The sequence below is a fragment of the Pseudorasbora parva genome, chromosome 17 (genome assembly GCF_024679245.1).
Source record: "Pseudorasbora parva isolate DD20220531a chromosome 17, ASM2467924v1, whole genome shotgun sequence".
NCBI classification, from domain to species: Eukaryota; Metazoa; Chordata; class Actinopteri; order Cypriniformes; family Gobionidae; genus Pseudorasbora; species Pseudorasbora parva.
The window spans coordinates 38,758,294-38,819,241 of record NC_090188.1 but is presented as its reverse complement, the minus strand read 5'-3'; the positions used below and the strand labels follow the sequence as shown (position 1 = coordinate 38,819,241).

Sequence of the window (60,948 nt, the reverse complement as noted above, 5' to 3'; positions counted from 1 at the left end):
TTTTCTTCTTCTTCGCGGCAACAATTCATATTACATGACGTTAAGACAAAAGTTTTACCTCAGAATCCGATGCAGTGTACGTTAGGCCTAACGTTACTGACTCGAGTTAGTTCAGGTAACTTAGGCATGTGAGACGATAGATTAATACAGTTTGTGATTACACGGAACCATGATCCCCTTACGAAAATTAACCATGGTTTTATGTAGGGATGTACAAGTAACTTACCGGTACTTCGGTAAGTAACTTGCATACTGAAATTTAAAAAATGTGACGTTAGTGTATAGCATCGACTCACAAGACTATATTCGGTTCCGCAGCTGCCTTCAGTCGCGTCACGCAGGGCTTCTGTAGCCGATATTAGTGTCTATACTATTTAAATAATATTACTCTTCCTTGTTTTTCGTTTCTGTGTGAATGACGGGGGCGCCACACACGCTCGCTGTCTTTTTAGATTCTGCCGTGTCACTGTCACTGAGGACATGAGAATTTACCGTTTCATTTGAGAAAACTGGCATCATGAACACAGACACTCCAAAGTCACGGCAACCCGTCAAAATAAAAGTTCGATTTAAACGTGAATAAATTGACAGAATATATTAGGGTTGTAGTTGTCATTGTTGCCAATTTTAACACATTTGTGTGTTGTACCATTTGTCAAGCAATAAAAATTATTGTTTTAACAGTCTAAACATGCATTCTTCATTTGTTCTTTCATGATTGTCTAGTTTTACAGTAGGCTAATGCACAGGATACATTTTAAGAACAACCCAGAATAGCAAATCCATTAATGGTCAAATTTACTACATTTTGGGTTTTCTCAACAGCCCAGTCTGCTGGGTTAAAATGCCACTGGGTTAATTTAACCCAGCATGTGTTCTGTCCAATATTTACCCAGCACTGAGTTGCCAATTGGGTTGTTTTTAACCCAGCCATTTTGAGAGTGTATTGATAATCGTGATAATTTGGATCACTATAACCGTGATGTTAAATTTCCATACCGTTTCATCCCTACCCCTTTACATCCTCTCCTCCCATAAATACTGCGTCTGAAAGGGAAACTTCTACAAATGCATGCAGCCACAAAAGTAACCCTGTCCACGAGTTGTTTTTTTAATGGCAAAGGAAGGCTTGCGCTGGTGCAAGCTGTCAGTAAAACTGGCCTCAAGATTTATTGTTTCTATTAGTCTTAAACAAGGATGCAAATAAACCACTTAATTAATGCCAGTATCTGCTAATGTTCCTGTCACAGAACAAACTTCCTTTAACTATTGTTGAGTATGAAGATCATAGGATATCCACATCAAATATTCACAACATCACTGCGCTTCAGACATCATTCATAAGATTACACACTTGACCGGCACAATTACATTTTTAATGTTTATTTCATTTTTGGCAACTTATAAACAATGCAAGTAAAAACATTGAAATAAAGCATACAGAAAGCAAGTAAGGTAATGTAAGAGCATGTCAAATTTAAACAAGCAAAATGTTAGAAAAATATTGTATATTTACTATCTCTTTCACATGTGGTGCTCTAAACAGTTCCACCTGTTTTATGGGTGTAAGCATCATGTGACTGTGGACTCATAGGAAGTTTGTCTGAAGTATTGATCCCTGCATCACTCATTTTCTGCTCCAGCAATTGTGGACCACGGCCAGAACTAGTGCACTTAACCGAAGGACACAGGCACATCTGAATTCACAAAGAGAGAGAAGGTATTAAGTCTCCTGCAAATGTATTTCTGTGGGGAAAATACATTTATTTTTATCTCTTTAACACAAATATCTTCTGCAAAATTTAGTCTGGCAGCTACCTGATAGAAATCTCCGGTTAAATTAATTTCTCTGTTCATCTCAGTTTTTCAATTTGCTATCAGTGACTATTTGTGCTGTCATATTTGGTAGATAAAATCACACGTAATGTTCATTTCAAGATATTCAAGATCACATATGTGTCCTGCTGTTAGCGATTCCATGCAAATCTGAGATCAAATTAACTCTTTCCCCACCAATGTTTTTGGAAAAAAAGTTGCAATTTTTTTTATCATTTTTACAAAGGTTTCTTGGCCCCTAGAATATTTTATTGCATGAATATTTGAACATGCAATATGTGACCCAGGACCACAAAACCAGTCATAAATCTAAGGTATATCTGTAGCTATATTTCCTAATGATATCTCCCATGCTACCACTGGGAGATATCATTTAGGAAGCATGATTTTAGTTTTCATTGTTATGCTGACGATACTCAGCTCTATATTTCTTCACACCCTGACGAAACCTACCAATTCACAAGATTAACAGAATGCATAGCTGATATTAAAAAAAAATGGATGAATAGTAATTTCCTGCAACTTAATTCAGATAAAACAAAATTTTGAATTATTGGACAGAAAAGCTCCACAAGTAATAACCTAGAATATTGTCTAACACTTGATAACTGCTCTGTCAAGCCCTCGTCGTCAGTGAGGAGCCTGGATGTGCTCTTTGATACTACCATATTAAAAATATGGTAACACTTTATTTTAATAGTCCACTTTAGACATTCTACTAACTATAAGTAACTTTGCAACTACATGTCAACTAATTGTCATTAGAGTATTAGTAGACTGTCAGATTAATATTTACTAAAACTTTTTGTCGGTCCCTATATAAGCAAATTGGCAACTACAATTCAACTTATTCTTCTAACCCGAAATTCTAAAACCTAACCATAACCTATCAGTCTACTGACAGTCTACTAATACTCTAATGAGAGTTAGCTGACATGTAGTTGCAAAGTTACTTAAAGTTAGTAGAATGTCTAAAGTGGACTATCAAAATAAAGTGTAACCAAAAAGGGATCTAAATTACAGCACATGCTTTCAATGCAAAATGCTGAACAGTTAGTACATGCGTTCATGAGCTCAAGGCTAGATTCTTCGAGTGTTTTATATAAGTCGAGTGTTTTATATAACAATATGTGATCTCATGTAGCTTCGGGTCAAACAATCTGACAGAAAATATACAATGCTAAAAGCTATGTGGAATAGCATTGCATTATAAATATAATCTATTATGAAACCACCCAACGTGGCATAAAGAACACAGACCAACCATATATTGCCGCGATTGTGTGTTTATTGTCTTAAAACGTGTCTATCTGCATAAAATAGCGATCTGACGATCTCTGGAAGTTACTCTCTGTTTTAGTTATGTCATCCTTCCTGAATGTCACATGGTGTGTCTGTTCTTCATCTATCCACATATGGGAGTGAAGGGGGGCTTTAGTCCCCAGTGAGGGTAGCCAATGGAAAAAATGGATCCAAATAGGGTCCAAATTGCGCTATTAAGTAGTAGCTTACTAACATGCAAACCCATACGATATTGGCTGTTAATTATTATGTACTAAGCTAATATGAATCCCTTATTGCATGGCCATATTGTACATGCATTAATCGTACCCAGTAATTTAGGCAGGTTTACAATCACCGAGATCCGAAATGTTAGGGGGGTTGGGGGGGCATGCTCTCCCGAGAAAAAAATGATTTCTATGATCTACATATGTGCATATTAAGATGTTCTGAAGGCCAAAAAATGAGATAACAATGTAGCTTGAGAACCATGTCACTGGGAAGTAGATTATTTGTCTTTCTTATCCCCACATCTTTCTTTTTCTCTGTTTTTATCTTGCCCTGTCTCTTCCCCTCATAACGCTGAGCTTTGACTGATAGGCTATTTTCCATTTTTGTCAGTGAAGAAAGTAAACATATGGTTTACATATTAACATACTGGTATTTATATGTTTTATGAATAATTTTCTTAGACACGTTTATTTACTTTTTATTAAAGTTTTAAGTTAATTAAATTAATTCACAATATGAACACATTCATTACTAATCTTATGTCATACAAGCTGAAAATAGTTTTTTTTTTTATTTACTGAAGGTTACAAATGGAATTATATTAATATATATATATATATATATATATATATATATATATATATATATATATATATATACACACACACACATTCATTATCAATCTTATGCCTAATCCGATGAAAATGGCTTTGTTAATATTTCTTGTTCATTATTTAGGCCTAAATTATGAATCATATAGTAATACTTTCAACTCAAAATGGCGAAATTAGACAAAAGTTTATTAATTTGCCTGAATATTTTTGTCTTTTGTTTAACATTTATGACTTAAAGCGGCAGCTTTCAAACATGAATGTTTAGGTCAGCTGCTTACATTTCTCTGCTGCTAAAATTTGCGCTCATCCCAGCAGTTTCTGTGTGAACATAAAGCCTGCCTACTCTGATTTGATTGGTTTTAACAAATATTTTGACATTGACGAGTGGTGACAGACCAATAAGGATCAGATTTACACACACACACACCTCTGCTTCTGGTGTGCGCTCTGCTTGGCACCGCTGCGGATTGAAGAACTCAACACACAGACAAACTAAAAGATGGGACTAAGCCGGAGCCCCCGGCAGTTTCATATGTTTTAAAGGTTAATCACATATTTGTTAGAGGGGCTGAGGCATAAGTTTAGGGGGGCTGAAGCCCCTCCCAACCCATTGACAAATGATTCGACTATCAGTCGACTATAGAAAGATTCAACAATTCTGATTCGAATGTATTAATGTCCTTAGTCGGGGACACCCCTAATTCAAAACAATTGACTGATTGTTAGGCTGCATTAACTAGGTCAGCCGGAACCGGGGAGCACTTCCCATAACACCTGATGTACTTGTTACATCATGTTTATCCTGAGGTTTACCTCAGTCAGCCGGATCCGGGCTGTATCCAGATCAGATGGTGGACCTGCACCTGGATATGACCAACACATCCATTCACTGTTGCCTTTAGCTTGGCTTACTCAGTTGGGGACCCTAAAATTTCAACTAAATATCCAAATAAATGTAATTACAAAACGAAATGAACTATATCAACCCACATATATCTGCCCACATTGTCGCTATATGATAATTGAAATGAGCTAGATGACATCACCATTTTCTCCTGAGTGGCTGTACAGCCGAATAAATTCCATTGGATTATTTTCCTGTTAACACTGTGAAGCTGCTTTGAAACAATCTGCATTGATAAAAGTGCTATATAAATAAAGTTGATTTGACTTGACTATTTATGCTTCTACTTTTCCTGTGTTTTGATCAGGGAATTCAGTACTCTTTCACAAAGACATGTCATACAGCCCCTAGTGTGTAACAGTGAAAACACAGAAAGCTGTAAAATTCCTTCAATGGTGAGGAAAGAGTTAACGTGTATGTCTGTTGTTAAAGAAAAAGCACATCATGGACATGCTTATGTCATTCTAATAACCACATGAAAACAAGAACTGGATATACAAAAGCGATATGATTAGATACAAAAGTGATGAAGTACCTGAGGCCAGTGTGAGGCTGTCACAGAGGATAGAAAGCATTATTCAAGCAGTCAGAGTAAAAGTGACTCTCTGAGTCACTGAAGTCAGAATCGAAGTCTCCATCATCTTGGCCCTGCGTCAGCGGCTCCACATCTTCATCTGAGGTCGAGGGGTGAGTCAGAATGATCCGAGGTATCTGTCAAAGTGAGCCGAGAGGAAATAAGATTTCACAGAGCTGTCAGGAACTGGCATTCAAAATTAGCCGTTTGTGCTGTGTTATATCTATGAGAGCTTGTCTCAAGTAGAACAACATGTGGCACACTTAATATTAGGTGTCTTTACTATGTATTTATATCAAAATGCTAGAGACAGTGCATGTATTGTGTTGCAAAAGCTTTTGAGGTTTGGTTGTATGGGTAGGTATGGGGATAACAGTGTATACATGCTGGTATTTTTAAAAATACATACAATGTACAAATACATGTATGTACACAATAAGTGCACTGTTTCAAATTATGTTGGCACATAAAAGACACTTGGGACCCAAAATCCTTTCAAATTGGCAGTATTTTCTGTTTAACTACCAGCTAACCAAGGGAATCAGTCTTACTTTTCCCATTCAAATTAGACCAATTTACTTTATGTAACTGAATTTAAAAAAAAACTGGAGCTACTATTTGCATTCAGTGCTAAATGCCCGCCTTTTGGCAAAGACTATTTACACTAACTTCGCCCACTGATGTCTGATTGGGCCAGACAAATTACGGAAGACAGTGGATTGTCAAAAGTAGTAGTGTTGTGTGGCAGAAAGTTTTGATGCAAATCAACCCACGTTTGATTACACCTTTTGCCGAACTCACTCTGCTCCTCTGCCTCTTCATTTGCCAATTCAAATTAGACCAATCTACCTTTTAATGTAACATTAAAAGGTTAGGAACACTATTGAAGACAAAAGTTGAGATGATATCTTTTAAAGACCACCTGTGGTGAAAATCAGGTGTTCAATGTTGTTTATATGTCTATGTGGTGTTTATGATATGCTTTCAGACAAACCATGCGCAAATTCATCAGTGAACACCATTGCTTTCATTTTAAAGAGAGTATTTTCTCTTTAAAACTGGGAGTGTACCAAAGACACTGAAAAAACAGTTTGAAATTGCTGGCGTTTCTGATTTCACAAACCACCCTGTAACCAATCATGTCATGAGGGGGGCAAGGCTTTTGCATATTATTAACTATTCTCTGAAGCAGGGAGTCTCAAAAGAAGCAGGCTATCCTGGGATATTTTTCTGTTGATATGAAAAATCAGGTATATTCAGCAATATAGCGGGTGAATTATGCAGTATTATTATGTTAGCGTTTGAGATGGCGAACGGAAACATGGTTTGTGTAACAGTTTTATAGTCAGTCAAAAGGCTAATCATAATAATTACTATCATGTGTCCGACATTATAAAAAGAAATACAATTTTGCAGCATTTGGTTTACTTCAGACCAAATGGGTCTCTGAGCTGGTATGAGTGAATAGAGGCTGGGCTAATTTGCATATTTATGGATATGAGATATGAGATATGAGATACGAGGAAAATCTAGAGAGCCCCTAAGGTAACATGGTAATGTAAAATCTTGAGGTGAGTGGAAAAAATTATATTTTAATGACAGACCTCATTATTTTGCTGTATCATGAGCTGGGGAGGGAATGGAGACGTAACGCCAGTGACTGATGAATGGGGGTTTTGCTTAGAAGCCTATCATCTTTGAGATGTAACAAAGCGCCCAATGGGAATGAAATACCATGGGCATGCGTAATTTCCATATCGTAACTCCGCCCTACACTGTGAGTATATAAGGAAGTATGCTGACAATGTCACATTTTGTGACTGAACTCCCAGCCATTCCAGCGGTCCTGCAGAAGTGGCAGAGGGACGTTACGTCTCCGTTCCCTCCTAAGAGATACTTAACCAAGATGATCCCTTTCATTCCGTCGCTTCGAGTAACGTCAGTGACTGACGAATGGTGGTCCCAGTATAATCACTCAGCCACTCAGCTGACATTCAGTGCCCTGCATAAGTGTGAGTACCGTAAGACTAGTATGGATGAAGGACTTCCAACTTAACACAGGAATACCAAGGTACACTGGGAAACATATTCAAGGTGGAGATATGTGTGAAGATGCCTAACCGCAGGGAGGACTTAAGGATACGCATATGACCCGCTAAGGGCTGCATATGTGACCCGTCACGGAAACCAGGGACACAAGTCGGCAGCTCAACTTTCGAGCAAAATGAGAAAGAAGCAGGGTTTTTTTCGAATTATGTGATTTTCGCTTTTTTGCAGAATCTGTTAGTTGAAATCACGAAGAAAGATCTCCGTGTTTGAGATGGCATTAATGGTATATTTAAAAGCGTACATTTTGAGGTTTAAATCGTCTTGTTTTGTCTGTTTGTATTTCCATACTGGCTTTTGTTATTGCCCCGCCCTCCAAGGGTCGCGTGGCTAATTATTTATGCAGCGCTCTGGCCGGCTGTAGAGATGATCTGAGCGACGATGAAAGCGGCATAATAAGACTGAATAATACCCTAATCTACAACTGAGCGAAGATGAAGAAGAGGAAGAATGTATCAGACTGGTGTCAGACGAGTTGGACCGTAAGAAATCAGAGGCTATATCGATAGTAACATTTGACAGGGATAAAGACAGAGAAATGGGTAAAATCTGTAACCGTGGCTGTAGTGTAGGGGTAAGGCGCATGTCATCAAGTTTTGACGAAAATCGATCAGAGGTTCAGATCTGCCTTTTGCCACACTCTCGCTACTCCCTTTTCCCATCACATATCAGATTGGAAAGGCATTTATTTTCAAAAAGAATTGAGAAAATATTAGAAAAGTGGAAATAAAGCATCTAACATGTGTTTATTAATAAGTGTTTCTCTGTTAGAGAGTGTGGCAAAAGGCGGATTCGAACCTGTTTTTTTTTACCGTTTTTTCGCCAAAACTTGATGACATGCGCCTTACCCCTACACTATAGCCACGGTTACGGACTGTACCCATTTCTCTATCTTTCTCTCCTTCAAATAGACGCACAGTACATCCACTAAGAAGACCCTGACAAACAGAAAGTATGCCAGAATGACTTATTTCAATGGAGGCAACAAGATTTGCAAGAATACTTTTCTGTTTCTTATGGGGTGTGTTTCCATAAACACCAAAGTTTGTCGTTTTGTGTTCATTCTAAGAACACGTACAACATTATCTTATATTTAGACCTTCCCATACCTACCTATTGTTCTTAACTGTTGTTTTAATTGTAATTGTTAGCATCGTATCACTTGCCAAAAAAAAACATTACTATAATGGGCTTTTAGATGGTAATGTTAGCATTTGCTACCCTTTATTATTAATCGTATGCGGTCCGATTTTTCCCGTTGCGTCTGTCGTTACTAGCAACCGTGCAGCTTTACAGGCGGTATGGCTTATCTAAATGAGATGTAAATGAGCCCTATTGTCACTCCCAGCAGGTGAGAACAGGTGAGAACTGCAAAACTTTATAGGCTGTTTTCTCTCGTTTAAATTTTTCTAAATGCCTGCATTCAGATGGCTACAACTTCTTTAAATATTAGCAGATTTCCATGTGTTACACATCGTTGGAAAGCCTGGAGACTACACTTACCGAATCTGTGAATAACTCAAAATGCCCCAGAACCGACTTGTGTCCCTACTTTCCGTGACTGGTCACATATGGAAGAACTCTGCAGAAGCAGCCAAAGGTGGATTTTTAACCCCAGGGGTGGCAAGCTTGCCAAGGGAAGACACCTGCTCAATGAGGCTTACGGGGGCCATAGGGGGAACCATGCACATGGAGGCACCTAGCCTAAGACAAGGGCTGACCGAATAGGCATGCCCACTGGTGTCAGCATCGACAGTGCTGGAGGAACCTGAGGAAATTGCATGGATCCAGTCTGTGGAGTGGAATGGTGAGCAAGCGAAGACAACTGAGTCTGTCAGACTACAGGCCACTACTTGAGGCGAGTACATAAGAGGACCCTGGCTCAACTCTGAGTTTATAGAACCTGGTGAATGTGTTGGGCGTCGCCTAGCCTGCATTTCTGCAGATGTCTGTTAGCAAGGAGCCATGTGCTAGAGCCCAGGAGGAGGCCACGCTCCTAGTGGAGTGTGCCCTCACCCCTAGGGGGTATGGATGACCCTGCATCTGGTAAGCCAAAACAATGGTATCCACTATCCAGTAAGACAACCTTTGTTTGGAGAGAGCTCTTCCCTTCAGCTTCCCACCATAACATGCAAAGAGCTGGTCTGAGGTCCTGAAGCACTGGGTCCTGTCTACATAAGCATGGAGGGTGTATACTGGACAGAGCAGTGTCAAGGCTGGGTCTGCCTCCTCTAAGGCAGTGCTTGCAGGTTCAGCACCTGGGAACCTTGGGCACATATCTAAATTGGGGTCTCAAGTTAACACATGAGAAAGACCAGCCTGGATTCCTGGCACACTTCGTCACCGACAATGCCTACAGGTTTCATACCGCTTTGATAGCAGCCACACAATCAAGAGCATCACTTTCATCTAAAGGAACTTACAACTCAAAAGGACTGCAAGGCTCAAAGGGAGCACTCAGCAGGGTAGATAAAACCACTGAGAGGTCACAAGAGAGCATAAGGCCTGCATATCAGGTCGTTCTGTCCTACCATTCCAGAATCCACCAGGTCATTGTGAGCCAGTATAGTGGCCACCTAAACCTTAGGGTAGAGAAGACAGTCATCGTTCCACCCTATTTGAAAAAAGGAGAGCACAGATCCAAACAGGGGAACCGCATTCCGAGAGCCCCCCAGTGGTCGGGAGCATTTTCGTTGTGTTGTGAATTTTTTGTTGTGTTGTGGCTTGATTTTGTTGTGTTGTGAACTTATTTATGCTTTTTAAATTCCGTTGTGTTGTGCACTACTGGACGACCATATTTAGGAGTGTGTTTATGGGAATTTTTGACCATTTTTCTAGAAGCGCATTTGTGAGGTCAGGCACTTATGTTGGACAAGTCCTAGTTCTCAGTCTCTGCTCTAATTCATCCCAAAGGCCTTATGTCGGAAGGAGGTCAGGACTTAGTCCAGGCCAGTCATGTCCCTCCACACCAAACTCGCATATCTATGTCTTTATGGACCTTGCTTTGTGCAGTGGTGCACAGTCATTTCAGAAAGGGGCCATCCCCAAACTGTTCCCACAAAGTTGGGAGCATGAAATGTCTTGGTATGCTGAAGCATTAAGATTTCCTTTCACTGGAACTAAGGGGCCAAGAAAAGCAACCCCTGAAAAACAACCCCACACTTGGCACAATGCTGTCAGGCAAGATTATCCATCTGATTGACAGACAGAGAAGTGTGATTGGTCACTCCAGAGAACAAGTCTCCACTGCTCTTGAGTCCAGTGTCAGCATGCTTTACACCACTGCATCCGACTTTTTGCATTGCACTTGGTGATGTAAGGTTTGGATGAGCTGCTCGGCCATGGAAACTAATCCATGAACTAATCTCTTTGCACTGTTCATGAGCTAATTTAAAGGCCACATGCAGTTTGGAGGTCTGTAGTTATTGACGCTGCAGAAAGGTGGTGACTTCTGCTGACTGTGACCCTCAGCATGCGCTGACCCCGCTCTGTGATTTTATGTGGCCTACCATTTCATGGCTGAGTTGCTGTTATTCCCAATTACTTTCAATTTGTTATAATACCACTAACAGCTGACTGTGGAATATATAGTAGTCAAGAAATTTCCCGAATGGACTTATTGCACAGATGGCCTATCACAAAAAAAAAAACTATCACAGTACCACGCTTGAGATCACTGAGCTCCGGAGAGTGACCCATTCTTGTACAAATGTTTGTAGAAGTGGCTGCATGCCTAGTGCTTGATTTATTCACCTGTGGCCATGGAAGTGATAGGAACACCTGAATTCAATGATTTGGAGGGGTGTCCCAATACTTTTGGCAATATTGCATGAACAGATTTAAATATTTATCATTGCACATCACCAGTTTTGTTTTATTCATGTGGACTTGTTCACAGCAATTAGCAAATGACAGCAATTCAATGATTCAATCAATTCCGATGGACAAAATCGAAATCTTTCTTTTTTTGAGAAGCCATTTGATGCAGATATACATCCCAATAGGGAAAACAAGATCACAGCTTCTTTTTCATGCCGACTTCAAAACAAAATAAACTGAGCAGAAGAAGAAAGATTGTAAATGTCCTGAAACATTCATATACAGAGAGGAAATTAATTCACACCTTTTCAAAGCCAAAGTGTCAGGTTGGACAAATTTATTTTAGAATGGGCTTCAGTTTCTGTTTCTATAATTATTATCTACTATTGTAATGTTCTCTTTGAGTCTATAATGTTTCTGGGGTTTATTTCTTCACCAAGAATGAATGAAAGGACAGGAATGTTTTAACTATACATCAGAATCAAGGACAGAATGTTGATCAAATTTATTCCTGCGATTTCATTGTGAAACTAATACACAGAAAAAAAACGTACTATCCTCCATACGTACCGTCATGGTGTTTTTCATAACCTGTAGGGCATTGTTTCTGAAGGTCTCCATCTCTTTCATTGGCCATAAGTCCTGTACTGCTTCATTCTAACAAAATAACATGAAAAGTGTCAAGAGAAAACTGGAAAACAAGCATTGGAGTTCTAAAAACATGAGTGTTGACCTAACTGATTCAACTTTCAGATAATTTCATTGCTTCTATCCCGCTGTGAAATATAATAGAACTGCTAATGCTCTCTTTATAAACGCTGCGCTTGTGCCTACCAATCCGTTTCCATTGCAGACCATAGCTTCTATCCTGTTGGTCAATGAGCTGCAGTCCAGCATAGGATCAGTGGAGGATTGTGGGCCACTTGATCTGTTATTGCTCATGGTAACATCCCACTCTTGGCTGACCTGGGGGTCCGTCTCGTTGGTGTCGGCCCTCTCATGCGCTTTCCGCTCCATGGCCACGCATCTCTCCCGTAGCACTTTCATTTTTATGCAGCTCCCAGCATTCCTCAGGACGCTGACAGCCTCGTGGTGGCTGACCTCCTGCATGTCTTGGCCATTGACCTGGAGGCAAAAATGAGAAATAAGCTGCAATGAATTGACAGCAAGAGGCAAAAGAGGTGAATCGAAAGCCATGGAATGAGAAAATGCCCACCATTTATACAAGGAAATTACCTGGGATCTTCAAGAGGAAGTATGTAATTTCCGTATAACCAAATGGAATTGCGGAGAAAATTACTGTTTTCAAAGAGGTTTTCCAAAGATTTGCACACCTGCCATTTGTAGAATGGGGAGAAAAAAACATTGACCCAGTAGGTCAAGGTTTTTCTGGTCAGCTGTGGGAGTTAGCCCACTTTTGCAAGCAACATATAAAACCCAGAATTCTCCTTCAATCGTAATAGATGTTTTATCAGTGCATCATTTTTGAGAGCTCGTTCTGCATTTCTTCCATCAGGCAAGGTTGCAGCAATTGACATGATGTTGAGTGCATGAATGCAGTGATCTCGTCATTGTAACTCGATTTTTGCACACTAACTAATGCTTTTTTTCATAACTAACTGTGGCGAGGGGGGGTGGTTTAGCGAGGTCTGTGGTCTTCATCTCCTGCGTGGCTGCCAATTACTGAACCAAGAGAAAGGTGTTCATTGTTTGCCCCTGATTCACTTACGTGCCGCTCGTCCTCCGACTCTCTTTCCCGTCACAGACCTCGCTAAACCACGCCCCCCCTCGCCACACTAACATTGCAAACACAATGTAAATAAGAGATTTGTTGATTCTAACGGGAGTTTTGGTGGGAGTCCAGAACTGAACATATTGCGCTGTACGATTGACAACATCAGCGATTGTAAAGGGAGAGTTCTTTGATTGCTTTCTATAAATAATTTAATCACAGTTTAAATAAAATATTATTTTCATCCTACTAAGAGAAACAATTTGAAGTTGAGCATATAATCATTGGTTTGATTTACTGACACACAGACAAACAACATCTGACTGTAAATGAATAATTACATATCAGAAATCACTGGTTTCAGATCAGGCATTAGAATTAACACGGTTACTGACATGTTGTGGCATTACTGTCGAGTCCATATCGTAAAAGTCTGTTTGCAAAGCCTGCACTGAAAATGTGACTGATTTCCAAAAGAATCCACAGTAAAATGTAGCGAATACAAATAAATAATGCTCAACGGAGACATTCACATTGCTGAAAGTAAATAAGCACATTCCTAGATCCTTTTGGAAGGTAATGTTATTTTTAGTCCAGTGATCCTGTACCTCTTCTCTCCTGGTCATATCAGTCCTTGACTTCTTTAAGTCAAAGTACAGAAGTGCTTTTTTTAAAAGTACTTAAGTATCAAAAGCATATTTCCTTTTTATGTCAACAAAACATGGAACATTGTTTTTATTGAACAAAAACATGCACATCACAGGCAAAAATCTCAATTTGGTGTTTTTGAAGACTGTGATATGGTTTGTTTTAGGCAAAGAAAACATTTAAAACTAAACAAATCTTTATTTTTTTCATAAAACTGAGCCGGCACTGGATCTGTCTTCTTCCATTTTGCAACAAAAATATCCACTGGCTTTCACAGCTGCTACATAGTAACAACTTTTGAGGACCTTGATAGAAATATTGTGTCTCTTTGTGTTTGTATTTGTGAAAATATTGCAAAAAATAAATTGAAGTCATAAGTCGATAAAGTCTAAGTTTCCAGAAAATAAAAGGGTGAGCCATTGCCTTGAAAAGTTTTTCATGCCGACTTCAAAACAAAATAAACTGAGCAGAGAAGAATGATTGTAGATGTCCTGAAACATTTGTATACATGGAAATTAATTCACACCTTTTGTCAAAGGCACAGTGTCAGGTTGGACAAAGTTATTTTAGAATGGGTTTCAGTTTCTGTTTCTCTAATTCTTATCTACTATTGTAATGTTCTCTTTGAGTCTGTAATGTTTCTGGGATTTATTTCTTCACCAAGAATGTAAAAAAGTTTACAGACAGTATTGGATGTAAATAGTGTCTGCTATATGGTGGATGATCAAATATTTATTTTAACTTGTATTTATATTGTTCATATATTGCACTTGGCCAGCTACAGAGAAACTGGTAGCCAAGCAACAGAAAAGTGACCAATCCTGAGTGATGATGCCATTACCAGCATTATACCAGCATGGTTCAGTACGGTACAGCCAACCACGCTGAGAATTCTGGCCCGAGAACCAAGCTCAAGTGGAAATTTAATTGGAACCGTTCCTTACCGCTCCGCTCGATGGTGGAAAAGCGTTTTTTTTTTTTTCTCCTTCCCTTGTCTGTTGCCTAGGATGTCACATCTCAAGATAGTCACTAGACTGGGATTGTGTGTTTAAAGCTCCACAGAGCCACAGCGTCAACTATTTTAAATTACACCTATGAATAGCTTATGACTTTTTAGTTATCATTGCATATTAAACCTATAACTGCCTTAACATGTCAGCTGCAGCACAACTCATGCTTGAGGAAGGATGTTATGGAGCACATTATTTTAAATAACTTACAACCAACAACAGGGTATCAAGGTGAATTTAGTGGCAGTACAAAGTCAGTTACCCCTCAACAGGTGTCCTACATGAGCATGATAATCTACTAATATCTGACTTCAAATCCATTTTGTCTTCCTTTTTGAACACTTTATATATAATGCTTTGGTAGTGCTGTTGCTTTAAGGCTTATGGGGTCACAGCGTCTGTGTAATGATGCCCTCCAATGGCCATCGGAGAAAAAACTATAACAAGGTCATTCATTAGGAGAAATGCGTACAGTACTACTTCTCATTCATTGTTCAAGGGCTGTTCATCAATCAAGATCCAATCACTCATGTGCAATTTGCTGGAATCGAACTGAATTATGTTCATTCTAGCTCTACTTTCAATGATAAACAGGGTTTGTACTGTTAGATGATTTATTTGTTGCTATATGCAAGAGACTAGAATTTTAGATGACATTCTCAATTATTTCGATGCCATGGAAAATATGAATGCTAGCCAAACTTATTGAAGATAAGTAAACAGTCAGTATTAAAATAAGTACAAATAAAATAATTACAAGAAATAAGACAAATAAATATAATAGAACAATGATACTGTAATGTCAGGCAGGAAGATGATGAGAATGGGCATTGTTATATTATATTTATTTGCCTTATTTCTTGTAAATTATTGGATCGGTGATATTAACTGCTGAGCGATATTCCTGAGGCCGAAATCTTTCATTTGATTTATGTCTATTTTAGGTGTGTTTGTGTGATAAAAATATGAAATTTTATATCATTTGCATGATTTTCTCAAGGGGTGGTCGTTGCGGGGGGGTCGAATTCAGACCGTATTATTTTCTTCTATGTAATATAAATGCAGAAGTTATTGGGTTATTAAGAAAGCTGAGGTTCTAATCTTTCAAATGATACCATGTATGTCTAGTTGTGTGGTGCGCGAGTAATAGATTTTTTTTAAAAGAATATGATGATGCAATTTTGGACCCACGGGTGGGTCCAAGGGGGGATGTAGAGCTGAAGTGGTTAAGTAAAGATTCCAGTACATTTTTAAGGTAAGTAAAATCATTAAAATCACTTAAATGTTTAAACTGCCATGCCTTAAACATGCATGTAATAGATACATTAATTTTGCATAGGCAACACAGGTTTCACTTGTTCACTTTTGTATAATAAACATTTTTTACTGCATTGGGCCCTAAAGTGAAACCACCCGACAACAACTAATTGTAACAAGTGCTTCATAATTATGCGAAGTGTAGAATTTGTTTAATATTAAAATTTGTTTACTTGTTTTAGATTAAAGTGTCATGAATCCCTAAACCAAATTTTCTGAGATTGCAACAGAAGTATGTGTGTTGAACATCATTGAACAATGTTACCATCTTTTAGTTTTGAATGTGGGAGAAAAGAAGTTCATTTTAAACCTTTTTGCTCTATTTTCAACTTCTTGGTTTAAATTTTTCTTCATGTCAGCGTCACAGGTTGTGACGTTTTCTCGTACTATAGTATGGCGATGACTCATTGATGTCAAATAAGAAAAATGTATAAAATTATTAAAACAATAATAATATTTGCGTCTTTTATCAGCAGCTTCTCAGCATTAGATATAAATATACTAAATATACTAAGACTATATTTTCTAAAAATATAAAAAGTTTGATAACAAATGATACCTATTTGAATCCCTTTGCTATAGAGTTATGAGTCTTTAAAGTTGTGCATGTCAGACAAAAAAAACTCTAAAAAATACCCTCAGGGCTTATGGGGTTAATATGCAGTCAAGTATAAGTAAGCCATTCTTTAGAGTTATTAATTGTACCTTTGAAGTGCCAAGTATGTAACCATGCTCACAAATTAGTAATTAAATCAATGTGTCATTAAGCGGTGCATACATTTATGATTGCATACATTATTACACTGATTTTACCTCCAACACTCTGTCCCCAACATGAAGCCCAGCCTTCTCTGCCGGTCCGCCTTTAGACACTCTGGAGATAAAAATACCCTGACACAGAGAAAACAAATCAATTAGCACACAGACGGGAATAAATATTGTGGGGGAATTAAATCAGGCACAGACATATCATCAGGTGAAATACTAGCTGGATGCACGTTAGTATTCCTGTCCATGTGTATATTGTCCTGTAAATAGACCCACGGGAGTGTGGCAGTAATAGGGTGTAAGAGATTCAGGCGGTGGAGCTGTAGGAAGATAAGGCCTACCTCATCATTCTCTTTGTACGGCAAGGAGCCTTTGCCTCCCGCAATACAGATTCCCAATCCTCCTCTCTGTCCGTTCACTTTGATCTGTAGCTGGAGGGACAGAAAACACCATCACCCAAATACTCAAACTCATACAAGTATATAATAGAATAAATAAGGGCAGCATCGCCTACCTCACCTTATATTAATACAATTAAAGTCTAACATGCAGTGGATATAAAAGGTCTACACACACCTGTTAAAACAGCTGATTTTTATGATCTAAAAATGAAACAAGGATAAATAATTTCAGAACTTTTACACATTTAATATACAAATTACAACTGATGCAATGCCACTCAAAACCAAAGCTAAAAATACAAATAAAACAACATGGGATAACTAATGTCACGTCGGGTTGCAATAAAGGTGAAAAAGGATCTACAGTATTTCTGCTATAGCAGTGAGTATATTTATTTAGCAAAACCCAAACACTCAGAACACTGCAAAATTACCGCTATACACACGGTGAGAACAAACAATGAACAGAAAGAAACCCAGAGCTTAAATACACAGACAAACCAAATAAGCAAGTGAACAGAAGCCCCGTTTCCACCAAAATTACCCGGAACAATTTGTACCAGGAACTTTTTTACAGGAACTTTTCTCCCCCGAGACCTGCAGCTGTCTGCGTTTCCACCGTGATAAAGTTCCGCGAAGATTAGGCAGATTAGTCCGGTGATGTAGGACTGCGCGAGACTGCTCCTCCAAGTCAGTGACGGACAGTAATCATTTTGGTGCGACAGCAAAAATAAACAAAAAATGATGACATTTTTTGTACCGATTGAAAGATTTAGTGGACTGTTTACATGAGACGTTATCTAAACTGATCTGGTGTTTACATGTGATGACTTTCAATCGCAATCATTTTGTCACATGCAGTTTGTCTGCCGCATCAAAAATGTCAACGCTGTTTTCTCCAGCAGCTGGAATGTGTTAACTGTAGCCATAGTAACTCTTAACGGCCACCAGGACTAATACAGTATTATATATGCTATTTATCTATTGTAAAGTGTAATAATCATCTCAGGAAAAAAAAATCTTCTGCATGCTGTCACGTCATGTAAGGACGGACACTTAAAAGTAATCGGTTAGGTCATTTACATGGTGAAAAATAGACTGTAAAAAAATAAATAACGGGTATGGAAGAGATTCAAGCTGGGCTGCTTTTGCTGGTTATGTATAGGTTTACTAAAGAGGTAGTTAACAACGACAGAAAAGAGCACTAGCATTTTCAGCAGCATGCAGCATATTCAGAAAGCTTGTAAAGCTAGATTTAAAATGACAATGTATATTATTATCAGCTATTACGGACATTGCACGTGAGATGGCTGAGACGAACACGCGCCATCAGACCGAGAGCAAGACTGATATTTACTGAACGTAGACGAACCTCGCAAAAGACTTTTAAAAATGCCAGTTGAAATAAAATCCTAAACCAATCAGCATGTTCAGCGCCCAAGTCCCGCCCTCGAAAGTTCCTGAACTTTGAAAAAGTACTACCTCGCGAGCAGGGCCGTTTGGAGGTGGAAATATTTACCCGGAACTTCATTTAGACCCTGGATCCTGCAGTCTAAACACACCGAGTACCACCCCATAGTTCCTGGTTTCTGGGTAAAGTTCCTGCGGTGGAAACGCGGCTAGAATGTGCAACAATAATCAAACAATGAGAAACCATAATAAATAACAGAAACACAAAAAACAGAACTAAACACATGCAAAACCCATCCAAACAGACATGAAACACAGATTATCCCTACATTACTCTGAAGAGCAGGAACACAGGATAGGAAGAGCCAGGGTGTAGGCTTGGAAACTGGAACCAGGGGGATGCCACTGGACCAGGACCTTCTGGTGCCACTGGATGGAGCTGCTGGAGACCCAGGTGGAGATGAAGAACTGAAGGGACTAGGCAATACAGAACAACCTGGAGGGCAGTGCAGAGCTGCAGCGACAAATGACGTGTTGTTGAAAGACTGAGGCAAAGCAGGAGTGATCAAATACCAACCAAGGTGGACCCGTAGGAAATAAGGAGCCCGCAGGAGCCGAAAGAGTGGAGGGACAAAGCGCAGCTGAAGACCTGGCAGTAAGTGGCGACTGACCAAGGCGCAGACAGACAAGAAAGCCTGGTGGAGCCGCCGGGATGATAGTCCTGGGTGGAGCCGAGGGAGGAAGGGGCCAAAGTGGAGCCATCTTCTCGACAGCCCGAGGTGAAGTTATGGGCCTGGAGGATTGAGGTGGAGCTCTGGAGTTGGTGAGCTAACAGTATGAGGCGTTCTTCAGATGCATGGCATTGAGAATGATGGCAGGTAGGGGTTTAGAAAATGGCCTTCCTGCCTAAAACTGGCCTCCTTGATCTCCAGGACAGGCAGTATTCACTAGTTCACTGGTTCAATAGATTTACTTTGAAAACTGAGGAGGTGGGAGGAATCAGTGATCCATTCCATTCTCTGCCGCAGTAGAGGTAGTATGGCTCCACTTCATCCACTCATACTCCACTAGTAATTCCTCTTGAATGGTCGTTGTTGTCGGCCCAGGCACTTGGTAAGACGACAAATCAAGCCACGGGAATATATATGATGATATATCACTAACGTTGTTCTCGCGGGAGACTACGGTTCCGCATCTGCTGTGGGCTCGGGCTTGTTGATCGCTGGGGTGGTGGCTCCGGGGAAATGTTGTGGAGGAATACCACCTTCACATACTCCTTAAAAGTTCCTAGAGGTCCATATCTGGGTTCTCGTCTCAGCATTCAGCCCGGCCCAGAAAAACACACGCAGGTAGACGTCATCATAGAGCACAAGATGGTATAAGTCCAAGAATGTCTGAGTGTGCCTCTCAACGTACTGTCCCCCTGAAGATACAAACTACATCTATTCGCAGCAGTGTAGATCTTTATTTAACAATACGCAAAACACTAAGAACACTAACAACTGCTATACAAACAAGAAGGACTGACAATGAACAAAAAGAAACCCAGAGTTTAAATACACAGACCATCCAAACAACAAAATGAACAACAGGTGAGAGGGAAAATCAAACAATGAGAAACCATAGTAACAGAAACATCGGAAACAGAACTAAACCTGTGCTAAAACCCACCCAAACAGGCATGATACCTTATAGTGCAAACCCCTGAACCTATACTTATTTAAAGCACCCTTTGATTATGATAGTCAGTCTGTTTGAATTGGAGTCTTGCATTGGTTGTCATTTTTTTAGGTTGTAATTAAAGGTGCAAACGCACTGATATAATTTATATTTGTTTAATTTTTCACATCACAGCTGTTTTAACAGGGGTGTGTTGCCTTTTGATATCCACTGTAAATCAGGCATACAAATTACAAAGTAATTTTGCTTAAATCACTGAGGTTAGTTTAGACGTTCATCAATTTAGCAAGAGCAACATGAAGCTGTTTTTTTTGCTTGCTTTTACAAGTGACCAGTGACACTAAATGATACTGTTGAGGGGGGGGGGGTGAAACACTCAGTTTCAGTCAATCTCATGTCAATCTTGAGTACCTATAGAGTAGTATTGCATCATTTATATCCCCGAAAAGTCTTTAGTTTTATTATATTTATAAAAGAAATATGGGCTGTACCGAGTCTTTCCGGAAAAAAACCGAGCGCCTGGAGGCGTATCGTGTGGGCGGAGCTAAAGAATGACGATCGCGAACAAAGCGGTGACGTTCTCAAGCGTGGAGAAACTCATGGCTATCGAGCTTAGCTAATACAGATAATGATCCAGAATCAAATCTGAGGCAGAAATAAATTGAACAGGAGAAACAGCAGCAGCAGGACGTCCGTCTCTGTGGTATGTACTGTATTTAGTGGCCTGTCAACATTTGTGTGTCTTTACTCGCAGTTTATGAGGACATGATTCGTTTTATGGACTATTGTATGTGACTAAACCTTAGCAGTAGCAAGCAAAACGGTTTTGCACGTCAGACTAGTGTAACGTTATACATAGAACAACAATAGAGTCCATTAGCGCATTTGAATGACGAAGCACGCGATCGTGTCGTTTACTGATGTTTACTCACGCGACGATAGCCAACAGCACAGACATTTGAAGCAGTTTTACCCACCGGCTGCTTCCAAAGCAGGACCGAACCTTTATCGCTGGGACCGCTTCGTCAAAAACACACTTCTTTGGTATGATTTGGTAAAGTCCTGACAGCAGTGAACGGTGGAGATCCACTTTTGCGCCACGACTGAAGCGATGTTGTGAAGCTTCCCGTCATTTCTGCGTTCAAATCGGGTCAAATGCAGCGCTGCCTTCCCGGAATGCTGTGCTTAAGCGTTGAAGTCACCCATAGGAATAAAGTGGAGCGCGGCGCCTGGATCGACTGGATCTGCACCTGAGTGTTTATTGGCGTGCATTTCCTCTCTCGCTCTAGTCACGCGCGCACCCTACCGGGAGAAGAGCCCGTACGGCCCATACAAGGACCTTCCGCTCTATTAACGTCAACCCGAGCCATACTCGGAAGGAGTATTTTTAACACAGAAATACTCCATCAAACGTCCAACATTAGTTTTTGAAACTTTGTCTATGTTTAGGATGGGAATCAAAGTCTTTAACAGTGTAAAAAGCTCAGTATGCATGAAACAGCATTTCACCCCCCCTTTAAATACACTGCAATAGTGCATCTTGATTATTGCAAAGCCAATCTGCTCTATATTCTCTATGCTTTATATGATTATATCCCTGAATACATACCTGATGACACAGATAAGCATTGCAGTCAAGTAATGGATGTTGAGTTTATGTTTAAATAATTAAATATTCACTGAAAATAAATGTGTTACTCTTTAGAGCTTATTAAGATCTAGCAAACTGAAGCGTGCAACAACTATCTCACAGCAGCCGCAGAGTGAACAGTAATGTTACAACACAACTTTTAACACACACAAATGTATTTTAGTATGACTGTTTTGACCACGTAAAACAGAGCTGCGTTACCCCACAGTTTAAATCATCAGATAAAGGGACCTGTATTAGTAGTAATTCAGCACTTGCGGCTGTTTCATAATAAAATGTGAAAAAATAATGTGAATTTAAGTGATCAAATGTAACTGTAACAGAGTTCAAGTTGAGGGAAGTAAGAGGTGGACATTAAAAGTGGGATAGGTAGGACAGATCTAAAACACTTTTATCCAAATTTGTTTAAACTTTCTTTATATGTCAATACATAATTAAAATGTAAGTACTCTGAAAAGGAGTGTATAAAAATCGAGTGACTAGACTTTTTAATCTTAATGTTTTCATGAAGCATGTATCACTAGCACACGTATCTGCCTAATATAGCTAATAACATTACTTAGCATAAAGTTACAATATTATACACTTAGCCGTTAGTAGAGACGATGAATACTCAATATGCTTAGCTCAAGCGGATCGCTGTCGTGTTGAATTTCACAAAATTTAACTTTAGATAACAAAATGCGTGTGTAAAAGCTAGTACACCGCATCCAGGAACTTTTTTTTTAGAGCTAAGTTAGCTTTAGCTACTGCTAATCAACATTGCTTTCATCATGGAAACTCTTACATGCAAAACACAGTATATGTTATGAATCTAACCCGAAATTCATCTTCATCACAGTATAACTGATGTTATTGGAAAAACATGGTGCTACCCGTTTTCTTTGCCTTATAAATATAACTAGCTCGTTACCAAATCAAACAAAAATATATTTTAAACTTTACCATTTTTCATTTATGCATTTAGCAGACGCTTTTATCCAAAGCGACTTACATTTTTATTTACCAGTATCGGTATTCTAGCTTGATAGTGATTACTAAAAGACATCTTATTTGTTTATATTCATTCTGATAAAGTTAGATTTTTTATAACATGTGATTCTGACATGAGTCTTCCAGCTGATTGGTCGGTGAGGCGCGTCCATTTATTTTGGAGGCGTGGCTTTGGAAAGAGCCCAGAAGGGAGAAGGTGGAGTGAATGGAAATAATGAGCTGTCTTTAAAACAGCCGTGAGTGGTCTACAGACACTCATTTTTTATACTTTCTTTTTCAGAGTACTTACATTTTAGTTAAGTATTGATATATAAAGAACGTTTAAACAAATTTGGAAAAAAAAAGTTTTTTAACCATTTCCTACCTATCCTACCTTTAAATGTAACTGTAATCATAAAATACACATTTTATGCAGCGGCTTACATCGGAATATAAGCATAATAAAAAAGCAAGGTCAAATACGCCAGGCTCTCGGTCCTTCCTGCTTCATACCACAGTAATGTTAATAAAACTTTAATACATTAGCTCATACATGAACATTCCCGTCAGATTGCTTTCCAACGGCTGTGGAGTGATGGCAACAACTCCCTTGATTCCATGCTCATTCCCGCTGTCATCAAGCTACACCATTGATGTTGTTTTGAATAAGCGACCCCTAGTGGCGAAGCTTACACACTATGCCCTGAAGACTGGATGGGCAGGTCAACTAATGAAATTAAATTTGAGTGAGCTTGTGCTAAAGGATTGTCTCCTGCTTTCTGTTGCTCCTTGTATTTCTTCTAATAGCCTAGTCTGGCATGGATTTACATAGAAGTCACTTTTGTACAGACCTATGAATGTGTCGCTGTATGTATATTCAGCCCTTAAATGTCTTTCTCTATCATTTACCGATTCATTAGTTCACCTCCATTGCTGTGTCCAATCCAAATCATGCAGAACAGATGGAACTAGTCAGAATGTCAAATTATATCATCCTGTTAAATAAATTTAACAGTGTACATATTAATCCATCTGAAGTTAAGAGAAACGTATTGGCCCAATACACACCACAAGGTTTGGGGATTTACAGCTGCAGGTAAATTTGGGAATGATTTCTGTGTGTGCTGAACCGTTTGGATTTATTCTGTTCTGCATGATTTATAGAGATGGGATCAAGTTTTTTGAGCCAAATGGAATTTGGAACTACAAAATACAAAAAAATCAAGTTCCAGTTATTAAGGTTATAATTAAGTTATTGTAGGTGCAAAATTGTGTGTGACAGTGTCTCCTTTTGGTGAAATTTACCAAATGTAATTTAGCCTACATAATTCATGCAACACAAAGTCTATGCATGCGGTGGCTGGGGGAATCCATCCAAAATGTTAGAAAATATGAATTTGCCAACACAGCACAACTGAACAGTTTTAGCATTTAATGATATATGCTTTATGTGTCCATTTAAATGTCAGCTTTTTGTGAAAATGCTGTGCTCTAGGAAATTAGTTTTAAGGTAGATTTGCCTTGTCCTTGCAGTGTCCAATGATGTTGGTTTACATTCATTTGTTTCTAAAAGCTACACAATACAAGGAAGACTGAATTGATTTAGGACTTATAATATATGAACAATATTATGAGTTATATACCTGTAACACAATTCTGGAATAGAACTGTAGGTGTAATAATGTATGTTATTGCTTGGTTCATAATTCAAAGTCTGAAGGAATTGCAGCAAATTATTACAATAAAGTTTTATTATAAATAGTTATTTCAAGTTGGGTTCGAGTTTTTCCCAATTTTTATCAAAATGATAACAACTGAAACACTGTTTTCCATACCGGCTCGCGCATTTTAGCTTGGTTTATTATAATAATGTACACTATATTGCCAGAAGTTTTTTTAAATCAAGCACTAGGCATGCAGATACTTTTACAAACATTTGTGAAAGAATGTGTCACTCTCAGGAGCTCAGTGAACTCAAGCGTGGTACCTTGATAAGTTTCCACCTGTGCAGTAAGTCCATTTGTGAAATGTCTTCACTGCTAAATATTCCACAGTCAGCTGTTAGAGGCATTATAACAGAGTGGAAGCAATTGGGAACAACAGCAGCTCAGCCAGGAAGTGGTAGTCCATGTAAAATCATAGAGCGTGGTCAGCACATGCTGAGGGTCACAGTCCAAGTCCACAGAAGTCGACAACTTTCTACAGAGTCAATAGCTACAGCCTCTGAACTCAGATAAGCTCAAGTACAGTGCGTAGAGAGCTTCATGGAATGGGTTTCTTGGCTGAGTGCAATACAAAGCGTCGGATGCAGTGGTGTAAATCAAGCCGCCACTGGACTCTCTGACTCTCAGACATGTGTTCTCTGGAGTGACCAATCACAGTTCTCTGTCTGGCAATCCAATTGACGAGTATGGGTTTGGCAGGTGCCAGGAGAGGTGCCAGGTGGAGGGGGATTATGGTGTGATGTTGTTTTTCAGGGGTTGGGCTTGGCCCCTTAGTTCCAGTAAAAGGAACAATCAATGCTTCAGCATACCAAGACATCTTGGAAAATTTCATGCTCCCAACATTGTGGGAACAGTTTGGGGATGGCCCCTTCCTGTTCCAACATGACTGAATGCCAGTGCAGACAGCAAGGTCCATAAAGACATGGAGAAGTGAGTTTGTTGTGGAGAAGTTTGACTGGCCTGCACAGAGTCCTGACCTCAACCCCACAGAACACCTTTGGGATGAATTAGACCGGAGACTGTGAGCCAGGCCTTCTCATCCAACATCAGTGCCTGACCTCACAGAAAAACACTAGAAAAATAGAAAAATGGTCATAAATTTTCCTTAAACACACTCCTGAATCTTGTAGAAAGCCTTCTCAGCAGAGTTGAAGCTGTTATAGCTGCAAAGGGTGGGACAACTCCATATTAAACCCTACAGATTAAGAACGGGATATCACTAAATGTCATATGCATGTAACGGCAGGCGTCCCAAAACTTTTGACAATATAGTGTAAATTATATAATTATTTGAACACAGTTCATCAATGCATTCATATGCAGACGTTAAATAACAGACATGGTGATAAACATATCAACAGTGTAGTGTGTACTGTGTGTGGTCGATGGCAGCTCTAGTTATTGCAAATTGTTCTGCTGCTGATTCATTGTCTGTTGTCTTACTCTTAATGGCACGTGTGAAATGAGTGATTTGTGGAGACAGGTCCGATCGGACACAGCCAGAGGGCTGAGCATCTCTGAGCCGGTGTGGCATTCTGGGTCATGGGCGGTGTCTCTGTGGAGATGGGTCACCAGGCGCTGAGTTCTGCATCTCTGCAGCTTCCTGTCATGGCCGTTCTCTCCCCACTGAGGCTTTGGTCTGCGCCCCGCTTCCTCCAGCTCTGAGAAACGACCCAAACTGTACTGATGGAGAAGATTGTTTGATTTGAGTGTTTTCAAGTGTAAATACCATAGTAAATGAATATGGTATTCACTCAGTCTCATAATAAATATCTATTACAATTATGACAGTTCCATTTCTACTGAAAAATCCAGCATTGTTGGTCACCAGCATATGGTATTTTTTGATGGGATACTGGTAGCTGGTTTGCTGGTCCCCAGTATGGGAAGTTGGTGGAGCAGCTACACCAGCTCAGTGTTGCTTGAGAACAGCATGACTATGACCAGCATTATACCAGCTCTAACCAACATAAACCAGCCTCTAGATCAATCAATTGTACCTGTGAATTAGTAGGAAAAAATGTCAGGGAATGTGTCGGTTATGTATGTTACCAAGGTTCTGTGAGGAGGAAATGGAGACGTAACATCAGTGATTGACAAATGGGGGTTTTGCCTAAAAGCCAATCATCTTCGAGATCTTAGAAAACGCCCAATGGCAGTGCCAATGCTATGGACATGCGGAATTTGCATGTGTAACTCCGCCCCACCACGTAAGAAATAATATCATTATACTCATTATGTTAACCTGCTGAGCAGCCTAGTCTGAACTCTTGGCCGTTTCAGCGGTACAGTGGATATGGCAGAGGTAGATTACATCTCCGTTCCCCCCTCAGGGAATGAGGGTTACATACTTAACCGAGACGTTCCCTTTCATTCAGTCACTCCAAGTAACGTCATTTGGTCAACACGTCGAGCAGTGATTGTGCCCAAAGACAGCAACGGAGGACGATCACACCCGGAAGTGTGCAGGCGAACCATCTTGAAAAAGACGCGCCGCGCGGAAGCTCTTTTTGTGAGAGGAAAGCTCTGCAGAGTGCCGAAGCACTCAGGGACAACACACAAAGCTGTTGCAGATCACTGCACAGATCAGCAGGCAGGCAATATGAGATCGCTGTAACGCGGCATCACACCAACACTCAGAGAACCGCTCGTCTCGAAGACTGAAGAGAGGACTTCAGAATTCAGGCTTGCAGGAGTGAAGAGAAGCTCTTGGCTCCGAAGCAGAAACATAATGCGATCATGCCAGCATTCTTCCCTATATACCCATGAGGTGGGGCAGAGTTACCGAAAGAAAAATTTCATTGGGCATTTTCTAAGATCTCGAAGATGATTGGCTTCTAAGCGAAACCCCCATTCGTCAGTCACTGACGTTACTCGGAGTGACTGAACGTAAAGGGTCCTGCACACTGTGCGATTTTTCAAAATCCTTTGCGAATGTCCCTTGTCAGACTGTACGAACATGATCGCCATGTCACACTTCAAGATCTCAGTTAACATTAATGTCAGACTGCACGATAGTGAAGGCGCGCTAAAAACGGACACGCGCAAGAAAACTCACCCGGAGTTCATATCATCAATGAATGACGCGTTCAGTGACAGTGAGCTGCATTACACACGGGACTGGAATGCTGGCTACAGAGAAATCTCTAGTACTCGTTTTGGTCATAGTTTGTCTTGAAAAACGGAGATATTTGACTGTCGTCGTAGGAGAAGTCACACTGCAGGATTGTGTGCCAAATCTTCTGACACTGCCAGAATTTCGTCTGAGGTAAAATTTGATCGCAGCGCTCAATTAATCGGCTGCCGGTGAACATGTCAAACTAACGACCAAAGACGTCAGATTTTAGCCTAGGATCAGAGGAATCTTTTAGGATTTGCTACATTTGTCCCAGACGGCCAAATCGTGGCCAAAATCGCACAGTGTGCACCCGGCTTAAGGGAACAGATGTTCCACAGAGAAAATAACAGCATAATGGTGTATTTTTTATTTTATTTCCTTTGGTACTATTTTCACAAGGTGTACATTTTCTAAATTCTTAACACAAAAATCCAAACTGTTCACACTACTAGTCTTTCTTTCAAATCCTGATCTGCTTTAATTACAGGTATACATGTATTATTTCCACATCATAACTGTTTCAAAACGATTCACAACAGACAAACTGAGTAAAAACACATTGCTGAGAAAGTTCTGCTCATCCTTGTGATGGAGGTTTGAGTTGAATAACTATTTCTTCCAATGTTTCATCATCGGACTCGCATTCTAATTGATATGGTCAAATCAACGCCTTTGTTGCTGTCTTGACAGGTTGACAGTATGTACAATCATTGAGCTTTAGGAAGCATCTGAAGCTGAAGTTCGTTATGGTAATGGATGTTTTGTTTCCGTTTTTGACCAATCAGATCAGAGTAGACCAATCACAACAGACTGGGCCATCTGACCAATCAGAGCAGAGTAGTTTGCGGAAACGAGGGATTTAGAAAAACTGAATCTTTGGAGACGTCATTTTCGAGTATTTAAGAAATTAGGTTTTATGCAATGTAAATGAAAGAAAATGAAAGTGTTTTGACGTTTGATGCATGTAAACCTGTTGTAAGAGGCACCAAACAACAATTAGGAATCATTAAAATAGCATAATAGGGGCAGTTTAACAAAAAGTTCATTTAGTAGCAAATAATGCAAGATACACTTTTAAATCAACTGTGCTGCTGGAATAAAAAGATGTTACAGTAATACAAGCTACAGATGACGCTTATAACGGTAACACTATATAATAACGTTCAGTTATAAGTAATTTATAAGTGATTAGTTAAGGATGAACTAATCATTTACAAAACATTCATAAATGATTATCAAGTAATATGCTAAAATTGTATGTATGTTTTGTAAATTCTGTTACAAGTCATTTACGAGTGATTAGTAAATGATTAAATAATTATTTATGAAACATGACTATGCATTCATAGATGGTTAGTGAGTGATATTTTCATTATTTTACATATATTTATTAGATTCAGTTATAAGTATTTTACAATTGATTAGTTAATGATTAACTAATAATTTACAAAACATGACTATAGTTAGTTAGTTAGTTAATTAGTTGGAATCTCTTGAAGCATTGAAAATAAATTTTTCATTTTGTTTGAATCTTTGAGGTTTGAAAACAAACACAGAAGAGAAGACAATGCTGTATAAAGTTGTAGTTTTTGTTATTTTTGGACCAAAATGTATTTTCGATGCTCTAAGAGATTCTAATTAACTAACTGATGTCATATATGGACTACTTTGATGATGTTTTGTAGTAAAATCCTGTCTTAAAGTAAAATCCATAATTTCTTTAGTATTTATCCAGTGTTATCAAAAGGTGCAAAGAAGGCAGGGTCGGCCCGTGGCATAGGCGGAATAGGCAAATGCTAGGGGCACCAAAATGAATGATTTTTCCAGTTTTATTATTGCTACTTTTTATTAATATTAATTCAAAATATTACCCAAAAAAACCTTAAACAAATCCCCAGACTCTTCCCAGACCACCGCATCAATCTCCTCCCGCTCCTGCCCAGCGAGTGCTTTAATGTGTCCAATATTGAATCAGTTTAACGTTGGGAATTTGTTGTTGCGTCACCTCTCGCGCATCTAACAGACAAAATTGCTTTCGTTTTTAATGTGCTTGTTCGCTCGCGCCAGACAGTGAAAGTTGCATAATTATTTATGACGGATTGCCAATGTGTCGAAAAGACCAAGCCCTCTGATACAGGAAAGATAAGGAATAAGGATGAGTTTTTTGTAGAAAGTAAAAATGCATAATGTTTCCTGTGATGGGTAGGTTTAGGGGCAGAGGCAGTGTAAGGGGATAGAAAATACGGTTTGTACGGTATAAAAACCATTACGTCTATAGAGAGTCTCCACAAAGATAGTGAACCAGGTGTGTGTGTGTGCGTGTGCATTTATTTATTTTTTTCAAAATTATAAAAACACAACCAACATATAAAAACCTTGATACAAGGGGCACCACGTAAAATCTTGCCTAGGGCAGCAAATTGGTCAGGGCCGGCCCTGAAAGAAGATATAATACAGCCATAAGGCTTTGTGCCAGAACAGAGTTTCACATGTTTTGCACTGACTCAATCTATATCATAGCTGTCCTGTCAGATGAAGGGTGTTACAGTCATTTTTGATGAGCTGTTGTGCGATTAGTTTTTAAAATGTACCCAGTGGTGGTTCTACATTGAATTACACCCTGGTTGAGCCCCGCTTCAAGGAATTTGTAGGCTACTAAATAATTATTTTGATGAAAGTATTGCATTCAAATTGTTATATATGTCATGTTAATAAATTAAACTCTATGTGCTATTGAAATTGATTATCATAATACTAATTATTTTATTTTTTTAATCAAAAGTGTAGTGTAAATGCAGATAATGTATACGAGTCACTTTTAAAAGATGAAGTAAGCAGTGTTGCATAAGCATAGCAAGCATGATAGCAAAAAGGCTGACAAATGTATGGGTTATACCCAAGCCTGTATTTATAATAGTATTAATGAAATATGCGTTTTTTGGAAGAAAGTCGAGGTGTGACTGACTTTAGCCCACTAATTCCATTCCATTAGAGTATTGCTCTTTACAGTAGATCCCCATTTTTTGGGAGAGACCCAATGGTGAACTGTCAACAACACCCTTTCCCCTTATCACACAGCTTCTGTGAACGGTACCTTCTCAGCAAGCAGGGACGCCTGCAGCTGCAGAGGGCGCCAATTTTCCAATTCCCCACACAGTAAAATGACAGACAATAGAAAACCACTTTGCACCGCAGAGGATTTTTTTTTTTTAACTGCTCATGCCGTCCCCCAATGTAACCTTGAAAAAAATGCGAGGACTGCCCTGTTCACCCATGCCAAAAACTGCTACTGAATGTGCCACTTGCTTGTGAAAATTGCACCAAAGCAATTTAAAGAAACTGTAATGAGTGAAGTTTAATTTGTTCAAGCCAAAGAGGACAGAACCGCACTTTGAAACAGACATAAACACATTGATCTTACATCATCAGATGGCTCTTCCAACTCCTCTGCGTCTTTCTCCGGGTTGGAGCTGCGGCTGGCGGTGACATGGAACAGACGCTCTCTCCCGGTGACCCAGCGCAGGCCAGGAATGGTCCAGCCATAGCTGCTGCTATTCACAGAAGATTTAGCAGCTCTACACCCCTGTAGATGAGACACAGAAGTGAATAAACAGTCTCAACTACTTGATTACTAAGGGATTTAGCACACTGCTAGCATGTTGCCATGAATTACACATTGCTAGCATGTTTTGCCATATTGCTAGCATGATTTAACAATTTGCAACTGAGAAATCAACATTCCCTTGAGCCTTTGATATATAAAAGGTCATCGTAATATAAGAATATCCTGTAAGTTTCAGAGCTTCCTTGTTAGTAAAAGAAAAGCTTTTATAGACACCAGGCCCAGAAAACGAGGCTCTCAAATCAATGACGTATGAGAAGGGTGAAACGCCGCCTCTATGTGTACGCTGCTTTTGTAGCCCCACCCACCGACTCGTGCAGCTAAACTGATCGTGTTACCGATCAATAAACATGCCGAAGATAGCAAGATAATCGTTCGTAAACAAGACACAGGTCCACACTGGATTTGCAGACATATTGAGATTAAAACACAATGTTGTGCTTTCTATATTGGATACAACAGGAATTGTGCAACACACTTAGGTGAGTAAAACATTTTTTTATATGTTATAGTATTGCATTGTTACAGATTGTATTGATTATGTTTACATATCTAACAGAGCATACCATATGCTGTCACGGGCTGGAGAATCCCTTATTTGTTCTTTCATTGTGAGATCAGACTCTTAGGGCTCGCAAAGCCCAACCGGCCAGCCGACGTGCTTAAGGTGAATCTTAAATAGTGAAATAACATTCATTTCTTGATCTCTGTTGTGTTTGTAGAGCGTGTGTGTGTGTGTGTGTGTGTGGTTGGCTCTTATATCGCCTGATCAGGCGGGCCAAGTAATAAAAAAAAATTTAAAAAATCAATTACAGGTGGATGAGAGATTAATCATTGTGTTTGTTCGATAAATACATTTTGAGAGCCCTGTCAGAGAATCATTCCAGTTGCCGCTTTCAAAACAATCCCTCCCTCATGTGAACTCAACTGACAGGAGCTGAAGCTCATTAAATATGCAAATCTTATCCAATCCTAGCCGTGGGCGTTTACTTCTAAGTCTTCAGTGCGGCACGCCTCTCAAAACCCAGCGTTCAGGAGACAGCCTCAAAACCAGTGTAGAAAATAGCCTATTACATATTAGTTATGATGTTTTTGAATGTAAAAACCATGCAAAAGTCATAAGTTGACCTCAGAAAACAGTGTATATAAATAAATAAAAAACGTTCGACACCTTTAATGTCTTTGATTACTGAATGTAACTTCAGTTCCCCATCTGTCAGTCCATACTACGGTATGTTGTGTTGAAAAGAAGTGCTGAGAGCAGTGATGAGAGTTTCCCCCCTCATCAGCTGAAAGAGCAGCTTCCTCTTAAAAAACTTTACAGAAACGGTGAGTGTCTTGAGATGCCATTGCCATTCCATTTGTGTTTTTCAAGGTGCAGCTGATATTTCTCATTCTCAGACGGCTAGTTGTGGAAGGCACTTTTTAATGCCTGGTCACACTTCACAAGCTCCTTTGCCCTCACTACCATCGACGGTGAGGCGACTAAGTGGTACATCGAGATTTTGGCTAAAACTTGCTGAAATATGGGAGGTCAACAAAGTTCCTTTTCTTGACACCCCCATTTCACAGAGTGACCTCTTTGGTGTCACTATCAAAGACTTTGCTCAGCAGTTCTCAACAGTAAAGAAGCATACTGAGGGGATCAAATCATAGAGTGTAAAAAAAATATGGACATAGTCACCCGTAGGTTTCTGAAGAGGATTTATGAAGACCAAAAGAGGGCAGAGCTAGCCATCACCATCTTTGCAGCGCATCACTTCTGGATAACCGAAAATGGGCAATTAGGGGGGACGTGGGTTGACAGGCAGCAGAAAAATTGTAGCAGCAGCAATCCATTCTTCACTCAAGTGGCCATGTCCTTAATTATGCATAATTTTAAGGCTTAATATAATTTAAACGGATAAGTTATACAAAAATCCACCCCCCTGAGATGTAATTTGAGAGTTGTCGTTTGAAGGGCAAAATTAGCCACTTACAAAGAAATGAAGGGTCTATAATTTTTATGGTAGGTTTATTTTAATGGATAGAGAAAGACTATCAACCACAAAATCTAGAAATAACACATTATATACATATTATAAATTGTTGTAAATGTTATAAATTGGTTTGCTTGTCAGTACGTTAAAATCTTTGTGTTTGACTGTAGGGATGGTATTCCTGGGCTCATAGTCATCATTTCTCTCCCTTCAAACACAGCAAGTTGAGTTGATGCCAAAGAGCTCAATTTTGAGCTCAGTGTTTTCACCCAAGCCTTCTCTGAATCATTTAGATGCTCACTGGCAAACTTCAGATAGGCCTGTACATGTGCCTTCTTGAGTAGGGGGACCTTGCAGGCGCTGCAGGATTTCAATGTGTTACCAATAGTTTGCTTAAAAATAGTTTCCCAACTGTCTTGAGGCCATTAACGAGCTCCTCCTGCTTAGTTCTACCAGAAATATTCGGAAGCCAGATGAATTGCAAAAATCAACAAATGTTTTGATAGTCCAGGAAATATGATAATTAGAGTTCTCTGGTGTAGGCCCTGTCCTTGGCTTCCATTTAGAGGGTAAAGGACTCTGCATATCCTGCCTGAAGATGAAGGCAGGGGCGCAGCCAACCCCCAGGAGGTATAGGCATAGACATCCTGGTGGTGGTGGGAAGATTGGAGGTAACTGTCGGCGTCAGCATCTGCGAACTTAGACATGTGTAAGTGACCATATTTTATACTCTGTGGATTAAGACGTGATTGGTTAGGTCTGAAAGTGGCGCGTGACATAACATTGCATTTTCCTGGCAGAACGCTTTCATTTCTGGGCTGATCCATCACTTTTTCCATGATCATTGCATCATTGCATCATGCATCAAGAATAATAATTTTCCTAGCAGGGAAGTCAATTAATTGCAGTTTAAGTCACTGGTTTCAACCAGTGTAACCAATGACTTAAAATGCAATTCATTGACTAGCCCCTAGAAATTCCCCTGCTAGGGAAATAATTGATCCCCTGCTGATTTTGTAATTTTGCCAATTTACAAAGACCAGAATGTTCATGCTCAGATCTAACACATCTTGCCATGACGAGATGCCTCCAGGGCGCAGAGGGCACCTGTGGCGGGCAGCCCAGATCCACCACCCACTAGGTGGAGGGCTGGGAGGAGAATCTTTTGTTGCTTTCCTTTTCGATTCTGATGCTAGCCCAAGAGTCAGCTTGCCCCATTTTTTATTTTATTTTTTTGTACAAAATAGCAGTTTCCACTTTCCCTGGGCCACACAGTTTACAGCTTGGACAAAACTCTCTCCCCCCTATATCCTGCCGAAGCACTTAGAACACCACACAAGTCAGCATGGCGCAAAGCTTCTTCGCCCACCAGTGACTAGTTCCTGTTGGGTTTCATCGAACAAGGTAGGAGTTCAAGCATACCAAAAGCCATGAGATTGGGATGCACAGCTACAGCATGTATGATGGTTGGTCCTCTGGTACTTCAGGAACATTTCTATGGGAAAGGGTTTTCATAGAACAAGTGTCCAGGCATGTTGTGGTCACAACAAATGGTTCCAAGATAGGCTCAGGCAACAAAGGCAATGGGCACCCATCTTCTGGCTCCTTGACAAGACCTCAGCTGCTCTTCCAGTCTCTCGGGGGAGTGGAGAGTCCGCCCTAGATGGTTCAGCTGATCTGGATTTGATTCGGCGAACCGGTTTGCTTCCCAAGAATCCTCCCACTGCCCTCTCACTGCCCACTATAGTATTCCCTAATCAAGGCCCCCTTCAGTGCAGACACAGTGGCAAATTACATAAATTACGTTGGGTAAATTACAAGTGTCATTGTTACATGCAGGGGCTTGCCAATATCTGCATTACTAACTCAGTTTAGAACTGTGGCATTTTCCATAGGGACACCTAGTATTGTCATTTTGACACAACATCAAAGTGACTGACAGATAGAGAACATCTTGGTTATTAGTGTAACTTCTGATGTGTCCCTCCTGCCACTGTGCTGAAATATCTGATGAATGCCCTAGACATGCTCTCGGGCCCTTCTGCACAAACCTGAATGAGTAAATGCAACACTTGCTCCGAAGAACAAATCTGAGAGATGGAATGAACTGCATGGTATACCCGTATGCAGGGAAGTGGCATGCACATTTCACTCACTAGTAATAATTGGTAATTTCGGAAGTTTCAGTAGTATTTGGGGCTCCCAAGTGAGACCCTTATAATGACATTCAAGCTCGCAAAATAGGGACGTGTCCACCCCCTATGTAAAGCGGCGCTGAGAGACATTGGGAGGAAACCGGTTCTCTGAGAACAGAGCGAGGTATCTCACATATGGGAAAGCCCCCAGGCGTGATAGACTATGGAAGCACCAATTAGACCACTTCTGTCCGAAGGATGGACCAATCACAGCTCATAAACATGCCTACCCCCTCCCTATATATATGGCTGTGATCCCCATAAACAGCATTCTGAGCATGCGCTTGCCCCGTGTTATGCGAGTAGGGAAGCTTGGTGAGAAACCTCGCTCTGTTCTCAAAGAACTGGGGGTTACGCAAGTAACCTGTTCTCTTTCAAACAATCACTGGATATCTCACATATGGGAATGATAAAGCCAACTCCAGGAACGCATGCTTTCCGAAGGTGCTGAACAGACCCGGCAAGAACGAAAGATAAGCTTTCAATTCTCCAAAGAGCCAACATTGAGAACTGCATGAGCCATAGAAGGCGCAGTGACATCCAGACAGTAAAATCTGATAAATGTATGAGGGGAAGCCCAGCTTGCAGCTGCACAAATATCTCTCAACGAAATCCCCTTAAACAACACCCAAGACGTAGATATATCTCTTGTAGAATGGGCCTTTAAACCCGCTGGGGATTAAAGCCCATAGACATATAGGCCAATTCAATCGCCTCTACCATCCAATGGGAAAGGCGCTGCGAGGAGATTGGCTTACCCTTACACTGCGTGGCCCATGAAACAAATAACTAATCATTCTTCCTGAATGATCATGTCCTGTTTATTTAATAGCATAGAGGACACAAAGTGTGCAATTTGCTCCTCCAAAGAAAAAAAAAAGGGGGGGGGGGTAAAAGGCACACAACTCCAAAGCAGAGCAGTTATAAGCTGAATCACTGACTTTGGGAACAAAAGCCGGGTTAGGCAACATTGTAACCTTGTCACCACCCGCGCTAAAATTCAGACAAGTCTGATGAACCGACAAGGCATGCAACTCAATCACTCCCTTAGCTGATACTAAAGCCAGTAGCAAGATCATCTTCAGAGATAGGAGCTTAAAGGGGTACTTCAGCGCTGGGAAGATGAATCTGTATTTAAACTGGGTCATCAATGTAGTAGAAATGTGAAATTATTTTTGATTTTGGTGCCTTCTAGACAGAGAAAAGACAGAAAATGTATTTTTGTCTCATGGGGATGAAAGACTACAATTCCCAGAATGCTTCGCTGCCCTGTGAGGCCATTCCCAAAGCCAGCTACTTGATTACTGTGACTGAGTTGGAGAAGACACTTACAATTAAAAACTGAACGTGTCTGTTCAATATAATGAGTGAGTCACCGCGTGAGTATCACAGCACTGAGCACTAACTGCAGGAGTCAGATAAATGAGTTGAATGAGCTCATGATGAGAGCTGAGGTAATCGCGACTACACTCACAGCATACATTCACAATGCGAGTTCAGTCTGGCGCGTTTCAGTTCATGCCTTTGCAAGCTTAACTTTCATAGAAATTAATTTGAGATGTTAAAGCCCCACTTGGCTACTTTTGCTCTCGGGGTCCCCCTACAGTTTGGAAAAAATAATGTCCTCAACTACTGTCGTAAGCTCCGTCATCCTACAACAGGGGATGCCATCGTGCGTGCATTTGTTGACATGACAACCCTGATAGCCCTGAACTAGTGATGCGTGGATCGTCTCGTAACCCACGGACCCCGTATGTCTATTTAATGGTCGCGGGTGCACGGCGGGTTGTAAAAATATATACAGTGGTGCGGTGCGGGCCAAATAACTTCATAAAAGCGTCCCGCGGGTCAGTGCAGCACTAACAGTTCCCTTGAACACTGCAAGAGGATTTCGAGTTCTTCTGGCGTCGCGTGTGAAATGTCTTCATCCCAGGTAACGTTACAGTCAGTGGCATATGCTTCAGCATGTCATATGAATATAATTTCATGGGTTTTATTTTTTTCAAACACCAAATAATCACGATGCTCACGTTTACAAGCCAGCGTCATTATAGTAGTCTATTGGTTAGCGTTTTACAGAATCTATATGATACTTCAGTTCAATGTTTGAGTGGTAGCTCACCGTAACAAGCAGGACAGCATCGGTCGGGCTCGCCTCCTTCAGCTCACGCCGACGAGCAAACGCTGGTCACATTTTGATCCTCGTCCTGCTTTTAATCCCATCACTTTTTCGTTTGCTTTCCTCCAACAAAACCTTTTCTTTCTTATGTGTCTGTGCTGCTTCGAACATGACTATATTATCCGACGAACAAAGTGTCACATGCCTGTCCTGTCTTGTGTGCACTTGTGGGTTTTGTTATGTTGAGCATGTGCTCGTGTCCCTGTCAGTTCCCTCCCCCTTGTTATCTGATTATTGGTTAATTTGCCCCACCTGTTCTCCCTCATTATCTGCCTTGTTTGTTCCCTTTATAATCTCCTTGTGTTTGTCAGTCTGTGTTGGATCCTTGTGTATGTTATGTCTGCGTCTTCCGGTTCCCCGTGATTTCTCTGTTGGTATGTTTTTGAGTTATGTTACAGTTCTGATTATGTGTTTTTCCCCCTCGTGGGTTTTTGTGTTGAGTTTATGTTTTATTTTATAATAAATTATAATTTTCTCACTGCACTTGAGTCCTCGCACCAATTTCCTGTTTCCTCGTGTCCGTGACGTAACAGAAGGATCCAACCACTTGAGGACTCAGCAGGACTTGTTTTTTTTTTTTTTTTTCGTTTTTGTTTTTGTTTTTTCTCCCGGTATCCTCCTATGGAGTGGGAGAAGAACCTGCGGGTAATGCGTTACCTGAACTCCCGGTACATCCGTCAACAGGGGACGGATGTGCAACAGTTCGCAGGCAGGTTCCTCAGGGAGGTGGACCATTTTAGACTCAATGAGGCAGAGTGGAAGGAAGCTTTTAATCTCTGCCTCGACATGCCCCTCTCTCCGGAGGTAATGGATAGTATGGGGAGTCTGGGATTCTGGGAATTCATCAACCGCCTGGGCCCCAGTCCTTCCATGGTCCCAGTGCCGGCGGATCATATGCTGGTGGTCCCAGTACCGGCGGATCGTGTTCCGGTGGTCCCGATTCCGGCGGATCGTATTCCGGTGGTCCCAGTACCGGCGGATCGTGTTCCAGTGGTCCTGAAACGGAGGAGGAGAAGGAAGTCTCCCTCCGTGCCTTTTCCGGTGGTCCAAGTTTCAGTGGTCCCTGTGCCGGTGGTCCCTGTGCCGGTGGTCCCTGTGCCGGTGGTCCCAGTGCCGGCGGATCGTGTTCCGGTGGTCCCAATGCTGGCGGATATTATTCCGGTGGTCCCAGTGCCGGCGGATCGTATTCCGGTGGTCCCAGTGCCGGCGGATCGTGTTCCGGTGGTCCCTGTGCTGGTGGATCGTGCTCCGGTGGTCCCTGTGCCGGTGGATCGTGTTCCGGTGGTCCCTGTGCCGGTGGATCATGTTCCGGTGGTCCCTGTGCCGGTGGATCGTGTTCCGGTGGTCCCTGTGCCGGTGGATCGTGTTCCGGTGGTCCCTGTGCCGGTGGACTCCGTTCCGGTGGTCCCGAGTCCGGAAACGGCCTGGAGGGCTGTGATGGGATGCTTTGTGGTGGCAGTCCTGCATGCGTGGAAGGAGCACAGGGCTTTATCCGAAGCCCCGGAGGCAGTTCCGGTGGTCCCAGTTCCGGTGGATCGTGTGCCGGTGGTCTCAGTTCCGGCGGATCATGTTCCGGTGGTCCCTGTGCCGGTGGATCGTGTTCCGGTGGTCCCAGTTCTGGCAGATCATGTTCCGGTGGTCCCAATGCCAGCAGATCGTATTCCGGTGGTCCCAGTGCCGGTGGATACTGCTGGACTGGAGAAGTTTCCCCAACGCCCTGCCTGCGCCGCTGAGGCGCCCTGCTCTCCCTGCGCCGCTGAGGCGCCCTGCTCTCCCTGCGCCGCTGAGGCGCCCTGCTCTCCCTGCGCCGCTGAGGCGCCCTGCTCTCCCTGCGCCGCTGAGGCGCCCTGCTCTCCCTGCGCCGCTGAGGCGCCCTGCTCTCCATGCGCCGCTGAGGCGCCCTGCTCTCCGTGCGCCGCTGAGGCGCCCTGCTCTCCGTGCGCCGCTGAGGCGCCCTGCTCTCCGTGCGCCGCTGAGGCGTCCTGCTCTCCGTGCGCCGCTGAGGCTTCCTGCTCTCCGTGCGCCGCTGAGGCGTCCTGCTCTCCGTGCGCCGCTGAGGCGTCCTGCTCTCCGTGCGCCGCTGAGGCGTCCTGCTCTCCGTGCGCCGCTGAGGCGTCCTGCTCTCCGTGCGCCGCTGAGGCGTCCTGCTCTCCGTGCGCCGCTGAGGCGTCCTGCTCTCCGTGCGCCGCTGAGGCGTCCTGCTCTCCGTGCGCCGCTGAGGCGTCCTGCTCTCCGTGCGCCGCTGAGGCGTCCTGCTCTCCGTGCGCCGCTGAGGCGTCCTGCTCTCACCGCGCCTCCCTGGCGCCCCCTGCACTCACCGCGCCTCTCTGGCGCCCTGCTCTCACCGCGCCTCCCTGGCGCCCTGCGCTACCCGCACTGCCCTGGCTGCCTGAACTCTATGGGCCGCCCCGGCCGCTTGAACTTGGTGGGCCTCCAGAACTCGGTGGGCCGCCCTGGCCATTCGAACTTTGTGGGCCACCATGGCCTCCTGAACTTTTTGTTTTCCTCGTTCCTCCCTTGTTTACCCCTCCCTTGTCTGTACCTTCTTTGTCTGTCCCTCCCGTGCCCCCCTGGTCTGTCCCTCCCGTCCCTCCTTGGTCTGTCCCTCCCGTCCCTCCCTGGTCTGTCCCTCCCGTCCCTCCCTGGTCTGTCCCTCCCGTCCCTCCCTGGTCTGTCCCTCCCGTCCCTCCCTGGTCTGTCCCTCCCGTCCCGCCCGGGTCTGTCCCTCCCGTCCCTAGTGGAGCGTCTGGTAGCCGCTCCTTAAGGAGGGGGTAATGTCACATGCCTGTCCTGTCTTGTGTGCACTTGTGGGTTTTGTTATGTTGAGCATGTGCTCGTGTCCCTGTCAGTTCCCTCCCCCTTGTTATCTGATTATTGGTTAATTTGCCCCACCTGTTCTCCCTCATTATCTGCCTTGTTTGTTCCCTTTATAATCTCCTTGTGTTTGTCAGTCTGTGTTGGATCCTTGTGTATGTTATGTCTGCGTCTTCCGGTTCCCCGTGATTTCTCTGTTGGTATGTTTTTGAGTTATGTTACAGTTCTGATTATGTGTTTTTCCCCCTCGTGGGTTTTTGTGTTGAGTTTATGTTTTATTTTATAATAAATTATAATTTTCTCACTGCACTTGAGTCCTCGCACCAATTTCCTGTTTCCTCGTGTCCGTGACGTAACACAAAGTTGTGCTCGCACGTCTGAATGTAAGGAAGTGTGTGTGTTGGTGGAAGTGACGTATATGCCGTAAAGCAGTCGAATTTTGTAGTTCTTTTCTTTTTGTTCTCGGGTTACTACCCGAAACCCGAAGTTTAAAAGTACGATTAAAAACGATACAGACCCCATCAGTCTATGGCAGACGTGTCATTCAACCTATTGTAAGTCGATTTATCATCACAAGAGTCTTAAAAAATATATTATGAAGGTTGAAAAGTTACCTAGTGCTGCTTTAAAAGACTTACATTGCTCACCATAGCTCCGTTTAAATGAGTGCCTGTAGCTGAGCTGAGCTGTGAGTGTGATCTCCATCCCTCATGCGCAGATTCAAAACATGCGGAAATGGCTCCCTCTGCTGGCTGTAGTCTTTAGCCTTTGGCCAAACATTCCTCCTATGATGCAAATATCGTCAATTTGCATCATAGGAGGAATTTTTCCAGAAATAAAATGCATAAATCTCTCATCTCAGGGGGATATGATGGAGGAAAGCACAATCATTTGAATATACTCCAGGGTTTCTACTGATACAAAGCCATATGCTAATCGCTGAAGTAATCCTTTAATATCAACACTCTCCAGAGGTTAAAATGGAGCCAGAGTAAAAGCATTCAGAACCAAGGATAAATCCCATGACGGGACCAGGCACTTAGATACTGGTCTCGGACACTTCACTTCCTTCATAAAACGGCATACAAGTGGGTGCCTTCCCACTGAAACTCCCTCGAAGTCTATGTGACAGGCCGAAATGGCAGCCAGGTAAACTTTAATAGTAGAAAACGCTCTCCCATTGTCCATTAAGCTTTGTAAAAAGCAGAGTACATCACTCACCACGCATTTAAAAGGAATAACTCCTTTATGTGTACACCATTCCTCAAACACATGCCATTTAAGGTCATATCTACAGAAAGAGCGTTGATGGAGCTCTAGTGTTCTGAATAGTGTTTATAACCTCTTGTGGGAGCCCAAGTTCGTTTAAATTTAACCCTTCACAGGCCAGACCCAAAGATCGACTCATTCTGGGTGCAGGTGAAATGTCGCCGCTTAGCGTGTTCACTGGCCTGGATGTTTGTGCAGCAGACAGAATAGCATCATCCTCCTCATCATCTGGCTCATCTCAGAGGAGGCGAGCTAATATCTCATCCTCCTCCTCGTCTCCCTCCACTTTGTTGCCTTTCGCAAGTAGTCGAAACCGCTGGTCGAAAAGTGCAACCCCACAAAGAAAAATTCTGCGGGGAAGAGGGTTGGGGTTGGGCTTGGGCCACACTTGTCGAAGGAGGGACGGAAGAGAGAACCGGATCCTCTTTGGATGATGCAGCCACCCGAAGCCTTCTTTCTAAGATCCTGGCAGGCATTACACAACAGTGTGTTGGAGTGTGTGACTTAGAGACCCTCCGCTTGTGGATATATTTACAATAATTATTATTCATTAATAAACTAAAGAAAAAATTAATACAATTCTAGTTCAGAACATCTCTTGATAAAATCACCACTACATTCAGCCTTGAGGGGATTTATTTAATTTCCTTTCTAAGAAATATCACTTAGACTGCAGATTGTTACCTTAGTAACCAAAAAACATTAAATTTTCATCACTAGTTGCTCATTAAGCTGTATTGAGCCTGCGGATGCTTCAATAATTAAGTGTATTACGAAACATCACAAGCACAACTGTCAAGGATTTTTTTGCTTTTGGGAAATTTCTAATTGAATTTTCCTAAAAGCAAACATTTAGCTATACCCATTTTACTGCATGGTGCAGTTTGAATCAAACTCTCACTATGTAACATTTTCATGCATTTGTGAATGGTCCAATTCATTTTTTTTTTTTTTTGATTTTCTTAAAATCTAATACACCATGCATCCAATTGCATTACTAACAAGATCAAAAAAGACAAATTTTGATGGCTTGAGAAAGATTGACCATAAAGTTTGAAGAAGATTTAAAGGATTAAAGTTTAAATATTTTCAAAATATGAAATATTTTCAACTATCAGACAGTGCACTATATAGGGGATAGGGAACGATCAGACAGTGCACTATATAGGGGATAGGGAACGATCAGACAGTATGCTATATAGGTGATAGGGAACGATCAGACAGTGCACTATATAGGGGATTGGGAACGATCAGACAGTGCACTATATAGGGGATAGGGAACGATCAGACAGTGCACTATATAGGGGATAGGGAACGATCAGACAGTGCACTATATAGGGGATACAGAACGATCAGACAGTGCACTATATAGGGGATAGGGAACGATCAGACAGTATGCTATATAGGGGATAGGGAACGATCAGACAGTGCACTATATAGGGGATAGGGAACGATCAGACAGTACACTATATAGGGGATAAGGAACGATCAGACAGTGCACTATATAGGGGATAGGGAATGATCAGACAGTGCACTATATAGGGGATAGGGAACGATCAGACAGTGCCCTATATAGGGGATAGGGAACGATCAGACAGTGCACTATATAGGGGAATAGGGAACAATCAGACAGTGCCCTATATAGGGGATAGGGAACGATCAGACAGTGCCCTATATAGGGGATAAGGAACGATTAGACAGTACACTATATAGGGGATAGGGAACGATCAGACAGTGCACTATATAGGGGATAAGGAACGATCAGACAGTGCACTATATGGGGGATAGGGAACGATCAGACAGTGCCCTATATAGGGGATAAGGAACGATTAGACAGTGCACTATATAGGGGATAGGGAACGATCAGACAGTGCACTATATAGGGGATAAGGAACGATCAGACAGTGCACTATATAGGGGATAGGGAACGATCAGACAGTGCACTATATAGGGGATAAGGAACGATCAGACAGTGCGCTATATAGGGGATAGGGAACGATCAGACAGTACACTATATAGGGGATAAGGAACGATCAGACAGTACACTATATAGGGGATAGGGAACGATCAGACAGTGCACTATATAGGGGATAGGGAACGATCAGACAGTACACTATATAGGGGATAGGGAACGATCAGACAGTACACTATATAGGGGATAGGGAACGATCAGACAGTGCACTATATAGGGGAATAGGGAACGATCAGACAGTGCACTATATAGGGGATAAGGAACGATCAGACAGTGCACTATATAGGGGATAAGGAACGATTAGACAGTACACTACATAGGGGACAGGGAACAATCAGACAATGCACTACATAGGGGATAGAGAACGATCAGACAGTGCCCTATATAGGGGATAGGAGACTATTTAGACAATACATTATACAGGGGACAGGGAACAACTTTAAAAGCATAACAGCTCCCCTTTAAAAAATTAAAAAAATCTCCATCATTTGTTCCGGTGTTGAGTGATTGTGTGTGTTCTTAAATGCATTCTTTTTTTCTTTTTTTTTGGCGCTGGTCATCTTGGACGCTCATTAACAAGAAGGATGAAGTTCTCTAGAAACTCAGTTGTTCTTTCTTTTGAGAGAATGAACTGCCGATGTGTTCAAGAAAGAAAGAAAGAAAGAAAGAAAGAAAGAAAGAAAGAAAGAAAGAAAGAAAGAAAGAAAGAAAGAAAGAAAGAAAGAAAGAAAGAAAGAAAGAAAGAAAGAAAGAAAGAAAGAAAGAAAGAAAGAAAGAAAGAAAGAAAGAAAGAAAAAATCTAACGAGCACAGAGTTATACGTGGTAACCGTGCTGCACAAGCACATCACAGACTGAGCTGAGAAACACGCGCTCCACTGGAGCTCAGCGAGAGCGAACAGGACATGTCAAACAGGCTCATCCACAACAGTGAAGAGAAGACTGATGGCCAAAGAAGACACAGCTGACCCAAACAGGCTCACCCACAAATAACACCAGCAAGGGCAGAACTTCCAGATCAGACGATGAACGATAGCAAAAGAATGTTACGGATGGATGAATCAAAGCTGTTAAGAACTCTGTGATCGATCATAAGGACAGCGAGAAATGTCCCACAATCAGACCTTTGAACAGAGCTACAGAAGGCATGTTATGGATATGATTTACATTAAAAGTTTGAAGTGTGAGATTCTAACATGAACAAAGTTTGAAGAAGACAGCATGCATATGAAAATGTCATTTACAATATTATCAATATCCTTATTGTAAATCTAATAGAACCTTGATGAACAGAAACCATAAACATTGGTCTATAATGGAATTCTCAAATTCTCACTATTAACTAGTTGCATATTACTAGGATATTGTCTGTTTATTAGTACTTATAAATCGCATATTAATTATTTTGCATGACCATTTTCTAATGTACTTAATACCTAATCATAAAAACTACCTTACTAACTATTAATAAGCAGTAATTAGGAGTTTATTGAGGCAAACATCGTAGTTATTAAGAATTGGACCCTAATTTGAGCATAAGTTTCCATAAAAATAACAAAAAAGTTTTGGAGAACATCTGGAGAATGGAAAACTATGGATCATCTTTCAAATATTGTATCATATGTAGGGTGTGTATCTCTACTATAGTCATATACATAGACAGGGCTCAACATTTTTTCATGTGTTTTTCCGTGTATAAGTTTGGAGAATCATTCTTGCGTTTTGGTTACTTTTTTACTTTCAAATCAGGCTACTTAAAATTCACTTTCATTTGCCCCTTCAAAAAAATCCACTTGTCCCGCACAAGTGTTAATGTCGAGCCCTGAGGGGGTTCAATGCATTTCAGCAGCAGAAAGAACCTCTTGTCTGAATCTGTAAAAAAGAATTATATTTTGACAAAATGTTCACATGAAACAATGCAGAAAAAGCAGCACATGCGAGCAGAGGAAAGCGCGGGTGGACAAACAGTGGGCTGAAGCTGGAGGTAATAAATCATTGATAGAAAAACATTACGGCATACAGGTTCAGAACGGCATGAGGACGAAGACGCAATGACAGGATGAAAAAATGTAATTAATTAAAGAACAAAAGCAGTGGCGAGACATCTGAAGGGGTTTCAATTCACGTTAAATCTGCATATAAATAATGAACCATAAGCTTTGCTTTCATAAAGTCATTTTATTATTTCAGTGGTTAAAATCATAAACGTACTGGCCCAGAAACAGCACCTGCTTAAGATCGTTTTCTGTGCAGCTTCATCATTTACAAAGAGATAAAAATCAACATTAAAAACCAAATCTGTCTTTCTTGGAATACAAATGAAAACATACAATGTAAAATGAAGTCCGTAGTGTACCATACATATATTTTAAAAACCCCAAAAATAATAGCGTTGCTTGTAAAAGTGCATTCTGGCACTTGGAGGGAAAACCTGCTCACCTAAACCAAAGCTAGAGATAATAACTACCCTTACCTTACTTACAAAAGAGCTGTATTGTACCTGCTTTTACAAAGCTGGAAGCACATTTGAGCTGCAGCAGAAGGACTATTACGGTGATAAAGCACAGTGCAGGTCTGTCGGACAGATGACGGAGTGTTTCAGGAACCGCATTAGCCCTTATTTTGACTTTTAGTACAAAACATCTTTACACACAATGGATTATGAAGAAACACCTGGTAATGAAACACAGAGCTGCCCCCTCACGTTCAGATAGGAATGAACCGCCTATGACATTTCAAATCCGTCGCTTTGTTCGAATGCTTTTGAGTTCTGAAATTAAGTCCAAGCGATGGGAAAGTTCATTGATTAAGAAACTGTGTGTGTGGGTTTATAAAATTGACACCACCTGAGCTGCCACATGTATAAAAGGATCAATATTCACAAGCAACTATACAATAATTTTTAAAATCAGTAGGTCCAAAAATGCCTGGGCTCCGTGTGTCACTGAAAGAAAGAAATGCACCCAGTGTTTCCAAAATAAAAAAATAGAGCATATACATATATAAAATTCATATTTCTATATTAAAGAATCCACTAAGACTTGTAGTGCAACTACCTATTTTGTGTCAGAAAACCAAACGAAAAGCACTGGATTTGAAGAGTAAAACGTGCATTCCTTTGCAGGTTATTGCTCTGGAGGTCTTTAGAAAAGAAGGCACCTCGTCCCTGACACAGATGAGCATAGCAGGGCTGGAAAACGGGGCTCTGGTGGTCCCAGGACAGCATGAGGGAGCTCAGCCCCTGGGAGAAAACAGTGAGGAATGGCTCTGCAGGGGCTTCAGGGAGAGACACATTGGGGAAGAGACATCTCGGAGATAAAGCGGTCACACAGACGTGGTGGTCACTCGCTCCACAGCATTATTGACCTCGTTTTTGTTGGAATCCAGGCCTTTGGCAGCGTTCATGTCCTTTCGGATGCTCTCGGCCACCTTCTTCATGTTCTTGAGCTCGCCGGGGTGAGGAGTGGCCCGTCGCAGCAGCGTTCTCTGAGAAACGGAAAGAAAAAGAAAGATGGAAGAGATCGTACGATGCCCATCATGACAGCCTTCAAAGCATTACTAAACCATATGAAAAGGTAAAACTATTTCAAATATATATATTTCTTTTTCCTTTTTGTTTCTCATTTGAAAAATGCACGTTTTTATTAACCCTTTTTATGTTATATTTAAATTGTAAATCTGTTTTGTTTGTTGAGTTTTGTGATTTTGTGTAACTTGTGTATTGCTGCCCAAGGGCTCCCTTGCAAAAGAGATTTAAATATCTCAATGGGACGTCACCTGGTTAAATAAAGGGGGGAAAAAAATAAAAAATACAGCTGTTCATGGTTTGTTCTTGTTAGTTCACGGTGCATTAACTAATGTTAACAAGATTTTAATAATGCATTAGTAAATGTTGAAATTAACATGAACAAATATAAATAAATGTTTTATAAGTGCAGTTTATCATTAGTTCATATTAACTAATGTATTTAACAAATGAACCTTATTGTAAAGTGTTTTTAATAAATAAATAAAAAGATTTATTTTAAGAAATAAAACCAACTGTTGGGTTTAAAATATATATATATATATTTAAACAAACCATTGGGTTAATTGTATAAAATATATAAATAAATCAAACCAAGCGCTGGGCTTAAAATAAATATAATAAAATTAACCAACCAATTAAACCAACCATTTAGATTAAAAGTGCTGGGCTTAAAATAAATAAATAAAAAAAAAAAATTAATTAACCAACCATTGTTTTGATGAGTATAAAACCGTTAAATAAAAAATCTGTAATAATAAATGTAAATGTAAAAAAAGAAATTGTAAAAAAATATACATCATATGACCTAATATAGGTTGACACACGCTGTTAACGTTAAATAGTGGGTGCGCTATTTACTACTCACTTTTGTGTTTCGCCTCCCTCCGTCATTCTACACTAGCACAAGTGTCGCATATGTGATGAATAATATCAGAGAAACGTCAGCAGTGATGCAACGGTTAATTTCAACACCCTAAACATTCAATTAAAACTAAAACATACCATTATAAACTATTTCTACAGCACATAGATGGCATGCACTGCACCAGGGTCAGAACTCAATAGGCAAAATAAACTAAACAAAAGATTTAAATTCATCATTTGACACAATGAGTAATGCATGATTCTACATTGAACTAGTATTTAAAACCTAGTGGTAGTTTTATTTTAACTAGTGGTGCTTTATTTTACAGCCCTGTTCTGGATGTACATTCTATCTTATAGTAATTACATTAACTGGATAATAACTACATACTAAGTCTGAAGCTACCCAAAAACCTAACATTAATCTAATCTATACTCAGACTGTTGACCTCTTAATCCACCCTTAAACCTGTCTGACCCTTACCCACATCCACCTCAATAACACCAAGTTTTTACAGTATATATATATATATATGTATGCAACAACAAGTCCCAAATTAATTATAAAAAAACTTAAAAGATAATAACATGGCGGAATATGTCAGTTTTCCCTGTAGTATCAAAAATGTTATCAAATATCGGGATTTTTTCAAAGTATCATATCGAAGTTGGAAATTCCATTAACATGACAACACTAAATGGACATACATAGTAGTTAAATACAGCTAACATGAAGTATGACCACTAAATCAGTGAAAAAATATTTAAATTAAATCTGAAAATGTATGAAAAGTGTTTAGATTTAGATCTGCTCACCAGATTTCTAGTCAAGTGTTTTTTGCAGCATTTAACATTATGATTAAATCATAAACATGTCTGTTGAGCTTATGAATGCAGTGGCCAATCAGAGGCGTTTAGATTAGTCATACGCTCCGCACATATTTCATCATGCCTTCTTCGAATTAAATATATAGGTGCAGATAAGTATACGGATACAGCAGTACATCTGAATATAAGCCTGATGACACAATAGATTATGATGCACCATCAGCTGACATTACAATGAAGAATGATCAAAAGGCCTTATTTCTGTTCAATTCTTTCCCTGCCGGCGTTTTTGAAAATGTCCAGCTAGCAGCGGCATTTTTTATCATTTTCACAAAACTTTCATGGGCCCTAGAATATTTAGTTGTATGAATATTTGAACATGCAGTATATCCAGAGACAAAACAAACCCTCTGCTTTTAAACAAACAAATATATATATTAGATTTAGATCTGCTCATCAGATTTCTATTTTTGCAGCGTTGGACATTATGATTAATCACACGTTTCTGTTGAGCTTATGAATGCAGTGGCCAATCAGAGGCTTTAGATTAGTTATAAACTCTAGGGCTCCAAATATCATCGATTTATTCTAGATTCATGAATGCACAACACTTGAATGTAAAAAAAGCACAATGTTCTGCTTCTTCACCTGTGTTTTGATCAGGAGATTGAGTAGGATCTATGATAGCGCCCCCTACTGTATAACAGTGAAAACATAGAAAAGGCCTGGAAAATTCAGTCAACGGTGGGGAAAGAGTTAAACTAATTTGTTATTAGATTAGTAATTTGTTCAGAGGTTGTATTGCTCGTAAACATAATGAAAATATTATTAGATTTTTTTGTCTTCCTCATTTTTCATACAGGCCAATAACTTTGCAAATGTCTAATGCTGATATTTCTGGCAGTCAATGTTCATATCAGTCAATGTCCCTAATCTCATAGTATTGAAGGGATTATTATATATTGGACTTTATAGTTATTGTATTTGGTTTGAACGTGTCTATCAATCACAGCCTTGTTTTCATCTTTGTAAAATCCAATATGGTGAAGCTCTATTGTCTGTAAATGAGCTTTAGAACTTGATAAGCATAATTTAGCAGAGCCTCCTTCTTCCTCACCTCTTCATCATCCTCGTCATCGTCGTCCTCCATGAAGCGAATGGTGCTCATCCTGTTGCTGGCTTTGTCGTCCCAGGTGTCGTCCAGACCGCTACTCTCCACCAGACTCTCCAGACCACCGCAGCGTGCCAGGTTATCTGAGCCTGAACACACACAACATTTGTTTTAGGGATATCTTTGGATCAAACACAATCTCTTATCTAGTAGCGTTTTAGACAAAGAGACAACTTATTGCACATATTGATTATTCACACACTGAGGAGTTTATATCCCGATGAAAGGCCTCAGTGAGATCAGCGCTTCAAATCCAGTCTGAGTCACGGGCTTACTGAGAGACAAACCCCCTCACCCATCCCAACCAGAGCTGACCTGACCTCCAGCACATCCCAACATATCAGCCCTTCACAGGAAGGGATGTCACATTTATTGGCCAAACAGACACACAAGAGTCATTCTGTGAAAAGCTCAGCAAACCTGAACACGATCTAGACTAAATGAACTAAACGAATTATATATATATATATATATATATATATATATATATATATATATATATATATATATATATATATATATATATATATATATATATATATATATATATATATATATATATATATATATATATATATATGTGCTATTAAGCTTTTTGAAAGATATATACATATCTTTCAAAAAGCTTAATAGCACAGATGAAACTGGCATGGCACATCCGAAACGGAAAACCTGACTGTATTCCTGACATTAAGCCCTGTTTTGCTCATAATGAGAGCGCGGTTAAAGACTCCTTCAGTGGCAGTGGGATAAGATGCGGATGTGGGAGGGGTCTGAGGCAAACCGAGCCGTGCTCAGAGGAGATAAGCTTCTTAGCCGTCCAATCCGCTGCAGTGCGGAGAAGGCACGGCAGCACAGAGATATCAAGACCCGTTCAACAAACACACACGCACACGGGCGGGTCGAGCCCCGGATAAACCCCGAAGGACCTGCGCTAGATCAAACCACAACATTACACCCAAAAACCTCAGATTATTCTCACAGATAAACTCAATTATGATGTGTATATCCGTGTTATAGTGCTGGCTGGATATATTCTACATTTAATATATCCCTGCAGTACTTTTAGTCAAAAAAAATTTTGGGGAAAAACTAAATCATTAATTTAGATTTAGTAAGTTATAATGCATTATCTCTTTTCATAAGTAATTATAACCAAAGTTAAAATGCATTATTATATTCACAGCTTCCTTGTTACACCTGAAATTAAACACATTTTATAAAAGTGCATTATAATGTATTATAACTGTTACAGTTATTAATGAGACCATACAGTTCATTACAAGGCATAATTAAAGCTGTAAGCAGCGATGAAAGGGCCCTTGCGCCCGGGGTCACCGCCACCTGGTGGCCTCAGGAATACAGTGAATAGGGAGCGAACAGCATTTAAAGTGGATGAATATAGGAAAAATCAGTCATTTTGATGTGCAACACTTCCTGCTGCCAGCAGGTGGCGCTTGGCTATAACTGAATACTGTCATGTAGACGTCTTCAGGTCAGGACTTATCAAACATGTGAAGTTTGGGGCAGATCGGACATTGTATGCCTGAGTTACAACAACTTCCTGTTTCTTGGCGTTAATCACATATGTTGTATACGTGTTGTATGATTTAATGTGACTCTAGCATGATAGGAACTTCATGGCATATTTAGATGCATTTCAGGGAGTGAATCACAGTGGAAAGCATTGTATTTCATGTTGCCAGCAGGTGGCGCTATGACTTATATTAACTGAATATTGAGATGTAGACGTCTTTAGGTCAGGACTAATAAAATGTGAAGTTTGGGGCAGATTGGACATTGTATGTCTGAGCTACAACAATTTCCTGTTTCATGGCGAAACATCAAACTTTGTCTTAAGATTAGACTAACCAAATATGATGTTTATCTGATCAAATCTCTAGTAGGAGGTTGTTAAAGTGCAACGTCTGTAAATGGCAAAATTTGCAGCAATTTTGGAAAGAAAATCAACAATTATCTGACTTCCTGTTGGTTTTCTGATTTCATACCAGGAAATGTTCCCCCTCCAAACGGCCCTGCTCGCGAGGTAGTGCTTTTTCAAAGTACAGGAACTTTCGAGGGCGGGACTTGGGCGCTGAACATGCTGATTAGTTGAGCTCATGCAGCATTTTATTTCAACCGGCATTTTTAAAAGTCTTTTGCGAGGTTTGGTCTACATTCAGTAAATATCAGTCTTGCTCTCTTGATTATTACACTTTACAACAGATAAATAGCGTATATAATACTGTATTAGTCCTGGTGGCCGTTAAGAGTTGCTGTGGCTACAGTTAACACATTCCAACTGCTGGAGAAAACAGCGTTGACATTTCTGATGCGGCAGACAAACTGCATGTCACAAAATAATTGCGATTGAAAGTCATCACATGTAAACACCAGATCGGTCTCATGTAAACAGTCCACTAAATCTTTCAATCGGAATGAAAAAAGTGTGCTTTTAAACGTGGTTAGTGTCGCGCAAAAATGATTACTGTCCGTCACTGACTTGGAGGAGCAGTCGCGCACAGTCCTACAGCACCGGACTAATTTGCCTAATCTTCTGCAGTGGAAATGCAGACAGTTGCAGGTCTGTGGGGAGAAAAGTTCCTGGTACAAATTGTTCTGGGCAATTTTGGTGGAAACGGGGCTATGGTGTACCAAATTATCGCTATCGAGCCATTTTCTCATGCCTAATTCTGAAACCCATATCAGATGTAGTTGAACCCATTGAAGTCCATTACGGTGGAAAAAAATCCAGAAAATGTTTTTCCTCAAAAAACTTCTTTCTTTTTGACTTAAAACAGAAAGACATGAACATCTTGGATGAGGTGGGGGTGAGTAACATATCAGGAGATTTTCATTTTGAAGTGAACTAATCCTTTAAGGAGGGCGAGACCGAAATGATCTTGTTTGGTTCAAGAGATTGCAGTACTCATGGCTTTGATCTGCATACGCTGTTACCATACAGTACCACCTGTGTTTGGAACCTGGGGGTTTTTGCTTGATGACAGCCTGAAATATGATACGCAGACAAGTGCTGTGGTTAAGTCCTGCTTTGACCATCTTCGTCTTTTAGCCAAGGTTAAGCCCTTTTCGTCTTCTAAGAAATTTGAGGCTGTTATGCATGCTTTTGTAACATCCACGATTAGATTATTGTAACTCTTTATATATTGGTGCCCCTCAGATATGTATCTCACGCTTGAAAATTAATTCAAAATGCTGCAGCACGGCTCCTCAAAGTGAAATGCGTAAAAGTGAACACATTACATCGGTTTTGATCTCGCGGAACCAGGCTCTACATCTGAACGATTGCATCCGCCCTCACAGTCAAGATCACTCAGATCGGGGGACTCTGATCTACTATTTGTTCCTAGAACTGGACTTAAAGGGCACCCGTGCTTTTGAGGTCATCGGCCCTAAGTTATGGAACAGCTTTCCGGCTTATAAAAGAACCACACCAACTTTGTCAATTTTCAAATCTACTTTGAAAACTTATCTTTTCACAATTGCTTTCAATATTCCTTGACATTCATATAGGCTTCGAGTTTTTTGTATAGGTTTTCATTTTATTATCTTTTATTTACTTTAATGTATTATGTGTTTCTATTCTAATGTTTGTTGCCTTGGCTTTTGTAAAGCAATTTGGTCATCACCTACATAAATAAAATTGTATTTTTTTATGTTTTAAAACCAACACATTATTTACCATCAGGTTAAACTCATCCATGACCCTCTAAGTCTGTGTAAATGATCTAAATTCACTTCTGTGATTCCTCTGCACTGCAAATGTGGATTTAGTTGATACTGATTTCACAATTAATTAGGTTAAAAAGAAATGTCTTTATAAATAAACACACTTGCCATAATATCATCTAATTATTGCTATCCCTAAACTATCAAGATATCCTTTTTTGTGGATTATAACACCCCATGACGTATACATTTCTAAAGTAACTTAACAAGCATATGATACACTTTTTTCACTAAAAAAACGAGGAAAATGTATATAAATCTACCATCCTTAAAGGGTTAGTTCACCCGAAAATGAAAATTCTCTCAATAATTACTTCCGTTAAGACCTCCGTTCATCTTCAGAACACAAATGAAGATATATGTTTTGAGATCCGATGGCTCAGAAAGGCCTTCATTGACACCAATGTCATTTCCTCTCTCAAGACCCATAAAGGCACTAAAGACGTCGTTGAGCCATCGGATTTCAACACAAATATCTTCATCTGTGTTCCAAAATGAACGGAGGCCTTACGGGTGACGAACGTCATTAGAGTAAGTAATTAATGACAGAATATTCATTTTTGGGTGAACTAACCCTTTAATGCAAACCGATCCTACACATCGGGCATTTCTCTAACTTCATTTGACCTGCTCTCTACAAAAACTTCCACACAGGCAAAACCCAAAGCAAATTGGCTGACAAAGCTCCACGTCCTCTGATGATGTCCCGAACGCTTCTTTGGGCCGCCACAGAAGCGGTGCGATTACACTTTTACAGATGGGTATGTCAAGTAGAAGTGATATTTTCCCCACATTATTCCATTACAAAGCGCACACAGCAGAGCGTTACCTTTGTTTTCCGGCTCGCAGGGCTGCTGAGGCAACAGGACACAGGTCAGGACCTTCTCTCCAGACTCAGGGACCACATCGGTTTGGAAGGTGAGCAGGGGTTTAGACTGGTTCTCCGACAGCCAGAGCGCTTTGAGTCGTAGACTGGTGAGGGTCAAGGGCAGGTAGAGCAGCCTTCACAGAGACACACACACAGAATAATCAATCACAGAAGCACTTCAACCTTTTTTAATGCTGCAAACTCTGAGCTTTTTACCCCATGACAAATGCGAGAATACATCTGTGACTGTATCAACACGCAATAAAAAGGTAAGAATAAAATGTAGTTAAAAATGAAAAATGTATCAAAAGCTATATTAAGAGAAAACATTAGATTGATTTACAAGCCTCTACTACGAGCTTTCGTGTTTGCAGTTGCCAGATGTCAAGAGTTTAAATCCCCAATCAGAGCTTTTGTTTTAAAAGGATACATGTTCGACTGATTAATTTTCTCGTCATCACTGTTGGCATATAATGCAACAAAGACAACAAAGAGCATCGGCCACACGGGTGCTCACGTAAATAAAAGAACAGTTCAACCGTTCAGCGAGTCTCTCATCATCTTTGTTGGTTACAGTATTATCTAATCAAAATAGCAAAATATGTGTACAGTGACAATAAAAAAAGAACAAAAATCAAATGCGTTTCGGATTTGTTTATGTGTTTCTGTATGAACATGTCGGTTTGTTTTCTCATGTCACTAACTTTAAATATGCAACATTGTTGCATAACAAGTGCATAAAAGCGAGCAGCTGGATATAAACAAATGAAAACGGATGGTAACAATCGTGACATTAAGCATTCGGGTCGGACTTGCATGTATTGAGGTCATAATGTTACCTTCCTCTCAACCTCGAAGTCAAACATACTGCTGTTCTCCACTGATGCAGCATCTAGTCAACAAGTTAATAACTTTATCATGATATAAAAACATGCACAGTAGTACTGTATTATATACCGTTTCATTGTCTGTTTTAAATCAGTATCTGAAGGGTCCCGTTCTATACAGTGCACAGTCACGTGTCAAAACAAACTCCATGAGGTGGCAGTGATGTTTTTATTTGGCCTCTAGAGGGCGCTTGTGCTGTATAATGCAAGGGGGTAATCTAGCACTCGGAAAGCGTTCCACCCATAGGGGCGGCCATTGCAACCAAGCCATCACCTGCTGTTAGCATCCCATTGACTCCCATTCATTTTTGAGTCACTTTGACAGTGAATAACTTTACATCTGAGGTGTTTAAAGACTCATTTGTCCATTGTTTATTTCTAAAGAAACACGAAAATGCATAAAAGGCTCTGTTACCTTGTATCTTACTCTATCGCCCCCCGTAGAAGCTGTTTTTGTAAAAATAGGCTAACGATTGCGTCATAACCAACGCGACTCTGTCGCACAGTAGAGAAATTACCGTATAGACAGGAGGAGACGCTCAGAAGCAATCTTTTACTGTCTAGGAGACAGTCGGGGGGACGTGGAGACATAAAGTCCGATAAAGTCAAGGGAGAAGAATGGGGAGAAGCCGATAGTGAGCCAAAAGCAACGGGAGAAAATATTTAAACAACGTGATTCAGATTTCACTTTCCACAACTACTAGAAGACCTACAGCTGTCAGACAGGTTGCTCACGTCACATCTACGTCCTCGAGCTCAGTCTGAGCCTGCGCAGTTCGCTCCGCCATCAGGAAGTGAGTGCCTCTGATTGGCCTCATTTTTCCGCCGTTGAAGTCAATGGGATAGCTCTGCCTATGGTATAATGACAGCGCACCCTTCTCAGCCGCTCCAGCAACAGACGCAACCCAGAAATACTTACGAATATTTGCCGATTGTTCCAGCAAAACCAGTGAATCGTTTGACCTCTAATTTTCTGTTTTACTTAATCTTTACAATCTTCCTATGAAATACTCCGTTCAAAAAAAAAAAAAAAAAATGTAAACATGGGTTTTGGGTCAAAAAACTACAGGGGAAGGATGAAGGTTAAAACGCAGTGTCAACATTTTTGGTGGAAAGGACTTTTAATGGACAGAAATATCTCAAATTGTTTTAATATAATAATTTGTTTTTCGAAGATGAATGAAAATCTTATAGATTTGGAATGTCACGAGGGTGAATAAATAGCTATGTTTCTGTCCACCTAGTTTTATGCCCATTTTGGGAGATGCATTTTTTTTTTTTTTAAACACGGAAGGAAACACCAAAGCCTCTTTCACACTGCACGTCGGACCCGCAATATTCTCGGAACATTGCCGGGTCGCCTTCTGTGTGAAAGCAACCACGTCCCGGCATTGATTACCGAATTCGACCCGGGTCGGGAACCTAGTAATATTGCGGGATTCGACCCAGGACGAGCGCTGTGTGAACAAAAGCCGAAACTAATGCCGCAACGTGTACGTAGTTATCGTGCGACTCCTAGAGCTTGTTTTTTCAATAACACAACCCTGCAGTGCCAGAAGAGCTGGTCGGTGTTTTAAACACAGAGAGTGTGCGTATACAAAAGAAACTCTAATTAAACAAGCAGAAATGAGCGCAAACTGGACACAAGTCGAGACCACGGAGCTCCTTACTATCCGCGCTGAAGCTGAGATCGCTCGCCATTATACGTCACATCAGGATGTCACGTGTCAACTCGACCCGGGACCGTTAAGCGTTGTGTGTGAAAGCGCACATATTACGGTATTTCGCTGGCAGTGTGAATGGACCAAATCTAGCGGCCCGGGAACAAATGCCGGGTCGCATTATCCGTGTATTTGCCGGAATCGCAGTGTGAAAGGGGCTCAAGATGTGCATATGCATAAAAAGCTTACGCACTCAATCGAGGTGGATAAATCAACAAAAACCCTCATGTGACTGCCTTAGCAGAGGCTGTGACTGAATAACTGGCCTAACCAATTGACCAATGGCATCGCAGCATCTCAAATGTTAGTTTGGTGGCTCTTAAATGCCTTAGTCAAACTCTGTGAGCAAAATGATGTGGTTTAATATGCTACAGAAGCATCTCACATGATTCTGTTCCCAAACATCAGCATCTCAACATGAGAACATGACAATGTTTGTGTTTCATTCATTTATGATGGAGGGAAAACCTACATTTTTATTGGAGATATTTTGTGCCAATTTCTCAAGAAGTGACTTTTTTTTTTCTATTGATTACATGGGATGGAAATGCCACTTTATTCGAAAATTAATTCCACTGTTGCCCACAAATTAAATTTGCCACTAAGGGTGGAAACAGCTTCTGATGAGTGAATTTTCATTTTTGGATGAAGTATCCATTTAACTTAACATACTCCTGGCTACACTTTAAACTGAGTGTGTTTTAACATGTATCCCAGTCCAACTTACTTCTGTTAAAAATGCATTACCATGAGAGCAGCTTTCACACGCTGAGGGAGGAACACGGTTTTCTATCGTAATTCTAACTGCATCCCACAGGTATATTGAACCGCTATCTCTTCTTTTCCCCTTCAATAAGCCCTGCAGTCAGCGAGATCTGAGCCTCATATAAATGTATAACTGCACATCGATGAAGGCCATCCATGTCAAAGGAACGCACTGATGTGTTTGATGCCTACCGTCTTCATAAAGCCCAAACACAAACCCCCCGATGAGATGACTTTGTTTTCCGACAAACCTGTTTCCCGACACGTCGAGCACGTGCAGATCCGCAGCCTGCGAGAGCTCTGGAGGGATGCGTGTCAGGCGATTCTCTCTCACACACAGGACATTAAGACTGCAGCAGCCGCCGATCTGAGGAAAATCAGAAAACAACATGAGCACAGACGCTTGTGACCGCTGCTAAGCGCTCCTGAAACCCTGTCACAGGAGTGTGTGAATATCTGCAGGAAATGACTGAGAAGAGAGTGATGAACACAGCTACACTAAACCACAAGTAAACCTTTCCTAAATAAGCCATTCCAGTGAGAGTAAGACAGCAGGGCTAAACTTAGAAGCAATTATCAGTGGTCTGAACTAGAGTTAATGTGCAGCTAAAACACAATGAAAGCCCCAACAGGTGAAATATTTTGAATAGAAACAATGGATTCCTATGGAGAGATTCACACAGACGCAAACATTCGTCTGCTCATGATGTTTTTTTTTTCTTTGGGAAATGTGCCAATTTCTTTTTTTCTTCGCCTGCCCCTGAAATTTTCCAGAAATAAGATTTGAGCCTTGGATCACATGTCTGGGGCTGATGACGTCCAGTCGGTTTAAATGCTCAAGCTTTTTAAAGCAGTATGGATTCTGATTGGCTATCACTGATTTTATCATTCATTAGAATAAGAAAAAATAATCAATGTGAAAGTGTTTCCAGTGATATTGTTCCTCTGTGACGTTATTGTTATAGTTGTAGTGTGGACTCTGTTATTCTTTTAAATTCAGAACATTTATTTAAAGATCACCTATTATACAAAATTCACCTTTACATGGTGTTATAAATGGTAAAAATCCATCCACCCCCTTTTTTAAATCCCCGTAAATCATAAGCAGTGTCTCAGAATAAGCCGTTTGCTGACAGACTCCGCCCTATTAGAATAGACCCTGCCCACGACTGCTGATGGACTCCACCCTAAAAGCATAGACCCTGCTTGCAACTGCTAACAGAATCTACTAGCAGATATGCTGACAGGCCCACAACTGCTGACAGACTCCGCCCTAATAACATTGACCACGCCCACAACTGCTGACAGACTCCGCCCTAATAACATCGACCATGCCCACAACTGCTGAAAGACTCCGCCCTAATAACATTGACCATACCCACAACTGCTGACAGACTCCACCCTAATAACATTGACCATGCCCACAACTGCTGAAAGACTCCGCCCTAATAATATTGACCATACCCACAACTGCTGACAAACTCCGCCCTAATAACATTGACCATGCCCACAACTGCTGAAAGACTCCGCCCTAATAACATTGACCATACCCACAACTGCTGACAGACTCCGCCCTAATAACATTGACCATACCCACAACTGCTGACAGACTCCGCCCTAATAACATTGACCATACCCACAACTGCTGACAGACTCCGCCCTAATAACATTGACCATACCCACAACTGCTGACAGACTCCGCCCTAATAACATTGACCATACCCACAACTGCAGACAGACTCGGCTCTAATAACATTGGCCATGCCCACAACTGCAGAAAGACTCCGCCCTAATAACATTGACCATACCCACAACTGCAGACAGACCCCGCCCTAATAACATTGACCATTTCCAAAACTGCTGAAAGACTCCGCCCTAATAACATTGATCATGCCCACAACTGCTGACAGACTCCCCCCTAATAACATTGACCATGCCCACAACTGCTGAAAGACTCCGCCCTAATAACATTGACCATGCCCACAACTGCTGACAGACTCCGCCCTAATAACATTGACCATGCCCACAACTGCTAACAAACTCCACCCTAATAACATTGACCATGCCCCCAACTGCTGAAAGACTCTGCCCTAATAACATCAACCACTTCCACAACTGCTGACAGACTCCGCCCTAAAAACATCAACCACTTCCACAACTGCTGACAGACTCCGGCCTAATAACATCAACCATTTCCACAACTGCTGACAGACTCCGCCCTAATAACATTGACCATGCCCACGACTGCTGACAGACTCCGCCCTAATAACATTGACCATGCCCACAACTGCTGACAGACTCAAGGTTATTTTCGTAAACGAAAACTGAAACTAAGACTAAAACTATTGGTCAAAAAACATTTTCGTAAACTGAAATAAAATTAAAATATCTGAATAAAAAAAAAACTAAAACTAAACGAAACTAACTTATCTTACTAAAAAACTAACTGAAATAAAATAATATTTAGCAAAAATAAATATTCGTTTTCGTTATTAATAAGCCCTATTTCCTGTGGTGGAAAATCTGACTGTGGCGGTTGAGGGAGTGTCTATATTGTGCTATTGCGCGTGAAGTGATCTGAGGAGGAGATTTAATCGCTGTCCTGTGACGGACGCGTACAGACAGGCAACACATCGCCAGTCCTAAACGGGAGTTCACAAAGAATCAATGCGTCTGTGGCAGTGAAATGGGAAATAACACAAGGTAATGAGATGCACGTTGAACTTCTTTTAACTTAAGCT

General features: G+C 40.8%; 2 protein-coding genes across 2 annotated transcripts in view; both read right to left on the bottom strand.

The window, feature by feature from the left end:
• Window positions 1-1,399: 1,399 nt before the first annotated feature.
• On the bottom strand, window positions 1,400-25,051 carry LOC137044964 (protein scribble homolog). Its single transcript, XM_067421370.1, has 7 exons — window positions 24,942-25,051; window positions 17,182-17,271; window positions 16,886-16,963; window positions 12,200-12,490; window positions 11,936-12,022; window positions 5,402-5,577; window positions 1,400-1,697 (listed from the first exon to the last, which is right to left on the bottom strand). Exons 1-6 carry the CDS (start codon window positions 25,023-25,025, stop codon window positions 5,422-5,424), a joined length of 786 nt encoding a protein of 261 aa, XP_067277471.1. The 5' UTR covers window positions 25,026-25,051; the 3' UTR covers window positions 1,400-1,697; window positions 5,402-5,421.
• A 20,941-nt stretch (window positions 25,052-45,992) lies between these two features.
• lrrc1 (leucine rich repeat containing 1) overlaps window positions 45,993-60,948 on the bottom strand; it is a 72,355-nt gene continuing 57,399 nt past the window's right edge. Inside the window, exons 11-14 of the mRNA XM_067421369.1 lie at window positions 58,459-58,574; window positions 54,796-54,968; window positions 50,163-50,305; window positions 45,993-47,310 (exon numbers count right to left, since the gene is read on the bottom strand). Coding sequence (XP_067277470.1) covers window positions 47,149-47,310; window positions 50,163-50,305; window positions 54,796-54,968; window positions 58,459-58,574 — 594 coding nt within the window. The 3' untranslated portion in view covers window positions 45,993-47,148. The remainder of the gene's footprint in view (window positions 47,311-50,162; window positions 50,306-54,795; window positions 54,969-58,458; window positions 58,575-60,948) is intronic.

What these genes read in the sequence shown, in the direction of transcription:
- LOC137044964 (XM_067421370.1), bottom strand. Translation starts at nt 25,025, where the DNA reads ATGCCTCTAACAGCTGACTGTGGAATATTTAGCAGTGAAGACATTTCA. An exon ending in ACAGGTGGAAACTTATCAAG is followed by an intron (nt 17,272 to 24,941) that starts GTACCACGCTTG and finishes CTGTCCCTCCAG; the next exon opens with CTACAGATCAAAGTGAACGG. An exon ending in CGTACAAAGAGAATGATGAG is followed by an intron (nt 16,964 to 17,181) that starts GTAGGCCTTATC and finishes TCTCTGTGTCAG; the next exon opens with GGTATTTTTATCTCCAGAGT.